The sequence below is a fragment of the Tenrec ecaudatus genome, chromosome 3, assembly GCF_050624435.1.
Source record: "Tenrec ecaudatus isolate mTenEca1 chromosome 3, mTenEca1.hap1, whole genome shotgun sequence".
In the NCBI taxonomy this organism is placed as follows: Eukaryota; Metazoa; Chordata; class Mammalia; order Afrosoricida; family Tenrecidae; genus Tenrec; species Tenrec ecaudatus.
The window spans coordinates 215863671-215933113 of NC_134532.1; the positions used below are offsets into that span (position 1 = coordinate 215863671).

The 69443-nt window shown below is 55.8% G+C and overlaps 2 protein-coding genes and 2 non-coding genes across 5 annotated transcripts; 1 reads left to right on the forward strand and 3 right to left on the reverse strand.

The window, feature by feature from the left end:
• Window positions 1-4314: 4314 nt before the first annotated feature.
• LYAR (Ly1 antibody reactive) lies at window positions 4315-25568 on the reverse strand. 2 transcript variants are annotated; one of them, XM_075544541.1, is made up of 9 exons: window positions 25438-25568; window positions 16787-16964; window positions 13929-14043; window positions 10588-10695; window positions 10421-10504; window positions 7803-8205; window positions 7504-7575; window positions 5601-5686; window positions 4315-4634 (listed from the first exon to the last, which is right to left on the reverse strand). In XM_075544541.1, the coding sequence occupies exons 2-9, from the start codon at window positions 16906-16908 to the stop codon at window positions 4500-4502; spliced, it is 1125 nt and encodes a 374-aa protein (XP_075400656.1). In that variant the 5' UTR covers window positions 16909-16964; window positions 25438-25568; the 3' UTR covers window positions 4315-4499. The 2 variants fall into 2 exon arrangements, with proteins under 2 accessions (XP_075400656.1, XP_075400657.1); XM_075544542.1 differs by lacking the exon at window positions 25438-25568 and having other exon boundaries at window positions 13973-14043; window positions 16787-16846.
• LOC142444202 (small nucleolar RNA U2-30) lies at window positions 13218-13290 on the reverse strand. Its single transcript, XR_012783856.1, has one exon. It is a non-coding gene; the product is annotated as a small nucleolar RNA U2-30 (small nucleolar RNA).
• On the reverse strand, window positions 13460-13539 carry LOC142444203 (small nucleolar RNA U2-19). The gene has a single exon (XR_012783857.1). It is a non-coding gene; the product is annotated as a small nucleolar RNA U2-19 (small nucleolar RNA).
• A 62-nt stretch (window positions 25569-25630) lies between the features above and the next one.
• ZBTB49 (zinc finger and BTB domain containing 49) lies at window positions 25631-45050 on the forward strand. Its single transcript, XM_075544543.1, has 8 exons — window positions 25631-25757; window positions 31519-31688; window positions 33389-34419; window positions 37503-37549; window positions 40482-40555; window positions 41401-41483; window positions 41561-41722; window positions 44184-45050. The coding sequence occupies exons 2-8, from the start codon at window positions 31537-31539 to the stop codon at window positions 44720-44722; spliced, it is 2088 nt and encodes a 695-aa protein (XP_075400658.1). The 5' UTR covers window positions 25631-25757; window positions 31519-31536; the 3' UTR covers window positions 44723-45050.
• Window positions 45051-69443: the final 24393 nt, after the last annotated feature.

Consider the following 69443-nt stretch of genomic DNA (forward strand, 5'->3'; position numbering starts at 1 on the left):
CGGATGGTCTCTCCGTTCTGGACCTTTGTCCATGCAGGAAGCTGGGCCTTTGTAAGGCTCTTGATAGCAATCTGCAAACAAGCTCTGGAAAGGCCAAGGAAGTACCACTCTCCTCCCCACCAACGATGGGTGGTGCTTTTGGTTGTAATTCAAAGCACAAAACACAACTTCTCGTTGTGCAGGTGTGCGGAGCAGACCATCTGTTTTCCAGTCAGTGATCAGACACGTTGTTTCAGCTCCTCCATAGCATCCCCTCCAAGTCACATCCCTTCCCCCATTTCCTGTTTCCATCCCTGCTTTTCTAACGACCTGACCCTGTCCTAAGGAGCCCTGGGGGCATAGTGGGTCACACCTTTGGCTACTAACCACAAGGTCAGCAGTTTGAGACCACTAGCGGCTCCACGGGGACAGAGAAGGCTTTCTGCGGCCCTAAAGAGGGCAGTTCTACCCTGCCCTAGAGGGTCACACGATGGCAGTGAGCTTGTTTCTGAAGTTGGCCCGTGGGCAGATGCCGGCCTTTCGATGTCAAATGGTCCATTGCTCTAAGGTTCAGCAGTGGATTGGTGTTAGCTGTGGTTGAGTCTGTCCCAATGTCCCCTAAACAGACACAAGTTGACTTCCTTCTCTCTCTTTTAAGAGTGTTATTGGGCTATACTTCACATTAATATACAATGTAACCATTCAATCATATAACCATGTGTGCAATCACCACCATCATAGTGTTAGCTCCCTATCCGCCCCCGCCACCCCCATCCTCTCCCACCATGTCCTTACGTAATTACTAACCCGGTTTGTCCCTATAGATTTATCTAGCCTGGCTTTCATATATGGAAACTCATACAAAACACAAAGAGGAAGCAAACAATTTTTTTAAAAAGGAAGAGTGACTACACGAAACACTAGTCAAAAAGCAAACAGGATATATTGAAAATGAAAACAACTTAAAAAAGGGAGCTCAAACGATAGACTATTACATTCTCACATAACGACATCTGCCATATTGACTTCCCTGTGCTCTGATAACAAGGCTGTTCACAGCCCTCGACTACAGCCAGAGGGGGTTCACGGGAGGCTTAGTATATGTGGGGGCCCTGCAAGTAGATTTGGGTTTCCACTGGCATCCAGAGCCTTCTGCAAACCAGGTGGATTTGTATTTCTTTTTTTTTTTTTTAATGTTTTATTAGGGGCTCATACAACTCTTATCACAGTCCATACATATACATACATCAATTGTGTAAAGCACATCTGTACATTCTTTGCCCTAATCATTTTCTTTTCTTTCTTTCTTTTTTTTCCCCCTTTTCTTTTTTTACATTTTATTAGGGACTCATACAACTCTTATCACAATCCATACATATACATACATCAGTTGTATAAAGCACATCCATACATTCCCCACCCCAATCATTCTCAAAGCATTTGCTCTCCACTTAAGTCCTTTGCATCAGGTCCTCTTTTTTTCCCCTCCCTCCCCATTCCCCCCTCCCTCATGTACCCTTGGTAATTTATACATCGTTATTTTGTCATATCTTGCTCTATCCGGAGTCTCCCTTCGCCCCCTTCTCTGCCGTCCCTCTCCCAGGGAGGCGGTCACATGTGGATCCCTGGATTTGGATTTCAATATTTACAATCCTTGGGTCACCCAGGCTGGCATGCGTCTTCCATGTGGACTTAGTTGATGTCTCAAGACACGCCGCTAAGATCTCAGATGTTATTCTTCCTGAGAGCCAGGCGTCCTCTGTTAGGTTGTACTGTTCTTTCTAGGTGCTGTTGTCAAGGTACTGTTATCAGTTCCCACCCACAGCCATCCCGTGGACAACAGAAGCACTGCACTGGCCTCACAATTGTTGTCAGGTCAGACACCACTGTTGTAGGCCTCTTGGTGAGGGTCTTCCTCTTTTTCACTGACCAGCAGTGGGCAGGCTGGAGGCCAGTGGGTCTCCAACCTGGCTCCGCAGAGCGGAGCGGGCGCTTTGTGGAGCATCATGGGAGATGGACAAACGAAACAAAACAAGAGCCAACTGCTGTCACAATGTGTTCACAGCCAAACTTGAGTCCCTTAAGTGCCAGGAGTACAGCCCGGGAGGCGCAGTGGGCAGATGCTGTTGCTAACTCAACAGTTGGCCATTTCAACCTCCACGGCAGAGGAGGCTGTCCGTCTGTGCCCGTGAAGACGATGGCCGCGGAAGTCCTGTGAACAGTTCTACTGTCTTATAAAACCTGCCGCCATGGAGGGAGTTGACTTCAACTCAGTCTCTAGTGCAGTGGTTCTCAACCTTCCCGATGCCATGACCCTTGCATACAGTTCCTCATGTTGTGGTGACCCCCCCAACCACAAAATTATTTTCACTGCTACTTCTGTCATTTTGCTGTTATGAATCGTCATGTAAATATCTGATCTGCAGGATGTACTTTCATTGTTACAAATGGAACATAATTAAAGCATGGTGATTAATCACAATACAATATATAATTATATATTATGAAATATGTGTTTTCCGATGGTCTTAGGCGGCTCCTGTGAAAGGGTCGTTTGACCCCCAAAGGGGTCGAGACCCACAGGTTGAGAACTGCTGGTCTATAGGCCTGTGGTTGAGGGGCTGTCCAGTCAGCTGACTCCTGGAGACCTGATGGACAACAGAGCAAGACCCTCACAACTGTGGACATTTGAGTTCATTGCTGTAGCCCCTGTGGCTCTCCTGCTTGAGTGTCTTCCTGTTTTTGCACTGTCCCGCTATACATATATATCAAATACAAATAAAATTAGATAAACACACATGCTTTCAGAGGGTGCAGTTGTTGCACATTGAGTTGCTCCCCTCAAGGCCAAAAGTCCGAAGCCACCAGCTGCTCCTGAGAAGACAGGGTCTGGGAAACCCACAGAGCAGCGCTACCCTGTCCCACAGGGTCCCTAGGAGTCAGAAAGGCCTTGGAGTTGAGAAGCCTTTACCAGAGCACACAGCCTCCCTCCAAGCAGCCAGTGAACTTGACCCATTGACCTTGCGCCGCTCTGACACAGCCAGCAGCCTGTCAGAATCCACTCAAAAGCACCAAGGGGCTTCAGAAATGCATGTGGGTGCTGCCAGCCTACGGCCCTCAGTCACCCTTCAGCCCAGGACCTGAACTCACCCCCTTGTTCGAATAACCAGCCCTTCCAGGCCCAGAGGGCAGCGTTTTACCACCAGGAAAAGAGGAACAGAGACAGAGGAGGCGCGGCAGTGGGGGCACGCGGAGGGCGGCAGTACGTGTGTGTGTGAAATGTTTAGTGTGAGGCTGATGCTCTGCTCGGGAGCCTTCAGCCAACGCAAGCTCACACGTGAGACAGAATCATGTACAGACACCTGCCCATGGAGAAAAATGCCAGCACCTTCACTCGTTTCTGAAACGTGGGAGGAGGGAGGAGGCCGTCGTCCACTGGCCATCTGATACCTCTGCATAGCTCATCATGGGCCGAGACGCCCCCCTGGCATTATCGTTACCATCACTCGGTGCGATGCCCAGGGCCCAGAGCAATGCTGGAAGCAGCCAGCGTTTATTCCTTATTACCTTCCTTTGACGGGCGGTGGGGAAACCTGAGGATGACCCCGGGCCCCCTGAGCCTCGGGGAAGCTAGGGTGTCAGCGCCTCACAATACCACCTCTGTGGGCCCACAATGGCCTGACCCTCTGAGCGCCGGCCGACCTTGACAGGCATGTACTTCCTCGGCAATTACAAGGTGGACCAGTCAAGCAGGGGTGTATCTAACAGCGAGCCTGTGTAAGCGGGTAAGACCAAAGAACACAAAGAAACCTTTCCACCAGCACATGGGTTCTCCACCCCTCCAACCCCCCGTGTCTTCACTGCTTTCTAACTCAGACAGAAGCGGAAGAGATCGAGTTGCGCTGAGTCCCAAGGACGGTGGCTGTGTACCCGAGACGACGTCATCCTTCCGCTGGGGCCAGCTGCCCGGCACGACCGCCACTTCCCAGCTTGAGGTAATCCTCGACTGGGTTCTTATCTGACGTGACAGCGACGGTCACCAGCAGGTGGACTTGGAGGAACCACCACTTCGGTGCTGTCACACCTCCAACCAGACTAAACCACAGTCACTGCTCCCGAGCTGGTTCCGACCCCAGCGACCCTCCAGGTGCACAGTGGAACGCCTTGTGGGCTTCTGTGCCTCTCACTCGTCAAGGGGAGGAAGCCCCATCTGTGGGCGGCTGCTGGCCCTGCACTTAGCAGCCCCAGACGCGGCCAACCTGCTACACCACGGGGCTGCTCATTCCACACGATGGCAGCTCACAGTAAGTTTGACCAGCACGCCCCTCACACTGTGGACAAGAATATATTTTATTCTCTCATAAAAGTTCTACCAAAAATATACACACATATATATCTTCTTTAACTTAAAAAATACAGTTTGGGGAAGCAAATGGTGGGCCATGAGAATCCATCACGCCTCCTAACTGGTGAGGGAGGCAGGGCGACCAGCAGGGCTCCTCTCTGGAATGTGAACGTGTTCACTTCAGAAGCTTGACCTTGTCCTTCAGCACCCTGAAGGCAGGGTTCTTGCTGATTTTCTTGTTGAAAATGACCAGCAGCTCCTCTTCTGACCTGTGCTGCTCGCTCGCCACGCTGTAGTACTGGGCCAGCACCTGCCAGAGAAGACAGACGTCAGAGAGGCCCAGGGCACGGACTCGGGGACGCCGCCGCCGCGGGTGACCCACGGCCATCTGGCTGGGTCTGGTCATGTACTGCTGCTTCCCAGGCTTTGAATCTTAACAGGAGCCGATAGCCTCATCTTTCTTCCAGAGCAACTGGTGGTTTTGAACTACTGACCTTGTGGGTAGCAGTCCAATGCTTATCCAACAGTGCCACCAGGGTCCCCATCTTTAAAAACGAGGAGAGACAGAAACGAGAGGGAGGGGGGTGGTAAATGGGGCGCTGGGAAAGTTGCGTGAGTGCGAGGCTAAGCACAACACAGCCTTGCATGGACAACACTCCTGCCTGAGGAAGTCAGATGGAAGCCAGTCTTCACACAAAGGGGCCCTGAGGGCGCTGTGGGTGAGCACTGGGCTACAAGGTCGGTGGTTCAAACCCACTAGCTGGTCTGTGAGAAAGACGAGGCTGGCTGCTTCTGTGAGGATTTGCCGTCTCAGAAATCTTCAGGAGGAGATCTACTCTGTCCTGCAAAGTCACCATGACTGTGGCAGTGGGCTTTTCTTAACAAAATTTATAAGCCACTCCAAAATGTTGGAGCCACCCGCCCCCTGGTCGATCAAATACGATGGGATTTTATGCAATGCTCTTCCCACAGGAACCCCAGGGGCTACTGGGGGCAGATATACAATCACCAAGGAAGACACACGTATACTCAACACACACAACATACTCATCCACACATGTCCATACTCCCACTCGCTCACCAACCCCGACATTCTCACAACACTCTCATCCACCTGCTTATACTCATTCACAGACCCCCAACTCGCACATCCCCATCACACATTCAGACACACTTATTCCCTTCCACGCACACACACTGCCACCACCCAGTGCGTCAGGTACGACTAAAGCATCTGAACACCAGGAGGGAGCGGGGGCAGGTCCAGACGCCATACCTTCTTCTTGAGCTTCTTGACGGCGATCTCATTGTCTGGGGCTTGTTTGAGAACTGCTTTAATAGTCCCCTTCCAGTTGAATTTACCTGCCACAGCAAGGAAAGCAGGTCAGGCGCTTGGACATGCAGTCCTATCCACCCACCTAATGACTCTGCTTCTGCATGGCCGTCCACAGGGGTCCACACACCGACCGAGGCCAGCCTCGGCAGCAGACCTGCTGGTCTCATCCTGGAGGTCCAGCTCGCTAACAGGCCAGGCACATGGCCCAGGGACGTGGCCCCTCTTCCGTGCTGCTGGACCACCCTTCGGAGTGCGGGTGGCCCAGGAGAGCCAGCCACAGGTGAGGGTGCCAGCGCTTACTAGGAGCCACGCCAAACCCAACCGCTGCCACCGAGTCAATACTGTGAGTCAGTAGCAACGCTGTAGGACAGGGCAGAACTGCCCCTGCGGGTTTCTGAGACTGTAACTGCTTATGGAGTTGGAATCAAGCATCAGTAATCACCCAAGTCCCAGCACGCGACCAACTCCTGCCAGAGACCTGTGCTCCCCCATAAGTGCTGCACCTTCACCGAGGCCGTGGGGCGTTTCGACGCAGGGAGCAGGGCGGGGAGCCGAAGAGAGCCTGACCTGAAGTGAGCCGGAGGACCCACAGATAACGACCAAACCAGGAAAGGCCGCCACCCCCCCACCAGGGCCGCTCTGTGTGGACCTGGGCCTCCAGCCTTTCCATTCACTGCTGAGTGCGCCAGCTTTCTCGCCGTCCCAGGACGCCAGCTCTTACAGAGCACAAGCAGCAGCCCCTGGAGAATGCTGGCAGGCGCCTCTCGCTGGCCTCCTGGGCACAGAGCTTAGGGGAGAGAAGACTGGCTCAAGACCTTGGGACAGTAGAATAACACGGTGCTGGTTCCCTGGGATGTCTGTTCACCAAGCCTGTCCGCTGGCGAGGTGAAGTCGGGGCCAGCCAGAGAGGATGACCCTCACGGAGATAGCCTGGCAGCCCAGCAAAGGCGAGGATGGCAGGGGGGCCGTGATGGGCCGGAGCTGACGCCATGGCAGAGCGGGTCAGCGATCCAGAAATGCTGGTGAGACAGGTGGAGAGCTCGCATGGCCTGCTCCTCCAAGCCCAACCACCAGGAAGGGAAGCAGCTCACCTGGCAAGGCAGGATTCTTCTAGAAAAATAGCTCCACTGCAGCCCCAGCACCCAGGCTGCCCCCGGCTCCCCCGAGAGGCTTTAAGGGAGAACGGAGGCAGAAGAACCTGGCAGAACTGGAGGTGCTCACCCACACAGGAGCCCTGGCAGCGGGCTAAAAGGCTACATGTCGAGCGGCTATCCTCAAGGTCAGCAGTTTGAAACCACCAGCCGCTCCGAGGGAGAAAGATGGGCCTTTCTACTCCTGGAAGCTGCAGTTACAGTCTGGAAACCCAGGGACTGTTATGCCCCGTCCTGTAGGCATCACTGAGTTGGCATCAACTTAGTGACAGTGAGTTCGGGTTGGAGCTTGACCCACACAGGTAGTAATAGGGTCAGAGCCCTGTTCCCAGCCCTGCCCCTCCAGGTATCTCAGAGGCTGGTTCAACAGCGCTGAACCCTCTTCACCTACAGGAAGCAGCCAAACCACCTGCTGCCACCCGGTGGGGGCCTGTGTCATTGCTAGATCCTGAAGATGCCAGCACAGCCCCACGTACCACTCACTCCGCCACCAGTCCACCTGGGACATATGTGTCCCACATATTGCCACCAAACCTGCTCAGAAATCGACAAGACAAGCGCGCGCTGCTCCAAGATGAGCAACTAGATTCGAAGGCCGGCGGTAGGCGCGGGGACCACCTTCCACGGGAAAGGGTCCGTGACAGCAGCACCGGACCCAGAGCCCCGCCGCCGCGCAGGAGGGTGGGCCATACCTTTCACGGGGGTGACCTCTTGCTCCGGGGGCTCGGGCAGCTTCATCTTTTTCTTCTTACAATCGGCTTCCCCTGAGCGGTCGGGCACAAGTTTCTAAGTCAGTTAGGATGGCATCCAGCCCGCACCAGGGTCCCCTTGGGCACCACGGCGGGTGGGGTGGGGAGGGGAGTGGGTGCCGAGAAGCCCCTGCCTGCCCTGCACGGGCCACTTGCGGGCCCGGAGCCTGAGCCTGTGCGCGCTCTGCCCTCCCGAGGCTCCAGGCCAGGAGGCCCCCTCCCCCGCCCGCCCAGCCACACACCTTCCGAGTGCTTCCGCTTCCGCTTCCCGGCCGAGTGCTCGCGCGGCCCCCCGGCCCCGCTGGCGGCCCCCTCCCCGGGGCCCTGGGCTCGCTCCCGCTTCTTCTTGGCCTTCTTCCCGGGGGCCACGCCGTTGGTGGCGGGCGCCTCGGCCCCGGCGCCGTCCTCCTGCCCCTGCGCGCGCTTCGGCTTCCGGCGCCCGGCGTTTTCCTGCGCCTCCACTTTCAGCTCCTTCTTCTCCTTCTTCCGGCCCTTCTGCCGCTCCTCCTTCCTCTCCCGCTTGTTCTTCTTCGCCGCCTCGGCCGGCTCTGCCGGGCTCTCGGGGGGCGACCTGCCCGAGACCTCGGCGCACGGCTGGGCCACCTGGTTCAGGGGCTGCTTCGGTGGCTGCGCGCCAGGGGGGTCCTGGTTTCCAAAGCGAGCCGAGCACGCGCATCAGGGTGGGGTCCTGCCACGCCACGGCCACTCACTGCCTGCCAGCCCGCCAGCGCCCTCCCCCACCTCTGACCCCCCACCTGCCCAGCGCGTGCCCAGTGCACCAATCAGACAGGAGGGCTGTAGAGACCGCCACGGCCCCACAGCGTGTTCTCTTGGCTGTGTCGATGGGACAGCCCCCTCTTCGGTGGCAGGGGGGCGGTCCCGGGCAGAACACAGAGATCACCACTACGTGTTCCCCTGCACCCCTTGTGCCTAATCACTCACTGCCCTCGTGCTGGCTCTGACAACAGTGACCGTGACAGGCACGAGCCGGCCAGCCGGTTTCTGAGGCTGCTCAGGTCCAGGGAGCCCGACGCAGGCGTAGCTGGCCTGTTAGCGGTCCTGCACAGCCACCACGGTGCAACGGCCACTCTCAGGGGTGGGTGAAGGAGGAAAGCGATGCCTCCCTGCACCGTCCCCACTGACCTGGGGGAGCAGAAGCAGCTCACCAGGCCTTTCTTGCTAGTCTGTCAGGTCCGCACAAGCCGGCTCAGCGGCACTGGGACCCAAAGCCTCCCCACAGGAAGGAAAGTCAGTTGCGAATCGGCTAGAAATAGAGGAACCCACCTCTGCTTTCTCCCTCTCGGCATCTGTCTGTTAAGAGGCTCCCAGACCCCACAGAAACCCACCCCTGCAGAGCCCAGCCCCACTCCCTGCCTGGGAATCCCCTGGTATCCTCACGCCAGTTCTTTCCAAGGGAAGACTTAGAGCAACCTAGGAAACTGCTGAACTGCCTGCCCCTCAATCAGGCCTCAGTGCCCTGGAGAGGGAGATGGGAGGTCACCGGCAAGGGCGTGAGGCATCTTGATACTGCAGATGCTTAAGCACTTACTTAGCTGACAACCCTAAGCTCGGAGGGCCGAGTGTGCTCAGTCGATGGTCACCCGCACAGGGCTCAGCGGGCCCACAACCTTGGCTGATGGCGCTAACTCTTCCTCGGTCACTGATCAGAGCAATGGAAGACACGCCTCACCTTCCATTTTTAAAGACACCCTGCAGTTGAACTAGGAGCAATTTCCATCCTTCAGGTCTCAGTCACACCATGGAAACAACCTGTCAAAGCAGGCGTCCCGTAAAGGGCAGTGTGAATGATGGCAAGGTTCCCGAGCGGGGATATTCTCAAAGTGGCCGCCCCAGTGATTCCCTCGACAGCCAATCAACTCCTGCCAACGGGATGAGAACGGACCGCCAGTCAAAACCCCAATCTGGGATTACGAAGGACACCGAAGATGTCCCTTTGAGGACTCGGGGGCGCCTGACCAGTCATGGAGTTTCAATCTCCTCAAATGCATGAGAGCTGGGCACTGAATGGCCACAGAAGAATCAAGGCATTTGCAGTGAGGTGCTGGCCAAGAACACTGCAGTGCTATGCTCTGCCAAGGAGCCCTGGTGGTGTAGCGGTGCTAACTGCAAGGTCAGCAGTTCGAAACCACTAGCCTGCTATATAGGAGAACGACGAGGCTTTCAATTCCTGGGAAAAGCAGTCAAGGAAACCCACAGGGGCAGTTCTGCCCAGCCCCATGGCTGCCCTGGAATACACCCAGGATGCTCCTCAGGAAGGAAGATGGGAGAGCGGCTCACGGAGACCCCACGTGCACAGAGCAGAACTGCTCCAGACGGGGTTAAGCCTGACTTTGGAAGCAGATGGCCAGATGCCTGTGGGTGGATTCAAAATGCCAACCCTTTAGGCAGGTAGTTGTGTGTGAATGGGCTGAGCCACCCAGCAGGCTGCATATTGAATAAACAGATAAATGCCATTACCCACACTTCCCCACACCCCAAGAAAACGAACTGAGGAACTGGGGGATCAAGCACCAAGCCCATGTTCCTGAGGGCACCCTGGCTGCACAGGGTCTGGGCGTGTAATGATACCCTGGCAGGGACAGCATAGGTCCACTTGGCATGGCCTGCTCATGGCAGGAGCCCTGCAGGAGCGGTGGTTGGGCACTGGGGCTGCAGACAGCAAGGCCGAGTGTCAAACCCAGCAGGGAATAATTCAGGAGTGCCTCCCACCTGCCCATCCTGTCCCTGGAGCCAGAGAGAGGCTCGTGGCACCAGGAGGGCACGGTGACCTCCGAGAACCAGGTGTCCCCATCCTGGCGGGCAGCACACTAGGCCCCACCACAGCTAAGGCTGTACTTACGTTCATGGATGCTTCGGCGAAGATATCCCACACCTGCTCCAGGAGCATGGTGTTGTGAATCTTTAAGCTGTTCTTCATCCAGTTCTGCCAGGGCACAGGAAGGGCAGCTGTCACTAACAGCCAGCCAGCCACTCATCTGCCACCCGGGATGGGAGCACCACACACACCTGAAATTTTGCCTTTTTCCTCGGGATGTTATCAAAGCCACTAATCTGTCCGAGAAGCTCCCTCACTTTGGGACTGACGCTGGGTCTTTTCATCGACTCATTAACTTTCTAGGAAGAAAGAAGCAGAGAGCACAAATGATAAACGACGGGCCCTGGAGGTCCAAAGAGCCCAACAGCGGAGCAGGGCGCCACTGTGGCCCACGTCTCACGCCGAGACTTTAGCATGCTGTCTTGTCCTTAAAAACACGCAAGGAGGGGGCGGGATACAGCGTACACAGAATGCTTTGGAAAGCGGATTACTGCAGACACAGTTTGATTCAAATTGAACAAGTCATCATGCCATCTCCCTTTCGATGCACTTTAAACATGTTTGAGTTTTCACGGTTTCCCGCTTTCTTTTCAATCAAGGTGTTTTGCTTTATTTTGCTATCGCTATGATTTCCTGTCTATCAAGTCCAGGGTAGGTCAATCTATGGAGCCAGTAACTGGCTCACTGGTTCCTTGGGGCGTGGGGGTCACGGGGAGCAAATACAGATGAGGTCGAGGATGAAGAGCATGCTCTCAAACGGACTGTGGTGATGGCCATACAGCTCTACTTACCAGGACGCAACTACGCGACTGTCCAGGATGGGAATCACACGCAAGTGAAAGCTGAGACACATTTAACGTAAAACCCCGGGTTCACGGGCGGGCCACGGACAGGGACAGGGAGGTTTGCCAGTCAAAGGCAGCAGAGGCAAGTGGTAGTAATCCTGCCATGGTGGGCATCTACTGTAGATGCCTGGACAGACAGCATGCCCCAGAGGCCTGGGAGGGAGAGCGGGGTGCACCCTGGGACCAGACAAAGAGGAAAGCCCGCAGCGGGAAGCATCGACACAATGGCTGCGGCAATGAGCTCGGCCATGGGCACAGTTGGGAGGATGGTGCAGGACCAGGCAGTGTTCTCTTCTGTTGTGCACAGGCTGCTATGGGTCAGAGCCGACCTAATGGCACCTAACTATAACAGCGTGTGTCTGTCTATCTATCTATCTATCCCTGAAAGGGATGAGGCACACAGGGAAATTTTACACGCATTTCTTAGATGTAACCAAACACCTTGAGCAAATGATGGCTGGGCCTGGCGCGGGGAACACCAGGACCAACTGGCATAGCCCAACTCACAAGGACACTGCTTGACTTACTTAGATGAGACTAGTCTTAGAAGTTCCTGTGTGGCCATCTAAGGTGCCACAGCTGGTCTCTCCACAGCTGGAGGCAAGGAGAGACATGGAGACCAGGGGACACACGGCAGTGCCAACTCCAGTCTCCACAGCTATGAGACGGGAAGAACTAGATGGTGCCCGGCTCTGAGAGGGATCACACTGGAGGGCCTGGGATGGAAGGGGAGGAAAATGTGGAATAAAACCCCAAATCATGTTTTTCTTAAAAATCAGCTAATCCTTCATGGTTAGACAGACACTGGCAGATACTCTGCGCCTGTCTCCTTCTGGTCTGGAGATGGCCTCACCCCAGGACCAAGTTTTCAGCCAAACAACAGGTAGGTCTCCGTGGGGAGGAGTCCCTTGGAGCGGAATCCGCCACTTGCCTTAGAAGGATCACCACTTGAGGCCAAAGGGCAGTGTGTACCCTGGAACAACGCTCAGGAGGGTAAGGAAAGGAGGACTGGAAACAGGAAGCACGGTGAGGAAGTGGAGTCGGTGACGGCCATTGCTGAATGATGGAAACAGATCTGCTCCATAAGCCTCCACCCAGGGCACAAATTAACATGGAGGAAAACTATACGTAGGTTCACAATAAAACAAAGGCCTGTCAGAATTGCTTTAAGCAGAAGGTATCGAGTAGGAGGGTGAGTGAAGACTGCCCCAGAACACAAAAGCAGTAACACTAAAACCCCCTGTCTTCAACCCGAAGCCCCAAACTCCTGAAGTTATCCTGAAACCCACCATCTTTAGCAGAACACAAAGTCCGCTTTGAGCATATGTTCTTCTAAACCACGAGCTCTAGGGTGGGAGAGGGGAAGGTCACAAGATCTACACCCACCACGAGGGGTGAGTTCCTTAAATGTGTGACCAAACACAGCAGGCTCGGTTTTTCAAGCCTAGAAAAACGCAAATTCCAAACTCACTGCCATCAATTCCATTGTCTCATTGGGACCCAAGGGCAGTGTAGAATGTCCCAACACGCTTCATGGGAGCTTCCCCAACCAGCCCGGGGAGACCACCCCTGGGGTGGCTGCTGGTTTCAAACTGCTGGCCTTGCCACGAGCAGTTCTATGCTAAACCCACTAAGCCACCGGGGCCCACAGACCATGTAAATACCCAATGGCCCCCCTGGCAGCAAAGGTTCCCCGCCAGAGCGGTAAGTTGCAGGAGGACCCAGTGACAAAGCAGCGAGAAAGACCAGAGGGGGACCTAGGCAGGGATGCCAAGGCTGTGACAGCGGGAGGAGCGGATCAGAAAGGGTGGGCATGCCCAGGTCCATCCGCAACGTCACTGGAGGCCACACCAGAGGTGGCTGGATCGGTCTGTGTTTGCGTGGACAGATCCAAACAGGGCTGGGGTTTCATCTTGTGTACTGCGCTCCAGAGAAAATGGCTCAGAACTTCGGAATGGTCTTGGCTGTTTTGTATTTGCGCTCAGGTCAAGTGTAGGAACCTTCATGGTTAGTATAAAGGTCAAGGGTAAAACTTGTTCATCATTGCGCACGACTGATTGGAGACAGACAGACAATAGACACACATACACACATTGCGCATGACTGGAGACAGACCCCACACACACGTTCTATTTACTCTACATTCCATCGCAGCACACACACACACACACACACACACACACACACACGTGTTCTAGTTACTCTACATTCCATCGCATCCCGGAACAATTGAGATCACATGTCAGGTAGATCAGCTGGTCCCTGAAACTCAGATTTGGCCCAGTTTCATCACGGACCCGGCTCTGGTAAGAGCAGGTCTCAGAGAACGTGGACATCCTTAACCAGACACAGGTGTGATGCATAACCAATGTGGTCCCAACCCTGACCCCCACTGTCACCAGAAGCAGAGGGAGGTCAGGAGGGCCCACCCTTGTTGCCCAGCCCCTGGAGAGCTAGTGACAGGGTCTCCAGACCCCAGCAGCAACACTCGGATCAAAGGGAGGCTATGCGGCCTGCCCGGGTGTCAGGCACCCACCAGACTGGCTGCTGACCTGTTTCCCGACTGCTCAGGCTCAGTCTGTGCCGAGAAGGGCGGTCTCCCGGACCTTTCCGCACCTGTACACTTCATCCCCGAGGCTTCCCGACAGGGTGGGGGGGCAGGGCCAGAAGCTACCTGATGACTTTACCTGAATCCACGCCTGTTGCTTAATATCGCCTTTGTGGGCTTTACCTTCATAGCCTCGGCCCCCATACTTCTGGTCTTCGCTGATGCACTTCACGTGGCCTTTATAGTCGTCGCCCCTGGGGAGGGAGAGGCAGGCACACGTTACACAGGCCCCGGGCGCTGCCCACTGCCAGCGAGCAGGCCGCTCCCCCAGCCCCCGTGGCTCGGCTCTACGGAGGAGGAAGGAGCAAGCATCCCGCCTGCGTGGAACCACAGTCATCGCTCATGGAAGCTGTGGTCGAGATCAAGGGCATTTCATTGGGGACATTTTCTGAACAAGATCTGTCACAGAATGTTCCTGTGAGGACTCAGTACGCCTGACACAAGCCATGGTATTCTCTGGTGCCTCCTATGGCTGTGAGAGCTGGACATGAAGGAAGACCACAGAAAAATCAGTGCTTTCGAATGACGTGCTGGTAAAGGGGACTGACTGGGCCAGGTACTGTCTTGGAAGAAGTACGGCTAGAGTGCCCCCGAGGCGAGGATGGCAGGACTTCGTCTCGGGTACTTTGGACACACTGTCAGGAGAGACCAGTCCCTGGAGACCCCATGCTGGGTAGAGGGCGGTGCGTGCAGAGGAAGGCCCTCAACGGGATGGACTGACACAGTGGCTGCCATCCTGGTTCACACGGAAGGGCAATTGTGACGCTGGCGCAGGGCCAGGCAGTTTCGCTGTTGTGCATCCTCGGGGCCCAGGAGTGGGAGCCCAGTGGGCAGCACTGACCCACAAGGCCTGAGCTGCCCACGGAAACCATGGGCCGGGCTTAGACCCTCTCATCACAACCACCCACCTCCTCCTTCGACATCCATCAGCAGCAAACCCCACCACCCATATTATAATATAGAATGTCGTCAACCACAGGAGCCCCTGGTGGACAGGTCAGCAGTTCGAAACCACCAGCAGCTCCTTGGGAGCAAGATGAGGCTTTCTGCTCCGGGAAAGATGGGCAGCCGCCAATCAGATAGACACAGACTTCTTCCAGTTTACTTCAGCATTGTTTGTGCTCACAGTGAGGGAAGGTGTGCTGAAGGGGAGAATTCTGTTGCCGGGCGGTCACGCTCTACGTTCCAAAGATGTGCACCAGGCAGTAGTCAGAAGAGCCCATGACAGGCCGCCCCAAAGGCCCCAGTCTGGGAGCTCTGAGAAAAAGGGCGCCCTCTCTCATGAAAGCTTCTGGGTCTCTGGGCTCCTCGGGGAACCAGACCGGCTGCCCGTCTTTGCTGGTGTGCTGCCGGGGCCAGCGCGCGGCGCAGCAGGAGGGAACACAGCCGGCCCGGCACCGTCCACACAGCTGTTCTTTGAGCCCACTCGGGGGCCAAGCTTTCGCCCGCACGACGCAGGCCGCCATGGAGGCAATTCTGACTAACGCCTGGGCACAGGGTCTCAGGGTGGTAAATCTTTACGGGTCCAAGCAGGCTCATCTTTATCCCATGGAGCGGCTGGTGGGTTTCACCCGCCAACCCAGTAGTTAGCAGCCCGATGCTTAACCCACAATGCCATTGGCCACGAGAATGAAAACCTAAGGGCCCGGAATGGCTTTAAATGAGCACTCACAGGCATCGCCCAAACCCCAAAGGGCGACACGGGGCCCGATGCAGCCCCTGGGAGCAGCAGCGTAACAGGAAACCACAGAGCAGTGGGGGGTGGGAGAGGGTCCGAGACTCTAAACTCACTGCAGGAGGAGGCGGCCTCACCCTGGTGGGATGGAACTGCTGACCTGTGGTTAGCAGCTCAGTGTGGAGCCTGCCACACCCCCAGAGCTCCTTTGCAGGTGAGCCCTCTGCAAGGGATCCCAGACCCATCTGTGCCCTCGGTGGAAGCAGTCAGTCACCTCGCCAGGCCGGGTGCAGACGCTTCACTCCCAGGTCCACCTCCACCTTCCTGGGAGGACCCAGCACCTCTTCTCCATGAAATCTCTCACCCTGGTGGTGCTGCAGTTGGGGTGCCGGGCTGCGGGGGCAGAGACAGCAGTTCACATCCACCACCTGCTCCACGTGGCAGCAGGATGAGGCTGGGTGGCCCGGGGCACCCTCAGAGGCAGTTTTGCTCTGTCCTGCAGGGCCCAGCTGAGTCAGGATGGCCTCGAGAACAGTGGGGGAGTATCAGCACGCTGCTTTTCAGGAGAAAGGTGGGGCCGTGTGCTCCTCTCTGCCACCTTACCCAGGGTCACTGTCAGACCCCCCCCCCCCGCCCCCCGCAGGCTCTGGGTTTGGTTGGGCACAGCAGATAGGTTTTTGGGTTTAGGAGTCTGTTATCTTTGAGCAAGGACAACACCTATTCAGCACTGTAGCCCTCTTTTACTCTAATGTCTGGGCTTGGTAACCTTGGCAACCAGAGGGCTGTGCAGGCCCCAACTGATCAAATGCTCTGCTTGCCTAGACAGCCGTCTCCCTGGAGCCTGTTTCCCCTTTTGGTCAATGCTTCCACTGGGACAGCATCTCCTGTCTGCTGTGGAGTCCACTGAACTCGCAGGCACCCGAGGTGACCGAGCAGGACTGCCCCAGGGGCTTCCAAAACTGTCCTCTTAGGAAGACGGGCATACGGCCAAGTCCTTTCTCCTGCAGAGCACGCAGGCCAGAAGGCCCCCGACCTTGCCATTAGCAGCCGAGAGCTTTAGCCACTGCGCCACTGGGGCTCTTCTACACCCCCTTTTCTTCTCTTGAAGTTTTCCAGACAAAGGAAATCGTTTTTTAAAGCGCCTTTTAAAGAGTCACACCCATTTTAACAAGAGGACCACAGAAGGCCTTTTTAACCAACCTCCTCAAACACCCCTGCCTTTGTAGGCTCTGGGGGCCACCTGCCGTGCCCCTTTGGCTCACCAGAAATCTTTGCCGCAGTCCATGCAAGACAGGCACTGGCAGCTCCTGCAGATGCCCACGTGCTTCTCCACCTGCCCCTTCTTCACCGACTCGCCGCAGGCGTCGCAGGTGAAAAACACCATGATGAGCTGGGTGGGGGCTCTGCAGCCTCGCTCCAACCCTGGCTTCCGGCCTTGTCCTGAGGGAGAAGAGGGGTCGAGACTGTGACAATGGCCACAGCCAGCTGCACCACCCTGTCAGGATCCACCACCCCGACAGCCAACTTGGCAACCACACCCAATTCCACCTGAAGACAACTTCACCTGGCAAAGGCGAAGCAGGTGAGAGCCATCCAGGTGAGTCAGCGCTCAGCCCAGCAGGGACGGGCGGCAGCTGGCCCGAAGGTCTGCTTTGTCTGAGCTGGTCCTATTCTCAACACGACTGTGAGGACCAGCTGGACTGCCCAGTCGAGACAGGGCAAACCAGGACCAGAGAGGTCAAGTCACACGGGCGCACAACCAGGCTAGCTTTCGACGTGGAAGACCTTTTGTGTGTTAAGTAAACTCGTCCCTTAGATAGGGTGAGGGCCCGGGTGAGAGCGACTAATTCTGCCTGTTGAGAGGTGGTGCCTGAGGGAAGCGGGCTGCCTCTACCGCCTTGGAAAGCATTACTACTGCATAGACTGCTCGTCGGCTTCCAGAATTGTTTGGTAAAGAGCTTCCGTCTACAACCAGGGTGATTTCAGCGCCCAGCAGGGGTTGATCTGTGAGATCAGGTAGGGGAGACTGAAAAGTGTGAATAACCTCCATACATGAGTGAGTGTGTGTGTGGGGGTCTGTATTGGAGCAGGGAGGAGAGTAGCTGGGTTGAGCAATCCACAATGAGATAGAGTTATTGAGGGGTCTTCTGGGAAAAGTAAATGGTACAGTTGAATACGAGAGGGTCCCAAATGGGGAAGAGTCTGTTGAGACATAAGGTCAGCGAGGCGATGGGTGGAGAAACGGTGAGAGGTTGTAATAAATTGATTTTCCTAGCTTCAATGGTTAATTCAACAGCGGCTGCAAGAGCCCGAAGACACGGTGGCCATCGCAAACAGTAGGGTCTAAATGTTTGGAGAGGTAGGCGGCTGGGATGGGAGAGGAGCCTATAGGCTGCACTAGGACTCAGTGCTAGCTGCTGTGTTTCATCCACGTACAGAAGGAAAGCACGGGGTACAGTCTGAGGGGAGGTAAGGGGACCCACGGGGGACTCTTTGGTTGCCTGGTACAAAGGTTTGGCTAGAAGCAAAAAGTTAGGGATCCAATGCCTGAAAAATCCTGCTAGACCTAAAAAAGACGAGATTTCCGATGCAGACCAGGGAGCGGGGAGAGCTTGTATGGCCTTGATCCTGTCATATGTGATTGCCCGGTGGGTAGGGGTGATAGATAGGCCAAGGTATGTGACTTCGGTTAGCGCTATTTGAGTCTTGGAGGGAGAGACTTTGTAGCCCTTGGAGTTCAGGACGTTTAAGAGTAGTGGCGGAGGACACATTATCACATTCAGAGGGGGAACATAACAGTAAGCCATCTACATATTGTAATATGACGGACCGAAGCAAGGGACTCTAACAAATCTTTGGCGAGAGCCTGTCCAAAAAGGTGGGGGGAGTCCCGGAAACCCTGTGGGAGGACGGGCCAGGACAGTTGTTGCGCTAAGTCTGTAACAGGATCATGCCACATGAATGCAAACAGAAACTGAGAGTCTGGGTGTATAGGAATGGTAAAAAAAAAAAAAAAAAAAAAAGCATCCTTGAGATCCAGGACAGTAAAGTGGGTAGTGCGTGCAGGGATCCGGGAAAGGAGAGGGTAGGGGTTAGGGACTACAGGGGTGATGGGGACTACTGCAGCATTAATTAGGCGGAGGTCCTGCATGAGTCGGTATTGTCCATTAGGTTGTTTTACTGGTAAGATAGGGGTGTTACAGGGTGAATTTACAGGGGTGAGCAGACCCTGCTCTAATAATGTGTCTGTTATGGGCTTGAGGCCTAGTCAGTGGGTCTTGGAAAACTGTGGTGGGTTGGCGTAAACTTCAGGATTTTTTAGCTTAATTAATACCGGGGTGTGATGGGAGGCGACAGAGGGGGCACTGGTGTCCCATACCTCTGGCGATGCAGTAGGGGGTGGTGAAGTGCAAACAATGGGGCTCTGGTTGTTAAAACTGTTAAGCAAGACCATATGGAGATTAGAGGAGGCTAGGGGGTTAGAGAAGGAAATAGTAGCTTTTAATTTAGACAAAAGGTCTCTTGCCTAGTAACAGGGCCGGGCAAGAGGGGATAACCAAAAAGGAGTGTGAAAATGGAGTTTTGTCAAATGTGCAAAACAGGGGGTGGGTCTGTCTGGGGATTGAGGGGGACCCATCAATCCCCACAACAGAGATCTTGGAAGGAAAGGTAGGGCCCGAGTGAGAGGGGCTAACAGAGTAGGTAGCCCCCGTATCCACCAAGAAGGAGATGGATTTACCCGCTACCTGGAGCGTGACCCTGGGCTCGGCGAGGGTTACCGGAGAGGAGCCAGGGCCTCTTCAGTCCATAAACCCCAGCAGCTCCATACCTTACAGCTCTGGTGTCTGGAGTTTCCTGGATCTCGGCGCCTCCGCTTTGCGGGGCTACGGGCAGAGCTAGGGTCAGGCAGTCCGACTTCCAGTGGCCCGGTTGTCTGCATTGCAGGCAGGACTTGGTAGGAGGCTTGGGGTTGGAGCAGACTTTTGCCCAGTGGCCATCTCGGCCACATCTGAAGCAGGCTTCTGGTGGTAGGCGCTGGCTCCCCTGGGGAGCGTGGCAATGGATGGGATTACCTGCCAGTCTTAAGGCTGCTACCAGGGCTTGGGAATGGAGGCTAACCATCTGTTGGACCCTCGCCTGGCGAGTGGCTTCAGCCGTTTCTCCCCGGGCATTGAAAACTTAATGCCATTTTTACCAGATCCTATATAGAGGGTTTCAGGGCCCTCCTCAGCCTTTGTTAGCTTTTTTCTGATGTCAGGGGCTGACTGAGAGATTAAGTGAGAGGCCAAAATAGAGGCCCCGCTTTTAGACCCTGGGTCTAAACGAGTGTACTTTGTGAGCGCCTCCTGGAGGCGGTTAAGAAAGAGAGCAGGGTTCTCATCTGCCTTTTGAGTAACTTCTCTCAGTTTGTCTTAGTTGACAACCTTGTTGGAGACTGTTTCCAGACCTCTAATGAGGTGCCTGAGCAAGAGGTTTCTGTGGGGGAGGTCAGACCCTCGGCCAGGTTCCTCTAGTGGAATGGCATGCGCCCCACGGGGACATTTGGGTCAATAGCGCAGTCTTTGTCTGCTAACTGGCAGCTTGCATCAGATACCCGCACATGTTCCTTGGGGGTGAGGGTGGAAGCAAGGATCACTTGGATGTCATGCCAGGTTAAGTCATACGTTTGGGTAAGTGAATTCTTTAATAAACTTAGAGGGATCTGCTGAGAAGGAGCTTAGGCGGGTCTCTATCTCTGACAGGAAAAAGGGACATGGACTCGAACGAGTCCCTCTACGCCTGCAACCTCGCTTAACGGACAAAGAGCAGTGGGAGGATTGTGGGAGCGGGTATGAGAGAGCTATCTGACGGCGCAGTGGGCGGAGGAGGGAGCGGCACGCTGAGGAACTCAGTTGGCTCTTCAGGAGTTTGAATGACTTTTTTTCTGCTGAGAGGATTGCGCTAACAGTATCTGGCGGGTGGAACAATGGCTACAGAGGTCGGGGCGGGAACGCAAGTCCCAAAAAGCCTGCGCATATGTGACTTCAGAATCCTTACTAGTCCTCCTGCAGAAATTGTCCAGGTCCTGTAGAACGTTGAAATCGAAAGTGCCAGTCGGAGGCCAATGTGACTGGTTGTCAAGCTGGTACTGGGGCCAGGCAACTTGGGAAAGAAAAGCAAGTTTTTTCTTTCGCAAGGTCTGAGTGTACCCCAGGCTAGAAAAACTTTTTAGGAGATAACCCAGGGGGCTTGATGCGTCAATTTTGGATTGTCCCGCGCCCATGGTGAAAGAGAGAGAAACTCGATCCTCAAGAAATGAGGTTCACAGGCACTAAAGAAGCGCAAACAGAAAACACACAACCACAGGTAGAACAGACCCAGGCTGGTCCTTTGAGGATTAGTCCAGTCTGAGGGGGCAGTCGCCGCTAGACCTAATGTTAGGATGCCCGTTAGCAGTAAGAAGCCCAGAAAATAAATGCTAAGGCAATAGTTGAAAGGCCACATGAGACAGGGGATACATACAAGAGAACTCGAGGTGGAAGATGGGCAGAGGAAAGGTTTTGGCTTCTGGGTGAGCGAAACCAGACAGGAGGCACCCAGGCGTCCCCAAGTGAGTCCTGGCTGGGACGGCAGTGAAGGACGGGGAGAGGGTTTGGCAAGACATCTCAAGAACAATCACTCCCCTAAGGCCCCTGGGGCCAATGGAAGGAGAATTCCCTGCGCGGCCGTGTCTCGTGCGGGAAGACTCTGGTGGAGCTTGAGGAACCAAAACCAAGCCCGGGGAGAGAGAGAGAGAGAGAGAGAGAGAGAGAGAGAGAGAAAGAGAGAGAGAGAGAGAGAGAGAGAGAGAGACACTCACCAGGGTGACTGTAGATTGGTTTTGAACACGCCTGAGCGCTGAAGGTAAGCGCTGCGCCTAAAGGTCCTGGAGATTTAGGGGAGAGAGGGGGGCTCTCAGGGGACCCCCAAAGAAGGGGGTGGGGCACACACCTCCTCCGGCTTTCGGCACCAAATATTAAGTTTATTTGGACGCGAAACAGAACCAAAGACCCAATTAACGAGGTTTTAGAAGCAGGTTTTATTGAGGAGCTTGCGGGTGGGTTCAGCAACTCAGGGTATTGAGCTATTGAAGCTGTGCAGTGGAAAATTCTGGCGGCGTTTTTATACCCCCTTCTGGCAGGCACCGCTGGGGGTTGGGGGGAGTGCGCACACAGGGGTTTCAGAAGAGAACCAGTTGTTAAAACTTATCTAAAGGTCAGGGACGGGTTGAGTAAGCATATCATCAAAGTACATCCTGACTCCGCGAACATCTGGTTCCAGGAACCTGGGGTTAAGCAAAAGGAGGGGAGGTCGGTGAGGGGTAAGTTTTAAGAGTAAAGATGGAGGCGCCGGACTCAAAATGCCCGGAGTTCCTTGTGCCAAGACCAGACATAAACTATCATATTTTTGCTAATAATAATAATAAAACCCAAACCAAAAAACTAACTGCCATTGAGTTGATTGTGACTCACAGCAACCCGACAGGACAGAGTAGAAGAACCTCCTTTGGGTTCCCAAGGCTGGAAACCTCGATGGGGAGTAGAAAGCCTTACCCGTCATCTTCCTCCTCTCTCACTAATAACCATGAGCTATAGACGGACTACAGGAGGCCCTGATGGCATCCTGGGTTAGGTGTTGGGGATCGAACAACCCTTTCACAGGGTCGCCTGATTCGTCACAAAATGACAGTGATGAAGTAGCAATGAAAATAATTTTATGGTTGGGGGTCTCCACAACACGAGGAACTGTATGAAAGGGTCACAGCATTAAGGTTGAGAACTGCTGGCCTAGAGGGACGGTGACAAGCAGAGCTTAACAACTGAGGGAAGCCAGGCGTGTTGACAACGTGGCTGCAAAACAGGCCGCCCCCAGGGACTGAGCTGCTCCCTGAGCAAACATCGACCCAAGAGAGGATTTGGACTTGAACTTGGAAAAAACACTTTGTAGCAAGAGTTCCCGGTTAGATATTTGAGTCTGAGAGCAAGATGGGGAAAGGGCACAGGGAGTCAGCCGGGTGCCTTCCTCTGGGTTTTTCCACTCAACTTCATGAGATGGGAGGATGGGACGCTGCCGTACCTGCTCAGTGGGCTAATGACAGACAGTAAGGAGTTTTGTCACCCTGTGAGGAACCGGCTCTGAGGATGCCCCAGCCCGAGGGCTGCATTCTCCCACAGGCCCTTGGGAGGAGGGCAAGCTCAAGCTCTCCACTGCCTTCAACTCCAGTCACTGCTCCGTAGACAGGGTGAGCCCAGCTGTAATAATGCCCGAGTGTCGGAGCTACCAGGACCAGGAGTCCTGGTGATGGAGTGGTTATGGGTTGGGCGGTTGACCTTTCGGGTCACAGCACAACAGGTAACCAGAGCCTCTTAATGAGGACGAGGGGCCCTGGGCTGAAAACAGCAAGGTTAGTGGCTCAGGCCCTCTAGTCTGTGGGGCAAAAATGAAGTTGTTCCATTTCTCCTACAGCGTCCCCACGAGTCAGCCAACTTGGGTTTGGGTTTATATCTGAGGACAAGAAGCCCAAAGTCAGCAATTTTCAACCTGTGGGTCTCAACCCCTTTGGGGGTCGAACAACCCTTTCAAAGGGGTCGCTTAAGACCATTGGAACACATATTTCCGATGGTCTTAGGAACCAAGACACCGGTCCTCTATTCTCCGGGTGGGTCCGTCCAGACAAGTACCCTCCATAGACAAGTACCCGGAGTGAAGACTGTGATCCATGCTACATCATGCTTCAAGACAAAATTTTACTTGTCATTAGAAATAAATATCTCACAATATATAATTACATATTGTGTGATTCACCCAATTTGTAACAATGAAAACAAATATTTACAAGACATTTCCTAACAGCTAAATTAGTTATGAAGTAGCAAGAAAAGTAATGAAATGGCTGGGGGTCACCAGCACATGAGGAACTGTATGAAAGGGTTGCGGTATTAGGAAGGTTGAGAACCACTGGTCTAGGTGGTACCCTGGGTTAAGCATGGAGCTGCCAGCCAGGAGGTCGGAGGTGCGAGCCCCACACAGCGGGCTCAAAGGGAGAAAGGGGAGGTGGTCTACTTTTTTGGTAGAGATGCATGGCTTCCACGGGAGCAGCTCTCCTCTGTGGGTGTCGAGGGACAGTCAGCTGGGCGGCAGCAGCTTTTTAAGGGGGAAAGGCCTTGCTTCAAGAAAATTAAGGAGGCATGAGTCAGATGCCACACTGCTTTGGAAACCTGCAGGGCATTTACACAGAATGGAACCATCACCAAGTGGCTGTTTCAGGATATCGCCATTCTGCTCCGGCCCTTACTAAAGCTATTGTTAGGGCTGTGGGTGCATAGGACTGCAAAGTCAGCAGTTCAAAACCACCAGCTTTCTACTCCCTTGAAGACTGACAGTCTCTGAACCTCACAGGGGCAGTCGCTTGGAGTTAGCATCGACTCCGTGGCCGTTTTGAGTTCTTTTTAAATGCCCCAGAACACCCGTCTACCTGCAAGATGGGTCATCCCTCCACCTCCGAGGACAGTGCGAAGCTAAGGTATGAGTGTTCCCCGCTGGGACAGGTCCCAGACCAGCCCAAGAGCTTTCCCGGAGCAGAATTCTGGCTGTAGGATAGGGCAGCCGAGCCCATCATCCTGCCTGCATCCCAGAATGTGGGGTAGACAGGGTTGCAGTGTGCATCCCCAGAAGCCCCTTCCCCTCCTTGCAGAAGTTCTAGGGGACAGGTGTCTGATCCCCAGTTAGCACACTGAAGGACAAGGGTGGTGCCCCTCCATCACGTGCACTGCTTTCGGCGGCAAACCTTCTCCAACAAAAATGCAAACACCTCCTATGTGCCAAGCGCTGTCCCAGGTTGAGTACTGATCCCGGGAGTTAGGGCCTGTGATTGAGTCCCTGCTCAGTGAAGCAGGTGTGGGGACACAAATATAGCTCAACTGGGTTAGGGCTAAAATAGGCTGTGGAAAACCAAAGTTTGAGGTGGGCCTAAGTTTCAGTTCTAGAAAAGGGCATAAGGTTCCTGGAACAGATGTAAACCACTGCCTGATGTAGCCTGACCTGAGTTGATCAATGGGACACACTGTCCAACAGACTACCACCCACTGTTGGCAGACCAATCGGGAGGACACACGCGACCCTTCTGGCCAGTCACTGCTGGCAAAGACTGGCACCAGAAATATTCTCCAATAACTTTAAAGAATAATAACCCTGGACTGCCCCTTGCCCGCTAGCCCTATAAAAGCCTGGAAAACAAAGAACTCGGGGCTGATTCCCTTTGGACGCTGGGTCCCCGCAGAGCTGGGCAGTGGAGGGAGGGAAGTCCTAGCTCGAGCTACAAAAATACATCCTTTTGCTGTTTTTGCATCTCAACTGGTGGTAATTCCGCGCGCGCAAGGTGAGCTCGCATCCCATTTCCCAATCTAACAAGGGAAGCGGTGAAATAAACCAGGCGCCAAGTCGGACATCCACTTACTTCGCTGTCCTCCAACCCCCGTGCTCTCTGCCAGCAAGCTCCCCCAGGCTACTTCGAGGCCAAGTTTCCCAAGACCCCGAGGGGAGCAGGGCCTGGTCCCCCACGTGCAGCAAACCCACTCCAGCTGCCTGCCCTGCGCTGGGCGCCTCCTCAAAACGCGGCATCCCGCCTCCAAAGCGGGAGTGAAGTGCTTGTGGGTGCACAAGGGATCTGCCCTGTAGCGCCATGTGCCGAACAGCGAAAGCTCCGAATAGCCACGCTCGCTCTGCGGCACGAGTGAGACCTGAACGCATCGCGTGCCCCGCGCTCCCAGGGGTGCAAGCGCCCGGCGCGGTCGCCCCTGATCAATGGAAGGCAGCCGACAGCCGTGCCGCGCCTACACTCCGCTCCCCTGAACCTCAACCGCCTCGGCCGGCCCCTGGGCTCTCGTCCCCTTACCTCTCGGCCGCCGCCCGCCAACGGTTTCAACCGGCCGCCGGGAGCACGTGGGATCGCCGCCGCCAGCCGCGCAGCCGCCACCTCCCGCCTGGCTCCCCAGCGAAGAACGCACCTTCCCGCCGCCGCCGAGCGCCCCAGTGCGCCTGCGCGGAAGCCGCAGCGGAAGTGACGCAGCGGAAGCCGAGGGGCGGGCCCGGCGGATCCGGGGACGCTGTCGGGATGGTTCCGCCACCAACAGTGCCGGGCGGGCGGCGCGGAGGGAGCCGGCGGCCGCTGTAGAGGCGGCGGCGGCGGCGGCGGGGAGGACGCGACCTCGAAGGGTAAGGTGGCCGCGGGAACCCCGCACCCTAGGGCGCTGCGGGGTGAGTGGCCGGCTGTCGGCCGCCACCGTGAGCCGAAGGGGACCCGGGACGGACGCCGGGGCCCCTGCAGCCGGAGCCTCGCGGAGCTTGAAGCTTGCCGGCCTCGCCCGCCCGGCCTCGGCGCCCCTCCCCGCCGTGGCCATGTGTGGGGGGAGGTCGTGAGGCGCGCAGCAGGACCCCCGGAACGTGAGGGGCCCCTTCCAAAGGCGGCCTGATGGCGCCGGGGGGTGAGCGCTCGCTGCCGTTAACCAGCAGGTTGGGGAGTCTAGCCCACCAGGCCCTAGTTGGGGGACCGGGGAAGGCCCGTTAACGATCTGCAAACCCTCCGGAGCCCCGCGGGGTCCCCTAGGGCCGCTGTGAGTCGTCTGATACCCGCGCCCCGGTCTGTGTCTCACCCATCTCCCTTCACTCACTGCCGCCCACTCATTCCGACTCGTAGCGACCCTGCGGCGGGACCCTGCAGGACAGGGTAGAGCTGCCCCCGTGCCTTCCCGAGACGCTACAGGAGTAGAAAGTCCCATCTTTCTCCCGTTTCGCCCATAAAAACCACACTCAACCGCCACTGGGGCAATTCCTACTCCCTATAGGACAAGGCAGACCTGCCCCTGGGGGGTTGCAAGACCACAGCTGTTTCCGGGACTAGAAAGCCTCACCGTAAGGAGAGAGCCTGGTGGTTTCAAACTGCTGACCTAGTGGTTAGCAACGCGTAACCCACCGTGCTGCTTCCACAATGCAGGGCTTGCGTCTTTCCTCCAGTTCTCGTCGTTTGAGCCATGCTGAGCGAGCTCTGTTTTTGGTTTTTTGATCCCCATGTCTGCACACGTATTTCTTTATAATACTTTACTTTTTCATCTGCTCGAGCTGTCCTGTGGGGTTTTCTGTCCCCTTCTCTTGCTTCGCTATTTATTCCACTCAGTTTTAGGTACTCTGTGACCGTCAGAGTCTCACCCGGCATCCACTTTGGTCTTTTCATCCATTATTTGCGTGTGAGCACCTTTACGTGCCCCTAAAATACAAAATAATGGTGTTCTTAGCCTACGGGAGGTGGGGCCTTCAAAGTAGCATCCTTGCTTTTCAACTCCCCAAAGAGGTTTTCTGCAGCAGATTTACCCAATGCAATGCTTGCTTTGATCCCCTGAGTACTGATTGTGGATCCAAGCAAGATAAAAATCCCTGAAAATGGCCCGTCTTTTTTTCTGTTCCACATGTTGGCCCCTTTGTGAGGATTTTGGTCATCCTTACATTGAGTTGTAATCCACACTGACGGCTGCCATTGTTGATCTTTAATCAGCAAGTGCCTCAAGTCTTCACTTTCGGCCGGCCCGGTTGTGTGAGCTGCATGCTGTTAGTAAGCCTTCCTCCCATCCCGATGCCACACTCTTCTTCAGATAAGCCTGATTCTCTGATGAAGTGCTCAGCATGTAGATCAAACAAGTATAGTGAGAGGATGCAACTCTGACACACACCTGTCCTGATTTTAAACTGTGCGCTGTCCCCTTGTTCTGTCCTCACAACTGCCTCTTGATGCGTGGACAAGATCCACACGAGCACAGTGAAGTGTCCCGGGATTCCCGTCTTGTTAAGGCTAGCCATAGTTTGTGATGCGTGCGAAAGTGGAGGGCAGTGAAAAGTGGAAGGCCCTCGATGAGATAGAGCGACCTAGTGGCTGCAACAGTGGACCCAGGCAGGGCAACAAGTGTGAGAGTGGTGCAGGACTGAGCAGTGTCTTCTTCCGTGTACACAGGGTGCCCTCGTGTTGGGCTGTTAACCACAAGGCCAGCAGTTCAAAGCCACCAGCTGCTCCTTGGATGAAAGATGTTGTTTTCCACCCCTGTAAAGAATCACAGTCTAGGAAACAAACGGGGGCAGCTCTGCCCTGCGCTATCGGGTCACTGTGAGTCAGAACGGACTCACTGGTAGTGAGTGTGGATGTGGTGTGGAAGGCAAGTGTGGCGATGTGGAGGGTCACGAACTGAGGCCCCGTGGAGCAGGCTCCCCGGGGCAAACGTCCAAAATCCTGTGTCGAGGTGTGTGATACGTTTGAGGTGTGGCCTGTGCTCCCTGTGCCTTCCCCTGAAGTTACAAACACACTGGATTGAATCCTCCTGACTTGTTTAGAACCCCAGGGGTGGGGTGGGCCCAGTGACTAACATCCTCGGCACCTGGCCAAGAGGTTGGTGGTTCAAAGCCACCAGGCACTCACCCGGAGACCGACGCGGCGGTGTGCTTCCACGCGGACCCATAGCCCCGGCACTCCTGTGGGGCGCTCTGCTCTGTCCCGATGAGTGGGAATCTCCTTGGCAGCAGTGGGTTTGTGGACTTGGCTCCTGGTACCTCCAGAAGCTCCGTGTCCCACCTGCCCCAGCTGCTTCTGCCCTTGACTGGTTTCCAATCTTCCCATAGTTCCGTTCTGTTTAATGCCTTCCCGCCCCTCTCCCCACCATCCCATTCCTGGTAGAGATGTGTAGTGTTTAGAACAGGAAGAGACCCTAAAGATCATCAGGGCCCGTGGAAACCCCTCTACTTTTTACAGATGAGACAGTGGACCCAAAGTCTTCATCTGTCGAAAAGGTACCTGCGGAGCACCTCCTATTTGCAAGGCCATGTGCTCACTGCCACTGGGACTGTTGTGAGCAGGTTGATGAGTGAGCAGAGACGGAGTACAGCTTTAAAGAGGTTTATTGGGGTCAAACCCCGACTCAGTGCTGAGGGGCCACACTAGACTGCTGAGTGCCGAGTGTGGGTCCCGAGCTTTGCCCTGGGACAAGCTTTTAATAGCATAACACGCACAGTTGTCTTCTTTCAAAAAGGCAAACTTTGCACTATCTTTAGTTTGCAGTTTTTCCAAGAAGCTGCTTGTAGCCGCGTGTGGTTTTTCTAAAAGCTACCGTGTACGAAAGCAATAAGGCTGACATTTGTGCACGCTCGGTTACATCCTGTCACATCCTTCTCTTATTTCAGACCCAGGCTCATGTAACATCCTCATCACAGTCCAGTGCTCCCTGCCCCGAGGGGGATTAGTGCCAGGGGCAGGGGCCCTTGCTCCTTCCGCCGCTCCAAGGCACCTCGCCTGCCCCACCCTTGCCCACATGCAGATGTGCAGTTGTGGTAACGAGGGTGGATCCCCCCCTTCCAGTTGTGTTACCTGCCTTTGAATCCCTCTCTGCCCGTGTTAGTTGTGCGACTTCAGAAAAGTGTCCTGGCCTCTCTGAATGTGGTCTGGTGTGATAGATTGCGTCTTCTCTCATGGGCTCGTGGCTCAGGCATGCGGGCAGGGCTCAGCGGGCAGTTCTTCGGCCGCATGAAATGTGGAGCTGACGGGGATCGCAGGGTGCTCTCTTCATCCAGAGGCAAGGCCGGTCCTGAGGCTTGAGGTGGCTTCACTGACATCACTGGGGCCTCGGGGGGACTGGCTGGAAGGCTGTGGTGTTCGTTGGCGAGACAGGAACGACGCAACTCAAGGTCGATGCAGTGGAAGTGCACTGCATGCCTGTGCAGGGACCAGCTCTCCTGGCCACCGGAGCAACATTGTTTCATACCTTTCTGCAAGGGACTGTTTGTGGTCCGCTTAGTCTTTAACCCTTCTGAGAGAGTTCATTGTGCCAGCCTGGCCCATCCACACAAGTGGGATTAATTGAAGGGCGGAGAGGTACGTGGCTCGGCGAGCCTCGCCTTTCTTGTCTCTCGCTCTTTAATCATCAGACCAGTGTGCGGCTGCCTTGCTTGTTCTGTGCCTCAACTTAAAGGGCACACTACCTGTGGGACGCCTGTGGACTGTGTCGCTGTAAGTTGAGGTCCCTTTAAGACCACTCGATTGGAATTTACATCTCTGGAGCTGAGGACTGACAGTTGGTGACCTGGCTGACAGTTGGTGACCTGCCTTGCTGTTTGTGCTGGGACAGCCTAGCTCTCTCTCTACAGAGGACTACAGACGGCCTCAAGACTTGAAGGACTGCCAGTGTCTCACAACTCTCTCACGGGAGTGAGTCGCACTGAGCCATTTGTACTGCTTTATAATTTAACTGTTCATTGTATTATATATCAATCTGTTCATAACTTAACCGTTCATTTCTTGTATTATATAGCTATCTGTTTATAATTTAACTGTCCGTTTCTTGTGTTGTATATCTATCTTTATAAATATATGTATATTATATATATATACATATATATATAAATAAAATTATCAGCAGCCTGGCTTCATCTCTCTGGAGAACCCTGCCTAGCACACCTTCCTCTGCAAGGGCCTGTTTGTGGTCAGCTGATTCTTTAACCCTCCCTCCTCATTTTTCCCAAGACCTTCTCAGGGTTGAGCAACTGTCATATTCCTGCATCCTGCCCCCGAGTTCTTTTCAAGAACTAGATTAATCCTGCTCCTGCTTCTCTTGGGCTATGTTCCACAGCTGGCCCCGGCTGAGCCCTGCTTCCTCTGCACGCCTTCTCACCGGTGCCTCAGGCCTTGCGGACAGAGTGTCCTGAGAGATGGGCAGTGGACGCTGGCAGCTCTGAAAACCCAGACACCAAGCTGTCCCCTCCGTCACGGTGCTCTGAAGAAGGCAGGGCCTGTTCGTGTTTAAGAAGGCCGGTCAGAGACTCTGTCCATCTCTGACCTGCCAGGTGCCCCTTTGCCTTCATCAGAAGATAGGATAGCTGATACTTGGAGGCTTAGAATGGTCTCTTCCCCATCACTCACTCGCTGCCGTCCAGCCAATGCCGATTCGTTGTCTGAGTTTCCCAGGCTGTGACTGGAGGAGTCACAGGAGGAGAAAGCCCGTCTTTCTCCCGTGGAGCAGCTGGTGGTTTCTGACTGCGGACCTCGCAGACCGCACGCAGGCCACCACGTGACCGCTACACCACAGTGCTCGAGCACACGGGGCATCTTACAAACGCTGGTCACGGTCCACGATGATGCCGTTACTCACGGCTGCTACCAGCAGCATGTGTAAGAAATAGCAAATACAAGTCCTTTTTCCAGAGTTTGTTTGCTTTCCTCTGACTGGGTGGGGCCAGGATGGACACAATTAGAGAACTGTACAACTTAAGGCGGAAGCACGGTGGTGTTTATAGCAAATTGTAGACAAGTTCATCATTTGTCATCTGGACACTGAAGGCTTCTATTTCTTCATCACTTGTTTAGAGCAAGCAAATGCCCCGTGTCGATTCAGAGCATCTGCTCTCTTTTTCCAACATCTGCGTGGCTTTAGGCCTTTTTCCCCCTGTGGGAGGTAGCCCTCCCAGTGCCCAGCGGCCTCCTGCCTCACAAACAGCAGACCTGCTCTCTCTCTTCCCCTGGCACCTTGAGACTGCTGCCCTGGTGATATGCGGGCCTCTGCTTGGCTGGCACCTTGTCAGGACTGCTGCCCCGTGATACCCGCACTGTTACCTGTCTGTCTGTTCTGTGCCTTCGCGGCGCTCCCGACTCAGCACGACCCTGTGGGCAGGGTGGAACTGCCACACTGGGCTTCCCAGGCTGGAGTCCGTACAGGAGCCAGCTGCCACATCTTTCTCCCGAGACGCGTCCGGAACCCACTAACCTTCCTGCCAGCAGTCCGACACTTACTTACCTATGGCACCGCCAGGGCCCAGCCTGGAGAAGCAGAAGTGGGGTGTGCTTGCCGCCACAGTACAAGGAGCCACAGGCCCCTGGGGGTGGACCGCGGGTTTGCCGGGTGTCCCGTCATGTCCTCATCCGTTGCTGTTGTTTGCTTCTTTGCTGCAGGTGTCCTGAGGTTCCAGCATGGACCCCGTGGCCGCTCACGGCTGCCACCTCCTCCAGCAGCTGCAGGAGCAGCGGGTCCAGGGCCTGCTCTGCGACTGCATGCTGGTGGTCCGAGGGGTCTGCTTCAAAGCACACAAGAACGTGCTCGCAGCCTTCAGCCACTACTTCAGGTACCTTGTGGTGGCTGGGCCTGACTCAGTGGCTAGGCATGCCCCACTCGCCGGAAGGTCCGCGGTTCAAATCCACCAGCCGGCAGCTCCCCATAACCCTGCAGTGCAGTTGTCCTCTGTTGCAGGGGCCACGAGAGTCAAGCTGACTCCCTTGCAGGGGTTTGGGTTCGGGATCCTGCTCAGAGTAGCCAGGGATGTTCTTCTCGAATGGAAGTATCTGGACTCCATTTTGCTTCCTCCTTGGATTTCGCTACCTTTATTTTTCGTAGCAACACATTACTAAATCACATAATATATACGCAGTACTGTGGAGCCCTGGTGTGGTGTAGTCATGTGTTGGGCTGCGATCCACATGGTTGGCAGTTCAAAACCACGAGCAGCTCCCCAAGAGCAAGATGAACTTCTTAGTCCTGTGAACAGTGACAGTCTCAGAACCCACAGGGGCTGTGAGGCCGTCAGCACAGACCTGATGCCAGTGAGTGTGCGGTCCCTCCCGCCATGGTGTGTGCGTGCGTGTGTGTAAATGAGGTCTACGAATAGGGCAGCATTCCTGCCCCCATGCAAGGTCTCCTCAAGCCTAGGGGCCCCAGGGCTCGGCTCCTGCATCTTCTCAGGCTGGCTAGGTGTCTGGGTCACAGCTCATTGGCAGGGTTCAGTGTCCTCTGCACTGAAAGCTGCTTGGGGGTGACTGACCCCATGGGAGGCAGGCGCTGTCCATGACACCTGGTGACCACAACTGCCAGCATCCTGGGTGCCTTGTTCATACCATCAAGTCGATGGCCACTCCTCGTGACCCTATACCACAGAGGAGAACTGCCAAGACTAACTCTAGGGGAGCAGAAAGCCCATCATCCTCTTGAGCAGCAGCTGGTGGTTTTGAACTGCCGACCTTTCCGTTAGCAGCCCAACACATAACCACTGTGGCACCAGGGCTGCTCCTGCCCACCCCCACCCCCATCCAGGTCAGTACACTTTCTCAAACGCCTTCCTCAGCCAGTGTGAGACAATTGACTGTACTTGGCCTGTCCCTGTGCCCGCAATACTGATCCCCTGGCTGGGAACCTGCTGGCCTCCCCTCGCCAGCTCTGCACTAGGTCCCAGGTCCCATCTCTGCTGCGTAGACCATCGGCCTTCTAGGAAAGCTGGCAGCACCCTTCCTGCTGAAGCAGTCTGCAGCCAGGGCTGCTCTGTCAGGCTGCTGCTGCTGGTCACGGTGCAGGCGCATCAGTGGGGAACTAGTTACATGTATCTGCTAGCCAGCCGAACCAGACCATTGAAAAGCATGTGTCCTTGCCTTGTCTCCACTGTTGGCATCTCGTTAAGAACATCTGCCGGTAACTACGCTTTGAGAGAAATGTGAGTCACATTAGGAGTTGTTACTGTGTGTGGCTGGTTTTCTTCGTATGTGGATGTGATGAATGTGTTCGCAGTTGGAAGAGTCCAGCATCACTTCTCTTGTGCGTTCGAAAGGCTGTCTTGGCTGGCTCTCGATTGCTTTGAAAAGAGGAACACTAACAAGACGCTTAAAATCTTGGTGTCATAAAAAAAAATCTTGGTTCATCTGTCCGTAGGAGAAACATAATTTTGAAAATGAGCGCGCACGTGTGTGTGTGGGGGGCACATTTTCACACCATGAACATGTGGGTCAGTCACTGGGCCAGTGGGGCCAGTGGGTGACCGAGCGCCCCTCCTGTTGCCAGGAGCCTCTTTCAGAATGCCTCGGGCCAGAGGAGTGACGTCTTCCACCTGGATCTCAAGAATGTCAACGGCATCGGGCAGATCCTGGACTTCATGTACACCTCTCGGCTGGACCTCAGCCGGGATAACGTGCACGTCATGGTGGACATCGCCCGGTGCCTGCAGGTGCAGAACGCTCTGAGTCTGTGCCAGGCGTTTTTAAAGTCGGCCGTGCCGGTGGCCAAGGAGCCGGCCCCCAGCCTGCCCTGCAGAGGCGCGGCCTCCCCGCCGAGCACGCTGACTCCAGGAGCTCCGTGTGTTCTCAGCGAGAGCTTCCCCCCTCACCCGCTGCAGGAGGGCCCACCCGACACGCCCCGTAACGCCGAGGGGGGTGCCCCAAAACAGGCCCCCGGTTCCCTTGACGGCAGCAGCAGTGCTGAGCTGCCGCGTAAGCAGCCGAGCTACTGCTACAAACTCAGAACCTTGTACAGTAAGCAGCACTGCAGGCAGTCCTCGGGCCCCGACCCCGAGCACCCAGGGGAGCCTCCACTCCCACTCCCACTCCCTGCGGCCCCAGCCCCCGGCCAGGCCGAGTGCAGCCTGGACATTCCCAAGCACCCGCCCTCCCACTTCGTGTCCCGGCCTCCGAGCCCTGCGGCCCTGGGCCCAGAGCCCCCCAAACCCATGAGGCTCAAGAAGGCCGCGCACCTGGAAGCACTCAGCTTCCTCAAGTCCCAGCAGCCCGCGGAGCTGCCCGCCTCCAAGCCCGCCTCCATGCCCGGGCCAGAGCGGCGCGTGGCCCAGAGGACAGCGTCTGCGCACGGAGGCACACAGCCCCACGCGGGCAGCCCCAGTCCCCTCGAGAACGAGCGCGAGGAGCTGGCCAGCTCGGAGAATTCAGGCTGCGGGCACGAAGCGGGGAGACCCGACGGCCCTGCTGATGTGGAAGACCCGTCCCAGGCCCTGCAGCCGCAGAGACAGTATGCCTGCGAGTTGTGCAGGAAACCGTTTAAACACCCAAGCAACCTGGAGCTTCACAAGCGGTCTCACACAGGTACAGCCATTCCGTTCCCCCGCGCAGACGGGTAGCAGGCCGCCCAGGGCTGGGCGCCGCGGCCAGCTGCGTTTCTGAGAGCCTCTTGTGTGCCCGTGGTGTGTGAACCAGCCTGGACACTGAGCTGCGCTCTGTTGACTGTCTCCTGAGAAGGCGCAGCGTCAAGGCCTCGGACCGGCCTGTAGAGCCAGCCGCCAGGGGGACGACCACGGGCTTCCTCCCCTTCCTCCTGTGAGGTCCCCTTCCTTCCGGGAAGGGCTTGGAGAGCAGGGAGCCATGTGCAGCTTCTGCTGTGTCCTTCACGTTAGCTTCTGCTTACGTCCCTAGCGAGAGTTCTGGTGGTCAGCAGCCACCGGGGGATTGGAACTCACAGGGACCGCCCGCCCGCTTTTCCAGGTCTGTGCCGGTTTGGAAGAAGCTCTTTGGAAAGAGGAGGCATGGGATTAAGGTAGTAAAACTTTGAAAACTTAGTGCTCCAAATGTTCAGAGTTTGCATTTGAGAACATGAGTAATTAAAATAGCTAGGGCTGGCCCCCGAGTGGGTGCCGGAGTGGGGGGCTCGAACCACCGTCCTTTGGCCTGGGAGAGATGAACCATGACCCCAGTGGGGGATTTCTTTGTGAAGCCACATGTTGATTGGTTCTGAGCAGAGTCCTAACATTGAGCACTAATTTAGTTTATCATATTTTTTTCAAATAACGATTTTGGAAGGAGGAAGATGTTTATTTGTTCTTTTCAAATGCAAATTTGTACATTTTGAGCATTCCGTTTTCAAAGACTTGGTACCTTAATCCCATTCCTCCTTTCCCCCAGAAGGCTCTTTCTTATTCCTATTGTTGTTGATGATCCCTGATGGCGCGGTGCTTAAGCACTTGTCTGTGGACTAAGAGGACGGCAGTTCAAGCCCACCCTCCGCTCCCTCCCCGGGAGAGAGGTGCACAGTCTGCTCCAGGGAAGCCGGCGGCTTCGGCAGCCCTCCCTCCCTGGGGGGTTGCAGTGGGCTGAACTCAGGTGTTAGCAGCTCGTGTTCACACGTGTGGTGTTCCCTCCTGCCCGATGCCGATGCTGATGGCAATGAGCTTAATGAGACGTTACAGTGAGCAGCAGTTTCCTGAGGTCACAGCCACAGTGCCTGCCTTTAAAGGCCTTGTGCTACCAATTTTTGGCCCACGGGCTGCCCTGTTCTCTGTTTGGGGTCCCAGGTTGCTCAGGGGATTTTGAGAAAGCCCTTGATGTGTGTTAGCCCGTGAGTGGGGATTGCAGCCATTGTTTTTACGGTGCCCTGTGAGGGCGGGGACCACCCACGGATTGTGCCTGGAGGAACCTCAGTGTAGGTCACGGTGTCAGGGAGCAAAACCAGCCGTGTGTGTAAGAAAGAAAGAGCTTTCCCTGGAGAAGGCATCCCACCCCGTCCAGCTCAAGTCGCTGGGCCATGCCAGCCAGAGCCCTCTCCAGCTGCACAAAGCTGCAGGCCTGTGGGTGCACAGAAAGGTGCAGCGAGGTGCAGGGAGATCACAGGCCAGTGGGCGCAGTCGCTCTTGGGAGGGGGGGTGCCAGGTTGGTAGGACCGTGGCAGGGTATGGCCAGCGCAGGTTGGCACCCAGGGTCAGCAGCTCACGTGGGCGGCCCAGGAAGCAGACAGAGTCCCAGCACACCGGATCAGGAGGCTACGGTCTGAGTGGGAAGCTGGACTGCACGCACTTTAACGCCCATGTTCATCTCAGCTGATGGTCTCTCAAGGCTTGAGATGGCTCGAAAAGGCGCCCTGAGGCTGCAGGGTTAGGGCTGGGCTGCCTGCTGCTCAGCCGCTGGACCCCACCAGCCGCTCCAAGGAGGAGGAGGGGCGCTTTGCCCCCTGGGTGAGGTGATGGCAGGGGTTCCCGGTTGTTTTTGTTTGTTAAATGACCCGTCTGGTTTGACTTGGGAAACAAAGGAGATGGCATGAAGCCTTTGACTGGCCCGTCCTATGGCAGAGGGGTGTGCACTGCACACACTACTGGGGAGAGCATGGCTTCTCAGGAAAGGGCTGGGCCACCCTGGGAAGCTTCCGGCCCCTGTATATGTGTGGGGGCTGCGGGTGGGGGTGCCTGCCCGCTCGCACAGGTGGAGTGGGGCCCCCAGAGCCCCAGGTGGGGTGATGCGTCATCACCTTTGAGGGCCCACCAGATGTGTGCTCACATGGTTGGTGTGCATGTCACTGTGGGGAGAGCACCCCACTAGAGGCAGGCACTTTGGGGCTCCATCCTCACGGGGGTGGGGGTACTGAGTCGCTGAGAGTATGGTCTCCCTTGAGCGCTGTTTCTCCCCCGTCTGCACCCTCTTCCCGCACACCTGCTCGGGCTCAGAAATTACACCACCCCCCCCCCCATGATACAGAGTCCAGGAAGCTGGCGGACGAGCTTCCTTCAGGCTGCAGGCCCCACGAAGCCGTCCCAGGAGGGCCACCTTTGAGGGAGATAGCACCCACATGGGATGTCACCCAGTAGAAATCACCTGTGGGAGCCGGGGCGGCTGTGCCCCCACAGGGACAGAGCCCCGGGCGGGGCCAGGGCTGGGGCACTGGAAGAGGCAGTGCGACGCGTGTGAGGGCATGCTGGCCCACGTGCCGCTGAGCAACCGTGTCAGTGGAAGTTGTCAAAGGGACACCTAGTTTGCTGTGTGAGCATTCCCTGGACCAGCGCTCTAACTGGGGGGTGGGGAGGTGGGGGCCGCGAGGAGGGCAGGTCTTAATGAGTGATCTCAGGCTTGCTCCACCTGTGCTGCGGGCACGCTGGTGTGGTCTGGCCCCCATTTCTGCCAGAGCGCTGTGTCCAGGTGGAGAACCCCAGCCCGTGTGGGCCTAGGAATGCTCCCCTAGGCTCCTGTTTCAGGGAACAGTGGGAGTTCTGAGAGAGAAGCAAATGGAGGTTGGATTTCCTCCTCCCCGCCCAGCATCTCGGGAGGAGCAGGCAGCAGACTCCAGGGTCAGGACGGGGCTGCTGCTCAGGAGAGGTCAGACCCCCGAGAGAGAAGCTCTCACCAGAACAGTGTCCCTGCCTGTCGCTAACGATTTTACAAGTTGTGTCTCGTTCTGTTTGTTTTAGGTGAGAAACCCTTTGAATGTCACGTCTGTGGGAGGCACTTCTCTCAGGTGGGGGCCCGCGCGATGGCTGTTCCCAACTGCAGCCCAAGACACCTGCAGGGTGACGTACCTGGCAGGACTGCTCCAGGGGCCACAGACCCCAGACCCAGGCGGGAGCGAGTCGTTTTCCAGAGAACAAAGTTCTGGCTCACTGGGGTGGCAGGGGGCTGTGTGCATGCAGACGTGCGCCTGCGAGAGTGTGGGCGGACTCTCAATCCCTGTGGAGCCTGCCCTTAAGAACGGCTTGCTTTGGTGAATCGAGTCCCGTGAAACCCCGCAGGCATCCAGATCATCCCGGGCCCATCCAAGACGGGCGCCCAGGGGTGCCGTGGTTAGAGGGCCGAGCTGCTAACTGCAGGATCAAACCCACCGTGCTGAGATGCACAGCGGGCAGACCCTCGGGCACCTCTGCGGTATCCAGTCAGAATCGACTCCACTGTGGTGGGCTGGGGCTGGGGCCAGGACCGTACCTGTCTTACTTCATCGGCCATGTAGATTTGGGGTGTCAGGGAGAAGACCAAACCCTTTTCCCTCCTTGCTGACCTCCGCTGACCCTCCAGTCAACAGGCTGTGTTGTGCTGGGCCGGGGCCACGAGCCACTGCGGAGGAGATGATTCGCTCACTTGCCTAGTAGCCAGGGAGGGACGGGCCCAGCCCAAAGTGTGGAGCAGCAGCAAGCGCCATGTGACAGGGAAGGGTCTGGAGCTGGGCCTTGGCCGAGGGTGTGTCCAGCTGTGTGCTGTAGGCTCGCTTGGCTCCGACCTGGTAGACATTGACACCAGGCTTTTCTTCCGAGGGGCCGGTTGGAGGACTCCCGCTGCTTCTGGCTGGTTGGCAGCAGCTGGGTAACCTGTGCCCCCAGGGACAGAGTGAGAGGAGGCCATTTGTTGGTGGTAGCTGGCAAGTGCGTCACGCAGCACAGGGGCATGCTCCAACGTCCCCGTGGCCGTTGGCAAGGGGCGCCCTGCTTCACACACAGCAAGCACCGAGTGGTCGGCCATGCTGTGCGTCTGGGTGGCCCCTGAGAGGCGGCCTGTGCATGTTTACAGCTCATCCCTGAGCATGTCCATGCCAAGCATGCGCGGGAGCCCCCGTGGTCACATGTTGGGCTGCTCACCGCATGGTCAGCAGTGTGAAGCCACCAGCCGCCCTGAAGGGGAAAGATGAGGCTTTGTGCATCTGTGTGAGGATGGACAGTGCCCCAGAAACCCACCGGGGCAGTCCTACCCTGTCCTGAGGACCTTGGCAGGTCGCCACGGACTCCACGGCAGAGTTTGCAGTCCACGTGCCAGTCTGCTTGAGTGTGCTGGCTTTGCAGACCTTTAAAAGGTGCTCAGGTTTCAAAGGAGGGAGCAGGCAGCCTGGCCTGCTCTCAGTCAGTACGTCCTATCCAAGCGGGAACCAGGAGCCGCTGAGGGGCTGCCCAGCCAGCCTTCCTGAGAGCTGCTGGTGGGGTTTCTGTGTCTCGGCCGGAGCTCAGAGGAGCCCTTTGCAGAGGGCCCTGGAGCACACGCTGAAGGGCGGGCGAGGCCAGCCATCACTCAGCTGGAAGTGTCCGGTCCTCGGACCTTCCCATCGTGCCTGGGAGGGGTTTGGACCTCACCTACCCCACACAGGCTTCTTCCCCCAACGGTGACTTGACATGTTCTCTGCTGAACCCCCATATTTCAACTAGAAAGTAGAGCTGGCAAGACCAGCCTCCAGGGGCCCAGGGTGCACAGCCCAAGCGAGCTCACCAGCCAGGGCAGGTGTCGTGGGGATGGGGCGTCGTTCCAGGACAAACGGCATCTTCCCTAGCTTTGCCGACCCCTCTCCCTGTCTGGTGATCCCCAGTGACTCGGGGTCTTTTCCGAGCCTGTTTGATGCTGCTGCTGCTAGGGGTCCTCGTCGAGACTCACAGCCAGTCCGTTCCTGCGCCCTCCTCACCACCGTCCTCACACGCGGGCCGTTGTTGGAACCACTGTGTCAGTCCGCCTCCTCGAGGCCCCGAACCCCGGCTTTGCAAAGTGACACCTGACCGTGCTGCCCCGAGTCCTCTCCCGCGCACAGCCAGAGGGCAGCGGGGGCAGTCCCGCCTTGGTTGTTGAGCCTCCTTGGGTCCTTGGCAGCCCCGCAGGAGGGTTGCCGGGTGCGGTGACTGCGCAGGTCCTTGCTGTAACGTTCATGAACGCTTGCTCAGGCTGGGCCTCAGACCCACCTCTGCGATGGCGCGGCAGGGCCAGCACTGTGATGGGCACTGCTGAGTGCAGTCCCGGCTCCTCCGGGCATCTCCCTGTGCCAGTTCCACCCTTGGCCTACCTGAGCCCGCTTCTGGGGCGTCTGTCTGGTTTTGCAGCAGAGCCTCTCAGACATCCCGAGAGGGAACTGGCAGGTGGAGACGATGTGCTTGGCCCAGCAGAGGCGGTCGTTAGGCTGCGGCAGCTTTGGGAATGGCCGAGGGATCAGTTGTAAGCTCCCTGCCCTTTGTTGGTCGTCCGTGTTCATCAGAGGTGCTCCGTCCAGCCAGGCGCAGCCAAGCCTCCGGGGACACCCCAGGCTGACAGGGAGCTGGCCTGCGTGGAAGGGCAGACGGGTCAGGCCAGGGCCCCTGCTGGACAGCAGCACTCTGTGTCAAAAGACACGCAACATTAGCCATGCACACGGGCATTTTCCAAATCCCTCTTGCGAGCTGATCTGTGGTTCAGGGTAAAGCGCCTGTAAGACATAAAAGGCATTGCAGGGCAGGGGCAGGCTTAGCACCCCATACCCCACCCCTCCCTTCCCCGCCCCCCAGTGCTCCAGGACCCACTGGCAGAGGGGCTGTGCCCAGCACCACGGGCCTGCGGCTCAGAGCAGAGGGTGTCCCTGGCACGGGAGCTCGCCTTAGAAGTTGGCTTCCCAGACATGGGGGTTGTGAGTCAGACAGAACTCTAGTGACAGCCCGATCTCCGTCTTGTTTCAGGCGGGGAACTTGCAGACGCACCTCCGCCGGCACTCCGGGGAGAAGCCGTACATCTGCGAGGTCTGTGGCAAGAGGTCAGTGGTGCCCCGGGGCGTGTCTGTGGGGACATCCGGCCTGGCACTGCCCAGTGCCTGACGCAGTGGGGCCAATCCCGAGGAAGGACATTTGGGGGGGACACTGGGTTTCACGGAGCAAACGGTTGGTGCCAGGCCTGGCAGGGCAGTGTGTGCTGACGGCCGAGGGGTTTGCTTTGGGGACGGGGTGGGCTGTGGGGGAATGAAACCCTCCACCCCATGTGTCCCACCCCTGCCCACACTGTGTGAGCGTCACCCCCTGGTGGCCCCTGCCCACCATCCTCACAGCAGCCTGTGTCCTGGGGCGGCCCTGGTGAGAGCGCGGCAGCCAAACCGCGGTGTCCAGCCGTCGTCTTCTGATGTCATGGAATTCCAGGATACTAACCCCCCCCATGTCAGTTAGCCCTGGAGTCCTGCGCTGTGCGTCACTTCCGGGGCAGCAGGTCAAGGGGTCACGGCTCCCATGCTTGCAGTGAAGGCTGCCCTCAGCTTCCCCGCTGCTGGCGGAGTCCCAAAGCTGAGCTGGGGGAGGGTGGACCCTTGGCCAGAGGTCGGTGGGCAGCACCACCTGCCTGTGCTTGCAGGGAGGGCCAGGTTGTCCAGAGCCCTTCAGAGGGGGCCGCACAGAGTCCCTGGCCAGTCGGCCAGGTTCCAGACTCCGAGCCCAGAGCTCCCATGAGGAGGCCTGCTGACTGTGAGGTCAGCACTCCAGATCCAGCAGGGCCAGTTCTGCCCTGCCCTGCCGGGTTGCCAGGAATCGGTCTTCCTAAGGTTCCTTCCAGTGAGCCCCCTTCCTCACCCGCCCCCCCCCCCCCATCGTGACCACGTTCTCCCTCGCCCCTCAGGTTCGCCGCCTCTGGGGACGTGCAGCGGCACATCATCATCCACTCCGGAGAGAAGCCGCACCTGTGTGACATCTGTGGCCGAGGTAGCGCCTGCCCTAGCTTCCTCCTGGGTAGGGCCGCCCAGCACGCCCCGGCCTGACCATGCCGCTCTGCTCCGCAGGCTTCAGCAACTTCAGCAACCTGAAGGAACACAAGAAGACGCACACGGCCGACGAGCTCTTCACGTGCCATGAGTGTGGCAAGTCGTTCAACATGCAGAGGAAGCTGGTGAAGCACCGCGTCCGCCACACAGGCCAGCGTCCCTACAGCTGCGCGGCCTGCGGTGCGTTGTCTGCCAGCCGCAGACGGGCGGATGGGTCTCCTGTCTGTCTGTACCCTCACCTTGCACACACCACAGCCTCTCTGAGGCGTGAGGGGCCACCCTCAGTCCTGGTGGAGGGCAACGGACTGGTTTCACCGGGGGCAACGTTGGGGGCCCACACTGGCCCATTCTGGGCTGTTTCCCTGCGTGTTCCATGCGACGTGAGGCTTCAGGGCACGTCGTTAGCAGACAGAGCTGACGGGTCACGTCGCCTGTTCACCTGCAGTGTTGGAACCAGGTCAGGCGCTTGAGTCAGCCCGCTGAGAACCGTGTGCACGCGCGTGCGCACCAGAAAACACCCTTTGCCGCCAACCTCTGGGTGCGAGGGTGAGAAGGGGCCTTTTGTGCCCAGCTCTCCAGGAGCTCTGCGTCCCTGCCATATAGTCAGCTCCCTGGCTCTTGAGCTCCCTGTCCTGGTCGGGGACAGGGAGCAGGGCAATCACCTGGGGCTCCTCCCAGCACAGCCTCCTGTGCTCCCGGGGCTGCTCTGGGTCCCCCAGATTTCCCGAGGCTCTCGGCTTCAGCTCGATCTGCCCTCCTGGGCTGCTTGTTGTTCCACCTGCCCTCCTTCACCACCCCGAGTCTGGCCACGTTCACTCCTGCTCTGTCTCCAGGCCACGTGTCCCGGTTCTCTCCTTGGTTTGGGAGGAGCAGAGGTGAGGTACACAGGTCACAGACCTCCAGCGTGGCCACGTCTGTCCGCCTCTGCCCATGTTTCTTCTCTGCCAGCACACGGCTCCCCCATGTGGCTGACCTTCCCTCGTTCCACCACGCACTTCTCTGGCCTAGGAAGTCAACAGACAGCCGAGCAGGCTCCTGCTAAAGTTCCTACTGCGTGTAAAATCAGTTCATCAAGACAGTAAGAAACAGTGGCGCTACAACTAAAATTCATACGTATTAAACTGAAAGCCCACCCCATTGCCCTTGAAGGGGACTCTGGCTCGTGGCCAGCGCATGCCAGAGAGCAGACTGTGTCTGAGGGCGCAGGGCGCCAGCCCTTTCTTCCGCAGAGACGCTGGGGTGGCCAGAGTCGTGGCTCAGCTTTCATAGGGCTCTTTAGATGGTACAGTGGGTAAGGCCCCTAAAAACTGGAGAGAGGGGCACAGGTTATTCCATGTTACCCCTCTGGGAGGAAGTGCATCCCGAAGGCTCCTTAGCAGCAGAGGTGGTGAGACTGGCGCGTGAGGCTGGGTCCTCTGGAGAAGCAGAACCGGGACGCTCGTCGGTGCTGTAGGAAGAGAATTGTACACAGAGGTGGCGTACACAGCTTAGAAACAGCCTAAGTCCAGTCGGGGTCCAGTCGGGCGTCTCCTGGCTCGTGGAAGCTGCAAGCAGGTAGGAGGAAGCCAAGGCGGAGACAGCAGAGGCTGAGGGAGTCCACTGTGTGGTGCACCGAGGGCTCCTGGGATTGGCAGCCGACATGGCAGATGTGAGGTCAGCTCCAGCAGAAGGCCAAGGGCTGTCGAGGTTTCCACTCTGCTCCGTCACGCTCTCAGACAGACAGGCTTATGACGCCAAGGAGGTGTCTCAGGCTGCAGACCCGACTGATGGGTGGAACTCCACCCCTATCCTGAGCCAGCAGTGTCTAGTTGGCGTAACCTCACACCATCACACTGGTGCCACCTACTATGGGCCTGTCACCAGGAGGCACCGATCCCAGGATAGGGGCGTCGTACGTGGTAACCAGAGGGCCAGAAGAAGACCTGCGGCGAGATGCCGCAGTGGGGCTCAAACAACCGTGGTGAGGATGGCACAGGACGGGCAGTGTTGCTTCCCGTTCTAAGTGGGAGCCAGCACACAAACAGCACCTGGGGCTGGGGCAAGCACGGCCAAGACTCCCTGTGTGCTCTGTGTTGCTTAGGGTGACAAAGGCCCTAGTCCCGAGGGTCCCAGTCACCCTCTGACCAGCGCGCGAGCCTGGCTGCCTTTGTGACTTGGCCTTTTGAGCCACGCTCTCCTCCCCTTCCATGCAGGACATGCTAACGTGATGGCCCTTCCCGAGAGTCGGTAGTGGCTGCCGGCACCATCAGGCGTGTTGTGTCATGTGAAAAGGGGGCTTGGATTTTAACATGTGGATTCTTCAAACGAAGCCCACCTGTTGCTTGGAGGGGGGAGGCTGGCGGGGACTTCAAATCGGGGGGCTCAGAATCCAGTGTGATGCCCGCAGTTGATGCTCTCACCTACTCAGGGACACCCACCTCCCCAAAACCCACTTCCCCAAAACAGCCCTCTAGAGAGCACGGGGACTGGGTGGGCGCCAGGCCTCGCTGACAGGCACCGCCGGCCGCTTTGCTGCCGCTCTGCATACCGGCCCTCACTTGCGTTCACACAGAGCCTCCCCTCCCCAGGGGCGGGTGTGGCCCTGCAGGCAGACGGGCTGCAGGCTTGCCGGCTTCTAACCTGGACCTCTTGCTTCGTGCAGGGAAGAGTTTCGGGGGCTCCGGGGACCTGCGCAGGCACCTGCGCACGCACACGGGGGAGAAGCCCTACACCTGCGAGATCTGCAGCAAGTGCTTCACGCGCGCGGCCGTGCTGCGGCGGCACCGCAGGATGCACAGCCGCACCTGCGACAGCCAGCCCGCGCCCACAGCCAAGCCACCGCCACCCTGCGCCGAAGCCCCCGCCGCCGCCGAGTTTGGTCGCCCGGCAGCGGGTTCCCACTGTAAGCTCCGCGCCTCGGTGCCGCCCACGGGTGCCGGCCATACCCAGGAGTCCAGTGTGGGCACTGGCAAGCTGGCCAAGTCTCAGATGCCGCCGGCGCACGCCTACGCGGACATGGAGGCCGCCCAGCCCGTGCCTGCCGACGGCGCGTCCATCACCCGCTCCTCGCTGGCCGCGCCCGACAGCCACTGCGGAGACTCCCTGGGCGCCCGGGCCTCCGAGGGGCAGTTCTTCTCCAGCATGACCCTCTGGGGCCTCGCCATGAAGACGCTGCAGAACGAGGGCGAGCTGGACCAGTGAGGGCCTCTTCCAGCCGGAAGCCCACAGCAGGAGTGGCGTGAGCTCAGTGTGGAAGAACGGCCTGGGGTCGCCCCTGGGCAGGGGGCCGAGGCAGGGCCCTCAGACCACAGGCCTCAAAGGCCTGAGCAGCTCCTGTAAGTGGCCAGCGTGGTGGAGGGCACCCGTGGGCCGCCACTGCTGGCCCTGCCCCGTCTGAAAAGCGGAGGCCAGTTATGTACCATACCGATGTTATCTTTGCAGAACAGATTTGTAGCATTTTGTACTTTTTAAAGATTTACACAAAGGTTCTATTTGTATATGAAACTCAGAAAGTAATTTAATTTGAATAAATGAAACCTGCTTTTTATCCCAAACTGAGTCTCCTTCGTGTTTATGACCATAAAGACCGGCCCTAGCCAGTGGCCCGAGTCTGTGCCAACGCTGTGCCCCACGTGTGCACATAGACAGATCCATGGGACCTCCAGAGCAGGAGACCTCCAGGCCGTCCCGCCTGTGGCTAGACTGAATCCGACCAAACCTGCGCTCTGAGACCCTGTCAAGGTGTGGCTGGAGTCTCCGCCCCTGGGCGGTGCTGCTGCCCCTGGGCTCAGCCGTCGGGTGGGGTCAGATGGAGAGGGCAGAAGGAACTTGTGGGGAGCCTGCTGTGCCCTGAGTTAAATGTCCTGAACCCTGCCAGCGATCCCCAGGGTCCAGGCCAGCCCACTTCCACTGAAGCATGGTGTGTGTGTGGGTGTTGTATGTACCGTGTGTGTGGTGTGTGTATTTAGGTGTGGTATGTGGGTGTTGTGTGGACAGTATGTGTGATGTATGTATGGTGTGTATGTGTACTGTATGTATGGTGTGTGGGTGTTGTGTGTACCATGGGTGTGATGTGTGTATTTAGGTGTGTGTGGGTGTTGTGTGGACAGTATGTGTGATGTATGTATGGTGTGTGTGTGTTGTGTCTTCACCTGCTCAGTGCAGACCACAGGTGGTGCTTCCCTGGGCAGCACCCACACACCCTCCACAGCGCTGCCCACCACACTGGGCAAAGCAACCCTGCTCAGGGATCACACAGCTCACGCTCAGGCTTGCCCTTGTGCCCGCCACTGCAGGGCAATGCTGCCAGGCTGGCCTACTCTGGCCAGAGGGTCCCCAGGGAAAGCCCTCACTGTCCCCTTCCAGCTCCTCCTGGTACCCCACTCATCTCTCCAGGCGTCCGTCTCTGCCTTGGTCCATCCCTGGAGTCCCTGCCGGCCTCCCTACCAGGGTCCTTTCATCGGCTGGGCGGGACAGTGACTGAGGAGATGCCCCAAGCAGGTCTTGATCTCCTCCCCCCCTGGAGCAGAATCCAGACCAGGGTCTCAGCCCAGACTGACGGACCCGAGGGCCACGTCCACATGCTGCTGGGAGACCCTTTGCTGCCGACATACTGTGGGGGAGTCTCGCTCAGTGGGAGGTCTCTGACCGGCTGGTACAACACCCTTCCCATGGGATTCCATTTCCCAGCAGCACCACTCCCGTGTGGTTGTGGAGAGCTATGGAGTCACTTCTCACCCTCAGGGAGCCAGCATGATGACACCACCCTGCCCTGTGCCACCCTCTCCACCCTCATGCTGGGGCCCCACGGTGGGCTGGGCCCCACGGTGGGCTGGGCCCCACGGTGGGCTGGGCCCCACGGTGGGCTGGGCCCCACGGTGGGCTGGGCCCCACGGTGGGCTGGGCCCCACGGTGGGCTGGGCCCCACGGTGGGCTGGGCCCCACGGTGGGCTGGGCCCCACGGTGGGCTGGGCCCCACGGTGGGCTGGGCCCCACGGTGGCAGCCTCTGCCAGCCTGCCTCACCTAGACCCTTCCCCCTTTTCACTGACCCTGCACTTTACTGAGCACCCCCCCAGATGCTGTTATTACCATGAGCATCACGTGGGAGTTAGCACACATGCCATTCCACAGTTCAGTCACGTCGGGTCCAATTGTACAATTGCCACAATCGGTTTCCAAACATTCTTTTCCACATGGTCTCCTTGACATGCCTGCCTTCTACCTCACTATCCCCCAAGCCCTTGTTCTCCTGATGTCCCTATTGGTTCATCACGCTTGGGGTTCATCTACCCCCCCAAAAAAAGGAAAAGCATCTAACATCAGCTTCAAGAGGGTGACTTCCAAGAGACACTCTAATACGAACAAACAAAAGCCAAACAGAATAATACAAACCAAATATACGGAAAATGTACTAACCTGCATCGTAGGGGGATCTGCTGACCAAGTTTCGACTGTTCAGACTTTTGATCTGTACCCCTCTCTCCCAAGCACTCTGTTTAGTGACCGTGTTCCTCCCATCCCTTACGTTTAGATGGGTGGGGGGGTGTTGCCAGGCTTATTTCCTGAGTAGTTCCACCAATAAATCTTGGGCTCCATCACCCTCAGCACACAGTCTCACGATCTAGGCTCTGATACGATCCTTCCTTCAACTTCGGATCATACGCATCCCAGTCCTTCGGTGGCTGTTGCTGGTGTGTGTCTTCCCTGTGGCCTGAGCTGACATCTCACTTAGATGGCTGCTTGTTTGGAGACATGCTGGAAGATCCCAGACGCTATTTTATCTGAGAGCCGGGCACCATCTAAAACTTCTCCTCCACATGTTGCTATGGCACCGCCTCCTCTGTGCTCCCTTCCCAAGGGCTCGTTCCAAGTGCTCCTTGGTCTTTACAGGGCCCTGGTGGCTTCCATCCCTGACCTTGACCTTGCAGTTCGTAGTTCAAAACCCAGAACCAAACCCTTTGCCAGCGAGTCAATGCCGATGCATAGGGACCCTACAGGACCGGGTAGAGCTGCCCCGGGGGCTGGGGGGTCTCCTAATAGAGCCCCTCGTTTTCTCCTTCAGGTGGCTAGTGGTTCCAAGCCGCCCAGTTGTGTTAGCACAACCCTTCACACACCACGCCCCCAGGGCTCCTCCCTAGCAGCTCAGCGAGTAGCCCAAACCCCTGTGGGCCCCACCCCACCCCTACACACACAACCCACACACGCACACACACACACAACACACACACAACACACACACGCACACACACACAACACACATACACAACCCACACACACAACACACACACAACACACAACACACACACAACACACACCACACACACAACACACACAACACACACACGCACACACACACAACACACACACAACACACGCACGCACACACACACGCACACACACAACACACAACACATATACACAACCCACACTACACACACAACACACACAACACACACCACACACACAACACACACACACCACACACACCGCACACACGCACACACACAACACACACAACACACACAACACAAACACAACACACGCACGCACACAACACACGCACACACACAACACACAACACACACACACGCACAACACACAACACACAACACACACCACACGCACAACACACACGTGCACAACACACAACACATACACACAGTGCACGCACTGGCTGTTTGAGACCAGGTTGTCTCGCCGCCACCAGATGGCAGTGCAAGCATCCAGAATAGATCCAGCCAGGTGCCCTCCAGAAGGGGCCTGCTCCACCGGCCTGGTTCCACGTTCACACCCTGTACCCCACCCTGGGGAGCAGCCCCAGGGACCTGTGGATAATGGGGCTCTGTGGTTCAACCCTGCGGTCCATGCTGGGTGGGTGCCTGGCACCTTTTCCTTCTCCAGTTGACAGATGGAGGAAGAGGGTAGAAGCCGAGAGGAAAGACACTTCCTCACCCAAAGCCATTTGTCAGCCGCTGGAGATCCCCTCACAGAGGGGGCTAGGGGAGGAGATGAGTCAGTCAGGGTGTGATGTAGCAACGATGAAGAATACAGTTTTCCTCCAGTTCCTAAATGCTTCCTCCCCTCCCCCCCGCCCCCCCCCCAACCATCATGATCCGGATTCTGCCTTGCAAGTCTGGATAGAGCAGAGGTTGTACACTGGTGCAGATAGAAGCTGGAGGCACAGGGAATCCAGGTCAGATGATCCCTTCAGGACCAGGGGTGTGAGGGGCGATACTGGGAGCGTAGAGGGAGAGTGGGTTGGAAAGAGAGAACCAATTACAAGGATCTACATGTGACCTCCTCCCTGGGAGACGGACAACAGAAAAGGGGGTGAAGGGAGATGTCGACAGGGAAAGATATGACAAAATAAAGATTTATAAATTATCAAGGGCTCATGAGGGAGGGGTGAGGAGGGAGGGAGGGGAAAAATTAGGACCTGATGCCAAGGGCTTAAGTGGAGAGCAAATGCTTTGAAAATGATGAGGGCAATGAATGTACAAATGTGCTTTACACAATTGATGTATATATGGATTAATCAAATTAAAAAAAAATAAACCTATAAAACTGAAAAAAAAAGAAAAGACTAAAAAAGATACTTCCTCATCTGCTAGTCCTGTGCCCTAGACTCACGTCCTCACTGGAAGCATGCAGGCTACAGCGAAGCCCAGACCCCTCACCCCCTGTGCCACTCAGTTACGCCACCGCGCTTCTGGTCCTTTGTTCCACACCAGCCAGGCACCAAGCAGTGAACTCACTGCCATCGAGTCCATGTGCCTCACAGCGGTCCTGCAGGAGAGGATAGAACTGCCCCGTGAGTTTCCAAGGCAGTCACTCTTGACCGGGGTAAGAAGCCTCGTCTCTCCCGCCCCCCGGAGCAGCTGGTGGTTTTGAACTTCAGACTGTATGAATCGCAGCATAACGTGTAACCACTAGACTGCCAGTGCTCCTGCTGTCACATTAGGGATAAGGCCCAGAAGCCACAAAGCCCACATAAGCAGCACACCTGCCTGTGTGGCCATGAGGCGTTGAAGGGATGAGGCGACAGGCATCAAAGAACAGAAAATCATACCATTGTGAATGAGGGGGAGTGCAGAGTGGGGACCCAAAGCCAAAGCCCATTTGTAGGCCACTGGACATCCCCTTACAGAAGGGTCGTGGGAGGAGACAAGCCAGTCAGGGTGCAGTGTAGCAGCGACGAAACAACTAACTTTCCTCTAGTTCCTAAATGCTTCCTTGCCCCCCACCTCCACTATCATGATCCCAATTCTACCTTACAAATTTGGCTAGACCAGAGGATGTACACTGGTACAGATAGCAACTGGAAACACAGGGAATCCAGGGCGGATGATCCCTTCAGGATCAGTGCTGAGAGTGGCGATACCAGGAGGATGGAGAGAAGGTGTGGTAGAAAGCGGGAACCGATTACAGGGATCTACATATAACCTCCTCCTCCCTGGGGGAAGGACATCAGGAAAGTGGGTGAAGGGAGACATAGTACAGTGTAAAATATGATATAATAATTTATAAATTATCAAGGGTTCATGAGGGAGGGGGTGAGGGAGGGAGGGGTAAAATGAGGAGCTGATACCAGGGGCTTAAGTGGAGAGCAAATGTTTAGAGAATGATGAGGGCAACGAATGTACAAATGTGCTTTACACAACTGATATATGTATGGATTGTGATAAGAGTTGTATGAGGCCCTAATAAAAGGATTAAAAATAAAGAAATAAAAGTAAAGAAAAAAAAAGACCGGGCCAGTGTGGCATGCAAATGATGTCCTATGTATCTAAATGACCCTTGACACACAAAGAGGCTGCCCACCCTGCCTTAGAACCATCAACCCCGCCAAGAGATCCAAAGGGCAGCGTTTGGATGAAGCTCGGCGGGTTAGGGAAGGAAACAGGAGACACGGGGAGGAAGTGGGAGCCGTGAGGGCCGGGCGGGATTGCAATGGAGGAGAGGAAACAGCATGTGTCCCGGCTACAGACTGTCCATGGGAAGGCAAATCGATGACCTGCTTTGTCCACTCTCAGCCAACTCGCGGCAAAAAGCAACGCCCAGACCCACCCATGACCTCTGTGGAACCACCCGGCATGGCACTGTCACAGTGTACATGTGACACGGGGCGTTTGTGAAAACCCACACAATGGCACAGCACAGAGAAGGAGCCCGAGTGGGAACAGCCGTCTCTGCTGCTGTGGGGGGCCGAGTCGTGGTGCCTCAGGCATAACAGAATGAAGCCTTCGTTGCCTGGCCCTGGGCCATCCTCTCGGTCATCGGTGTACGTGAGTCCGTTGTGTTGGCTGACGTGTCCGTGCATCTCATGGGCCAGGCGGTAGGTTAGGGATGGTGTCAACTCGACACTCCTGGCTGGGGGCGGAGTCAAGCCTGTCAATCAAGTGACAGCCTGAGGACACCTCCTGGATGTCATAGCCTTGTGTATAAGACCGAGCGACTCTGCGGTCGGCTCCTCTCTGCCCCTCTGCCTTCCTGCCTGCGGAAGCTCTGCCTGCCTCGAGAGGTGGCCCCATGTGGACCACCCAACCCTGAGAGCTGTCAGTGCCCCACCATGTCCCACCGACCTAGGAGTGATAACACACACACACACACACACACACACACACACACACACACACACACACACACCAAACTGTGGTCTTTCAGCTTCCCGGATGGCCCTTCTGACTCCCTGTGGCGCCAGGGGTCTGAGAGGTACAGACTTGATACACGATTACTACATGATCTAAAGCTCTTTCTTATACAGAGATGAGTTCCTGCATTGGTTTCGAGACAACATCGGCCTAACAAAGACCGTTTCTCTCGTTTTCTCTGACCCTCCACCTGAGCAACTGTTGTCTCGTTCTAACAGAACTGCTCTTTCCTGACGACGGGTCTCAAGTTATGGAGCCTGAGCCCCTTCATTTTGCTTTCTGATGAGCATTCAGGCTGTACTTCCACCAAGACTACATGGTTTGTTCTTCTGCCCTGCCGAGCCAAAGCCACTGCCATCAGTTGTGGTGACTTTTGAAAAACAGCCCCATGCAGTTTCCCAAAGTGTCATCTTGATAGGAGGTCAGCGGGTCTGTTCTCCTGCTGGGCAGCTGTGGCTCTGACTGTCAACCTTTCCACTAAGGGCCGAACGAATACCCACTGCCCCACCAGGGTGCCCGGTTCTTCTGGCAGCCCCTGGTGCATTCCATACTCCTTACCCACACAGGGCAATGCCTGGATCCATCTTCCTCTTCCCACAATCAACAATCCAGCTGCCGAGGAGACCTGGACCATCACGTGAGTCATCGGAATGACCGTTCTACTTCTTAGCGCTCTCGAGAGGTCTTTTGCAGAAGACCTGCTCCATGCAGCTCGCCATTGCAGTCATTGACTGCTGTCTTCATGAGCTTGATGGTGGGTCCAAGTAGATGAAATCCTTGACAATTTTGACAGCAGTGATTACATGTGTTAGTCCTGGTAGACCAGAGAAACAAATCCATGGACACTCACATGTATAAGAAAGAGCTTTATGCCCAAGAGCAGTTGAATATTGAGAAAACATCCCAGCCCAGTCCAGATGGAGTCCATAAGTCTGATATTAGCCCAGATGTCCTACACCAGTCTATAAATTCCTCTTCAGACTCACGCAACACATGCAATGATGCCAAATGCAGGAAGATCACAGGCCAGTGGGTGGGAAGTCTTGTGGATCCAGTGGCGGTGGAAGCACCTCAGCACTGGCATGGGTCTTCAGGTGCCTTGTCCAGCTCCAGGGCTCTAGCGTTTCTCCATGTGTCTTGCCAGAAGGAATGTCTCCCAGGAATTCAGCCTGTGTCCCACTTCTAGCCATCTATTTATCTCCCTACCTGCCTCCAAATGAGATCATTAAGGTGCGACCTGATTGACAGGCTAAACTCCACCCCTTCCCTCTGAATCCTCTCAAGTTGACAGCAGAGGTTGTAACGATCACGTTACATTTGCAGCAGCTCTGCGGTGTTAGGATGTTGCCTCCTTCTCAGTAGTTGTTACTTGTATCCATTCCAGAGACACAGTTGATGGGGAATCCTCCCTGGCTGCAGGCCAAGCCACAGACGGAGTCAGGTGCCGGGAGAGGCAGGTCCTGTTTCACGTGCTCCAGGCACAGCCGCTGTCCCAGGGTCCTGTGTGCTGTGTACGTGTGTCTGCATTGCTGTGGTGGCGGTTAGGTGTGATCGGGTGCACGACAGCATCAATCACGACCTGGTCCCGCACCAGCCTCACGATTGTCATGCCCGAGGCCAACGTTGCAGCCACGGCGTCCATCTGTCTCAGCAAGGAGCGTCCTCCTTTTCACTGCCCTTTCTACTCTGCTGAGCCTGAGATTCTCCTCCCCGGGACTGGCCGCTCCCGGTGTGCTGAGGTGAAATCATGTACCGCATGGCCCCTTTATCCACTTCCACCAAATGTTGGGTGGGCCCATGAAGATAGCGTGTGTTCCACCGAGAGAGGAGGCAGCGGCAGCAGAAGCAGGGAGACCATGAGGTCAGGCGGAGGGACGGCACTGAGATGGGGAGGCAGAGCAGCATGCTTCCCGGCACACAGAACAAGGCAGAGGTCGGGGGCCACCGCAGGACCAGGGAGGCATGGCTGAGAAGAGCTCTCCTGTGGACACGAGGCTGCGTCCTTAATGTTTTCTTTGATCCTGATTTGTGGTAGCCTGTGAACTTCCCTAACACCCCACCCACCCCACCAACCACGAGTATTGCCTGTGAGGCCTGTGGGGTCACTGCAACGGGTGATGGATGCTTGAGCCCAGCGGGGGCGCCGAGCGTCCCGGGAGGAATGGCTGGTGTCAGGAGATGGTAAAGGGGGTGAGGGATGGAGGTAATTGGCCGTGGCGCTCTCTCTCTTTCTTAACACATTCATTGGCACTTCATCCACAGGGCATACGATTCCACAGCTCAATCACATCAAGAAGAGTCGCACAACCCGTCTTAGAGACCCCCTTCCGTGTTCTTGTTCTTATGCAGGTCCATGTTTTTGTTTCAGTTGGGGCCAAAATATACCCGACAAAGCACCCGCCAATCCAGCAACTTCTGCTCGTTCCACCGGGCTGTAGATCATACTCTTCACGTGTGCGGCCGTGACCGAGACCCTTTTCCAAATGATGCCCCACGATGAACATGAACTCAGCCCCCTAAGCGACAACCCTTCCTCCTTCGCCCACGGTGACCAAGGGCCAAGTTTGGCTGCTCGCTTCCTTTTCTAAGTCGCCGCTTTCTTGATCTAATGTTCACCTAGCACACACTTCCATAGTCAAATTGCTTTTAGAAAGAGGCGCACATACATCATCGCCGTCAGTTCTGATGCTCCCTCCCCCTTCCACATTCACGGCTCGCTTCCCCAGTCCTCTCACCTCCCCCACCCCCACGCACATCCCGGTAAACCACTGCACCAGTTATGGTCTCGGTGTAGCCAGAGGAGGGCCTGTCTTGAGAACTTGAGGGGCAGCCTCGCCTCCCTCTTCTCCAAGGAGCCTGTTGGCTGTGCTTCTTCCGAAGGACGTGCTTATCCCTCTGCCGGTCCGTGTGCTCAGGACTCTGGGTCCACACCGTCCTCCACACGCAGCAACTCTTCCGGGTTCACCGTCCGGCTTCGGCACGCTTACGATGATTGACAACACGGTGGCTTGGCAGCGGCTCGCCCGAGGGACATGCTTGCCCTGCATCCTTTTAAGAAGTCCCGTGCAAGCAATTTGCCCCAGGCAACATGTCCCTTGATGACGTGACTGCTATAGCCCCCAGCGATGATGGTGTATCCAAGCAAAGGGGAACCACGTCACCCTCAGGCTTCTCCCTTGTCGTCATGTGGTCCCCTGGTCCAGCCCTGAGCGTCCATCCACAGGGAAGGCGGTCGGCTGGACTCTCGCTACGTGCTCCACGTCCCCCTCGTTTCTCCAGCAAGGGCATGTCGCCTGCGTGACACAAGTTGTTCCCGAGCCCCCTCCCTCCCATGCTGATGCCGCATGCTGCTTCAGACCGCCGGTTCCGATTCTACCCTGCGCACACCTCTTCGGGGTGTCCGTGCCCTTGTTCTGTTCAGACGGTTGCCTCTAGATCCCAGGACAGGTTCCTACTTGGGTGAGCACAAGGAGCGCTTCTGGAATGCCCGCTCTCCTCCGTGTCATATCCACGCGGTGCTGCTGTTGCACACTCGATAAAACGCCGTCACACACCTGTCCGGTGTTCCCTGCTCTCAGTCAAACCCAGCGGATACCACCAAGCACCTCTCTTCCTTCCGCATCCTCTTCTGACTCCGGCTTGAATTGTTCACAGCTCCCTGACTCCATACCGCCCCAAATCTTTTAAAACTGCCTTCAGCAAAATCTTACCTGCCTGTCACAGTAACCCCCGATCCTTTCTGTGCTCTGCTGGGTCACCTCTCTCGCAAAGACATGCTCTCTCCCACATGGCTGGCCACGTAACTGTCCTGCAAACGTCTTGCTGTAGACTGGTGACTGCTCCCAGAACACCGATCTGTTGAAACGTGTCATTTGGTATTCTAGCTATTCCTGGGCCTTGTTTCCCACCAGCCGGGCCCTCAGTGCAGTGCGGATCTCTTTCCTCGTGGCAACCGTCCTGGCTCCTGTGCGGTGTCCCGAGATGGTGAACATGGCCTGATTCTTTTTGCAACTCTGTTGATTCTTTCCAAGTTCCTCAGAAGCTGCCTCTTTTGCTCGGTGTGTTGCCCATAGATCCCTTCAAGGTGGCAACTCCAGACTGGCTATTTTCAGCTTGAGTAACGCTAAGCGCGCTCTCCTTTCAGCTTTCTGACTCTGGGCCTTTGCACTGTCTTCTGGAGGTACCCCTTCGAAAGCTTCTCTTCAGCCACGTGGCTTCAGCCTTTCCATCACCAGCTGAAGCATCGTTCTGCTCGAGAACAAGGTTCCGGGTCTCTTCTGACATCACGCTGGTCTTTCCTTTCTTCCCTGTCTGTTTACAGGGCCTTGTATTTCCTTCACGTGGCACGGTCCTGATGTCATCTTATATCTTCTCTGGTCTCCAGTCGCTAACATCAAACGTGTTCTGGAGATGTCCTCTAAATTCACGTGGGTTAGGCTCAAGATTTCCAGTGAGGTTGGGTGTCAACTTGGCTGCACATGTAAGAAGGTTTGGGGGTGCCAACGGGACACCTGTAAGAAACTATGGCGGAGGTTAGCCTGTCAACCAGGTCGCAGCTTGATGACTTCTTGTGGAGGTACACCTAGGATAATGGCTCTCTGGAGGCCGGAATCCCCCCCCTTCCGCCTTCACCTTCATGCCGGTGAGCCACCCTGGACCCTGGAGATGTGTAGACTGCCACTGGATCCACAAGACTGTGCACTCACCACTGGTGATCTCCCTGCAGTTTGCATCATTGCATGTGGCTGCGTGAGTCTTCAGAAGGACTTATGGACTAGTTCCAGTCCTACAGACTTGAGTTGGATTGGGCTGAGATGGTTTCTCAAGATATAACTACTTCTCGATATAAAGCTCTTTCTTACACATATATGAGTGTCACTGGATTTGTTTCTCTACGCAACCCGGCCTCACACAGAAGAGATGGGTGGACTCCAATCTTTCGATCTTGATGATGTCTCCTGGGGATTGCGGTTGTGTTAGTCTGGGTAGACTATAGAAACAAATCCGTAGACATCCATCTGTACATAAGAGAGAGCTTTATACACAAGAGCAGTTGAATATTGAGAAAACATCCCAGCCCAGTCCAGATCAAGCCCATAAGTCTGATATTAGCCCATATGCCCAACACCAATCTATAAAGTCCTCTTCAGACTCACAAAACACATGCAATGATTCAGAATGCAGGAAGATCACAGGCCAGTGGGTGGGAAGTCTTGTGGATCCAGTGTCGGTAGAGACAGCTCAGTGCTGGAAATTGTCTCCACGTGGTTTCTTCAGCTCCGAGGCTCTGACTGCCATCAGCCCATCTCCATGGGGTCTCCATGTGGTTCCTCCAGCTCAGGGCACCAGTGTAGTTCCATGTGTCTTGCCAGCTCTCTCTGGGAGTGAGCTGAGAGAGGTGTCTCCTGCCTCCAAGGAGGAAAAATACAGGAGTTCTCAGAATCCTCAGGAGAAGGCCATGCCCACACAGAGGCCTCATTGGCTATGACCTGATTGACAGGCTAGACTCCACCCCTTCACTCTGAATCCTCTCAAGTCCCAAATTGACACCAGATTATGTAACTGCCACAGTGGTTATGGTCAGGGGCCAATGAGTTGGTTCTGACCCAGAGCGACCCCGTGCACAACAGAAGAAAACACTGCCTGGTCCTGCACCATCCTCACAATGGTCCCTGTGCCTGAGCCTGTGGTTGCAGCCGCTGTGTCCGTCTCCTGGAGGGCCTTCCTCTCCTTCACTGGCCCTCCACTTCACCAAACCCGGTCCCTTCTGAGGATGTGGGATATAAGGGATGCACATCATTGCTAATGTCAGATGGATTTTGGCTTACGATGCTAAGGCATCCAACTGTGCGGACCGTACTAAACTATGGATAACCTTGAGAAGAAGAGGGATTCCAGAACAGCTTATTGTGCTCATACTGAACCTGCATTCCAGCCAAGAGGCACTCCATCATTCAAACAGAACAAGGGAATCGTAAATGGTTTACATCAGGGGTGGATCCTCTCGCCATACTTATTCAATCAGGATGCTGAGCAAATCATCAGAGAAGTCGGATTCCATGAAGAAGACGGGGCACCGGGATCGGAGGAAGGCTTATGAACAACCTGTGATACGCAGACGGCACAGCCTTGCTCGCTGACAGTGAGGAGGACTTGACGCACTTGCTGCTGAAGCTCCAGGACTGCAGTCTTCAGTGTGGATGACAGCTCAGGATGAAGAAGACCAAAGTCCTCGTAAGCAGATCAGTAGGTCACATCAAGATAAATGGAGAAAAAATTGAAGTTGTCAAGGATTTGTTCTTGCTTGGATCCACAGTTAATGCTCATGGAAGCAGCAGTCAAGAAATCAAAAGAATGCATGCCACTGGGCCAATCTGCCACACACGACCTCCGTAAAGCGTTGAAGGGTAGGATGCCACTTGGAGGACCGAATGCCGCCGAGTCAATTCTCACCACAGAGACCCCACAGGACAAGGCAAAACTGCCCCTGTAACGCCTTATGGCGACAGAAAGCCTTCTCTTTCTCCCAGTGGCTGCTGGTTTCGAACAGCTGACCCAAGCCATCGTGCTTTCAATTGCCTCCTATGCACATGGAAGTTGAACAATGAATAAAGGACACTGAGGAAGAATTGATGTATTTCAACAATGGGTCAGATGAAGAATGTTGAAAATATCGTGGCCTGCCACAAGAACAAACAGATCTGTCTTGGAAGAAGGATAGCCAGAAAGTTCCTTAGAAGCGAGGATGGCAAGGTGACATGCTTCGGATATGTCATCAGGAGAGACCAGTCCCTGAAAAGGACACCATGCTTGGAAAAGAAGAGGGACATGAAAGGCATGGTGCAGGCCCTTCTGTTGTCTGTACGATTGCTATGAATCAGAAGTGACTTGATGGTGACCATCTGGGCTGCAAGGTTGGCAGTTCAAAGCCACCAGCCGCTCCGAGGGAGGAGGATGAGACTTTCTGCTCCCACAGGATGTACAGTCCTGGAAACCCAGAGGTGAAGGTTCACTCTGTCCTCAGGGAATGCTATGAGGCAGAATGACTAGACGTCCGTGGGTTTTTTGTTTTGCTTTTACAACATCCTCGGATCATTGGAGGGAGCGCCCTTCTGCCCTGAAGCGGGATGGTGATGTGGGTGCTCTTACAGACCCTGGTATCTGTTCCAGGTGGGGGTTCCTGCCCCGGGGCAGCCAGGATTGCTGCCTAGAAAGGTGACCTAATTATTAACAAACGCCTCGGAGATGCAAGTGAAGACATAGCCCACCCCTGGATGACTTCAGCAGGCGCGGGTAATGGGACCACAGAGTATCACGTATGAACCTTGTTGCCTCACCCACGGTGCCCAGAGGGCACGGGCACCAGCCATTCACAGAACAGCCTCGCTTTTCCCGTGGACGGGTGGGCGCACCTTGTCCTGGGAAGGTGTTTCCAGTTCACACGCAAGGGTCATCGGCAGAGACCCACAGGCATCGTCAGAGGACAAGGGGCCCCGAGAGCGGAAGGAGCAGCACGCCTCCCCCTCCTTTTCATCTCCAGTCTCTCCTCTCTTCCGAGGGGCTTCTAAACTCCGGAGGGCCCTCGGATGGAGAACCAGCTTCCCGCAGGAGTGCAAACGGCTCAGGCACCCGGAGGCTCTGTGAACGGTTCAAGATTCAGATCCACCCAGAGGCCCCCCGGAGAAAGGGCAGCTCATGTGCCATCTGCACAGTTGTTCTGGTCTGTATTTGGGACTTCAAGGTCGGGAGCCGGGTGGCACAATGGTCAGACCTCGATCTGCTAAGTAAATGCCAGGGTTCAAACGCCCCAATTGTTCCTCAGGAGGAAAACGTGACAGTCTGCCTCCCATGACAACCTGGAAAACCGACGGGCCAGTTCTCCCCATCCCATAGGCATTCAGTGCCCACACCACGGCTCTGGACAGGAGTCAGTAGACCCCCTTCCCACCTGGCCCTGGGAAGTGAGGGCAGCAATAGTGAGCAGGTGCCTCCCTGATGGGCTGGGTTCTGTAGAGAAGCAAAGCCAGAGACTGTTGTGTACAGAAAGAAAGAAATCTCTATCAAGGAAGTGGTGTACACACGTGTAGACGCAGGCAAGCCCACCAGTTCCGTTCAACTCTATGGGTCAGGTGTTAAGCGGGCGGCCTTTCCTGGTTTGAACAGCTGCTGGGACAAGCAAAGCAGTTGGCAGAAAGATGACGGACGCAGGAAGACCCGGCTGGTGAGTGACTCCCAGGTTGTCAGACCGAGTGGCAAACCATATAGTTCAGAAGGAGGGGGTTGGAGCAGAGACCCAAAGCCCATCTGTAGACAATGGAACACCCCCCACAGAGGGGTCACAGGGAAGGGATGAGTCAACCAGGGTGCAGTGAAGCACTGATGAAACACACAGTATTCCTCTGGTTCCTCGAGGCTTCCTCACGGCAGGCAATATGGCAAGCCGTTTGTTCACATCCAAAGAACCGGAGGTCAGTGTGCGGGATGCAGAACGTAGACAAGAAAGAGATAAGCCCTCCACAGCACCTGCTCATACGAAGGAGTCCACCTGCGGACTGCGACCTGAACAAGGGGCTGCCCTCCACCCTAGTCTTCCCACCCCTGCGTAGCTGCTCACGACATGGGGAAGAGGGGCAGGGGTGCTCAAGTGTCAAACTCCTGAGAATCCTGCCCCAGCCAAGTCGACATAAAACCTAGCTCTCACCCATCCCTTTCTGAGCTGATTGTGGGCGTTCACGCGGGTGCAAATGCCTTGAAAGCTCTGAAAGGCTATGTTTAAAAATGCGTATGGAAGTACAATACATAATCCACTTCAACCCGCGAATGAGGCCTCCGTGGTTCTGTGGGAGGGTTCTTGCCTTTCCGACGGGTTCCAGCTGCAGCCCACGCACCTCATCCACAGGCATCCCCACCTGTCAATGGAGACTTGTGTGCGGCCTTGATGCTGAACGGGCTTCGGCATGGGCTTCCACTGAAGACCAGGAAGAAAGACCTGACCGGCCCCTTCGGAAAATCAGCAGGCGAAAACCCTTTGGCTCCAGTGCTCCAATCTGTGACCCACTGTGGGGACGGTGAGGGTCTGAGCAGTGTGGCAGTCTGCTGTGCCTATGGAGCCTCCGGGAGCTGGGTCCCACTCCACAGGAACATCCACATCACCCATCTGTCCATCCGTGGAGGACCGACGGATACAAAGAGTAGGAGATGCTGCTATTCAAAGGAATGGAGTCTGAGCCATGCCACACCGGGGACGCACCGTGGAAGCATTCGGCAAGGTGAAAGACACCAGACGGAAAAGCACACATATTGTGCATGCCGTGCCTGTGAGATACCTGTAAGACACGCGTTCACAGGACACAGAGCCGAGGTTACCAAGGGCTGTCCTTGTTAGGTGCTGTAGACTCATAGTCACTCTCTCTGCTAGCACGGAATGAACACCACCTGGTCCCATGCCGTCCTCACAGTGGCTTATATGTGCGAGCCCACTGTGTCAGTCCTTCTTGTCAAAGTTCTTCCTGGGTTTGCTGTCCCTCTACCTTACCAAGCACGACGGCCTTCTCTAGGGACTGGTCTCTCCTGATAGTGGCTGGGGCCTACTAGGCAAAGCTGCTGCAGGAGACCCAACAAGCCTTAACCCACGGCCACTGAGTCAGTTCCGGCCTATAATTCTTCAATAGTCCAGTCATATTAAGAAGAGCTGGACAGTCATCGCCGCATCAATTTTAGGGAACTTTGTTTATTCTTGTAATCATCCTTATTACCTCCCGATCCCCCCGCCCACCTCCACCCCAAGCACCCATCAATCCAGTTCCTGTCTCTATAGATTTACCTAGTCTGGACTTCATATACGGAAAAGCATTTAGTTAAAAAAAATACGAACAACAATAAGAGAAAATATCCTTCACCGAAAAGCAGAAACTATTAAAAACCAGAACAAATTTAAAATGGGTCAAACAGATCAAGTGATAAGATGTATTTAACCTAAATGCATCCGCCATAATTGACTTTGCAATGCTTCTGTCAGACAATAATGCTGTTCACACCCTCAGCTATGGTCAGAAGGGATTCAACAGAGGCTTAATCCATGGGTGGACCCTGCAAATGGACCTGGGACTGCCACCGTCATCCATAGCCTTCTGCAACCCAGGTGTTTTCAATTGAAGATCTGACACCTTTCCCTCCTTTGGATTTGGATTTTATTATTTGCAATCCTTGGGTCACACAGGCTGGTGCGCTTCTTCCATGTGGATGAGTAGATGCCTCACTTAGTCGGCTGCTGCTTGAAGACAAGCCTTGAAGACCCCAGATGCCATCCATTCTGCTACCTAGTTTCGTCACCGTACTTGGCTACAGCACCCATATCTTCAGAGATCTCTTCATGAGGGTGAGAAGCAAGCAGAGCCCCGAGACTGTAACTCTTTAAGGGAGCAGACAGCCTCATTTTCCTCCTGAGGAGTTGCTGGTGGTTTCAAACCGTGAACGTGGCAGCTGGCAGTCCTACCCCCTGACCTGACAGTGCCATCAGGGATCCTGCACCGTGCAGAAGAGCCATGGTATTTTCAATCACCTCCTATTCATGTGAAAGCTGGACACCGACTAAAGAAGATCATAGAAGAATGGGAGTCACCTTGGTGGTGTAAGGTGTTAGGCTGCTAACCGGGAGTTCGACCGTTCAAAACCAAGGGCCATCCTTCAGGAGACAGATGCGGCTCTCTATTCCCTTACAGAATGTCTTTGAAGAAGTGCCACCAGAATGCTCCTTAGGATTGGGGATGGGGAGACTTCGCCTCGGGCACTTCGGACATGTCACCATGAGAGGCCAGTGCCTGGAGAAGGAGGCCACGTTTGGTAAAGGTGAAGAGGGGAAGCACAAAAGAGGAAGGCACGATGGACGGACAGAGTGGCTGCCGCAGTGGGCTCAGACACGAGAACCACGGTGCAGAGGGTGCAGGAAGGGCCGGGTGCTGTTTCATCCTGCTGTACAGAGGGGTGCTATGGGTCAGAACTGACTTGTGAGCACCTGACAGCAACAACCACGACCACCAGGGCTGGAGAATAGGAAGCAAACATCTCTGGATAATTAAAACAAACAAACAAAAAACCCCAAAACAATACAAACAACTCATTGCCATCAAGTTGATGCCGTCTTACAGTAAGCCTACAGGACAGGGTCCAACCGCCCCTGTGGGTTTCTGACTCTGTCACTCTTTATCGTGGCAAGCCTCATCTTTCTCCCGGGTTGCTGCTGGTGGTTTCGAACTGCTGACGCTGCAGGCAGCAGCCCAATGTGAAACCACCACGCCACCGGGGCTCCTGCCTGGGGCGAAGAGACCCTCTGGAAGACAGAGCGGGGATGCTGGTACAAGGTGGCAATTCCAGCAGAATGACAAGTGTCCTTGTGGATGCTTCCCTGAAATCAAGAAATGACAGAGGATGTAGTGTGTGCGGGGCAGGACGCCTCAGGAACGGGGAGGCGGAGGGGGCCAGGGCACTCACTACGGCCTGCACAGAGGACCAGAGAGCAACTGGCGGGTGGCGGAGGGGCTGCTGAGCCCCACTGCAGCCCCTCCACAGGGACTAAGGGGTGCGGGTCAAACACGGGGAGCAGACCAGATGCTGCCAGCCACAGGAGCTCAGTGTGGGTCCTCCGCCTAGGGCACTGGCCCTGCCCACTAAAGTAGCCCCAGCCCAGCTCCACGCACAGTAGGCCCACCCTGCTTCCCGCCCCCACCTGCCCGCCAGATCTCCTCCTGCGCACCCCCAGCCCACCTGGCCCCATCCTCTGCAGCCAGCCCAGTCTCACCTATTGCACCCAGCTGGTGCCCTGGGGCCCCGTCGGCGGTTGGAAATCCTCAGCTGCTCCTCACTCAGCAGAAAGATGAGGCTTTTTGCTCCCTGAACGAACGGTGGTGGCTATTAGTCGCCCATCTCATAGCGACCCCAAGTCCCGAAGTCCCACAGGACAGAGCACTGCCCGTCCTCACAGCTGTGACCTTTGAGCCCACGGCTGCAGCATCTGTCCATCTCGCCCAGGGCCTTGCTCTTTTCCGCTGCCCCTCTGCGTCACCAAGTACGATGGCCTTCTCCAGGGACGGGTCGCTCCTGAGGACACGTCCAACGTGCGTGTGACAAAGTCTCACCCTCCTTGCCTCGAAGGAGCATTTCTGACTGTACCGCTGCCGTAAGAGTCACCATCTCAGAAACCCACGGGGGCCAGCGTCAGAATTCACTGATTGGCCGGACGGCTCTTTCCGTAGTAAGCCCAGCTGGGTCCCATCCACACCAGGCCCAGCGTGACTCCAGCCGCCGGCCAGCAGGGGGTGGCAGGAAGCTGAAGGATGCTGCAGAAGCAGAGCCCAGCCTGCCTTCCAGTGGCCTGTTCCCGGCGCCAGGGAAACGTGCCCGGCATGCTGGAACAAGTGGCCTCCAATCCGGGAAGGGGCTGTCTGCAGAGGCCGCGTGGAACGACTCATCTTTGGGGACCCTGGCTTCGGTTCCCAGTAGGTCAGAGACGCCCGGGCAGCTGGCCAGCACAGAGACGGGCATAAGTGAGGAGAGTTACAAAAGAAAATTGCGTCCTGCCCTCAATTCCAGGACAGCTCAGGGGCCCTGTACCAGAGCGGGCTCGGCGGCCTCTGCTCGTACTGCAACGGCCGCACACTGGCCCCAGCGTCCCGGCTGGGGGCTTCCGGGGCCGACCAAGCACTGGTCACGGGCAGGGTGGCCCCAGCCAGGCCTTCTCCGCCCTCTCCCAGGGACCCCGGCTCCGTAGAGCCGATCTGCTGGCCTATGAGAGATCCTGGGATGCACACAAGCACAGGGCGCTGCAGCCATCCCTGGGCGGTGGCCCTGCTGCGGTTCTTTATGTTGGCAACGTGCTTTTATAAGAATCCTTTACCAGCGAAATCATCCCATGCGGGGCAGGGCTATGAGCTGGAAACGTGGGGTCGCTACAGAATCTTTATGAAAAAGGCAAGGGTTGGGGAAGGGGCAGGGGGTGGTATTATCTGGCCCTTGTCCTTCATTCCACGAGCCCTGGCAGTGCAGTGGGTTTCACGTTAGGCTGCTAACTGCCAGGTCAGGAGTTCCAAACCACCAGCCACTCCACAGGAGAAAGACGAGGCTTTCCACGCCTGTAAAGAGTCGCCCTCAGAAACCCACAGGGGCAGTTCTACCTCACTCTAGAGGGGTGCTGTGAGTCGGCATTGACTCCATGGCAGTGAGTTTGGCTTTATCATTTACTCCAGGAGCCCTGGTGGCATGGTGGGTTAAGTACTGTGAATCATAAGGTCAGCAGTTCCAAACCACCAGCCGCTCTGGGGGAGAAGGATGAGGCTTTCTAGCCAGGTAAAGAGTCACACACCCAGAAACCCACAGGGACAGTTCTACCCCATCCCCGTAGGGTCACTGTGAATCTGGATCCAATGGATGGCAGGGACTTCCTTTTCGGTTTTTGTCATTTATTGTCTGGGCCTGATCTTAACCAAGCCTCCATGGCTACACATCAGATGTCTCTTGGGCTGTTCGTGCTGTGGTGATGGGGACCTGTGAGCTGCAGGGGAGTCGGCGAATGGTGTAGCCCAACCCCCCACGTCTTACTGAAGGGGCACTGAGGCCCATCAAGGAGCTGCTCTGTCCAAAACCACACCCTTAACTAGTTCTTGCACCAGTGAGGACCGCGAGACTGCGGAATAAACGGTGGTTGGGGAGGTCCAGGCAATAAGAGTCTAGGTGTCTAAGGGACTTGGGCCGGAACACCCACCATCTGTGGATTCTGACTCATCCCCCGGCCCCAAATAAGACCTCATGGCCGTTGAGTTGATGCCGAATCATAGCAACCCTCTAGAGCAGGCAGGACTGGCCCTGTGGGTTTCCCAGACTGTAACTCTTAAGGGAGTAGAGAGCCCATCTTTCTCTGGAGGAGCTGCTGGTGGTTTCGAAGGACTGACCTTGAAGATCACAGCCAGATGAAACCTCTCCAGCCTTGCCTCTAAGGAGCACGCTGGCAGTACTACTTCCAAGACAGATCAGGTTGTCCTTTTAGCAGTGCCTGGTTTGTCCTTCCAGAGTCCCTGGGCTCCTCATACTGACCTAGATGGGGCTTCTGAGGCTGTCAGTCTTACCGGGTGCAGACGGCCTCACCTTCCTCCCTCCCCACATCCCCCCAGCAGAATGGCTGGTGGGTTTGAACCGGTCCACTTCTTAACTCAAGGTGCCGCAAGAGTTCCGTCGAGGCTGGATACGCATTGGGAACCTGTAGGCGAGGGAGAGCTGTGCCCGCGAGTTTCTGAGCCAGAGCCGGTAACGCTTCACGGGAGTAGATACACTGTTAGCAGCTCCACATGCAACCCCCTCTGCCACCTTCAGGACTCCTTCCAGCATGGAAGGGAAAGGAAAATCAGAAGGCGGAGCTAAGTCTTCCCCGCCCCCCTGACGTCAGGAGCATGGGGTGGGGCTGTTCCTGGGCCCAACCAATTTGGCTGCAAACTGATTGGTTGCTATTAGTTAGGTAAGAGCCCCGATGGTTATAGGGGTTACACTTTGGGCTGGCATCCTCAAGGTGAGAAGTTCGAAGCCCCCAGCTACTCTGCAGGAGAAAGATGAGACTTTCAACCCCCGTCAAAAGTGACAGCTTCTGAAACCCCCAGGGGCAGTTCTACCCCGCCCTAAGGCTCGCCACGAAAAAGGACAGAGGATTAGGTGCTGGGGGGTCCATTCATGGCAGCGCTGCCCCATAGCATTTTCCAGGCCGGCCTCCTTAGGGAGGCGATTGCCAGGCCTTTCTGCCACGGATCAGCTGGGTGGATTCAGACCTTTTATGAGCAGCCTCTGGGAGATAAAGCAGCAACTTGGTGGCAGGTTGATTACATAGGACCACTTCCATCATGGAGGGGACAGCGTTTTGTTCTTACTGGAATGGACACCTACTCTGGATATGGATTTGCCTTCCCTGCACGTGATGCTTCTGCCAAAACTACTATTCGTGGACTTACAGAATGCCTCATCCACCAGCATGGCATCCCACATAGCATTGCTTCAGATCAAGGAGCTCACTACACAGCAAATGCAGTGCGGCAATGGGCCCATTCCCATGGAATCCACTGGTCGTTTCATGTTCCTCATCATCCTGAAGCTGCCGGCTTGATAGAACGATGGAATGGGCTCCTAAAGACACAATTACGGCACCAACTAGGTGGCAACAAGTTGCGGGGCTGTGACAATGTTCTCCAGGAAGCTGTATACGCTCTAAACCAGCGGCCAATATATGGTGCTGTGTCTCCAATAGCCAGAATTCATGGGTCTAGGAACCAAGGGGTGGAAGCTGGAGTGGCACCACTCACTATTACTCCTAGTGATCCCCATGCAGCATTTTTGCTTCCTGTCCCAGCAACCCTGTGCTCCTCAGGCCTGGAAGTCCTGGTCCCGAAGGAAGGAACTCTCCCACCTGGAAACACAGCACGGATTCCACTGAACTGCAGCTGAGAATGCCCCCTGGCCACTTTGGGCTTCTCATGCCTTTGAATCAACAGATCAGGAAGGGGTGTCACTGTACTGACTGGTGTGATTGATCCTGATTACCAAGGGGAAATTGGACTGGTGTTACCTAATGGAGGCAAAGAAGAATATGTCTGGAATCCAGGAGATCCCATAGGCCGACTCTTAGTGTTACCATGCCCTGTGGTTAAAGTAAATGGTAAGTTACAGCAACCCAATCCTGACAGGACTTATAATGACCCAGACCCCTCAGGAATGAAGGTCTGGGTCACCCCTCCAGGCAAAGAACCACAGCCAGCTGAGGTGCGTGCTGAGGGCAATAGTAATTCAGAATGGGTAGTAGAAGAAGGTAGTTCTACCTATCAATTACGACCACATGATCAATTGCAAAAGAGAGGATCTAATTCTTTATTTGGTTGGTTCAACGAAGCATGGGCTGCCAGATGGCCTGGATTAGACCAACTTGAAGTACCTGGCCTACCTTGGTGCACTGTAGAGGAAGCATCCAAAAGCTTAGAGAAATTGGTGTGTTGGAAAGGATCTATCAGGATACGCCCATAGACCCCAAAAGGGGGTGTCCTGAAGTTCGTGAAGTGGGCCCCAGCATCTCTTAAGACTCCTGTAATTGCTATTCTATGTGCACCAGGATTAACAGTGGGCACTGCCCTAAGCGAACTCCGACATTTGTCCACAATGGGGCTGATTGGTCCCCGTGATGGTAGAGGGCAGGTGTCAGCACTGAATTAACAGAGACAGGGTGGACCTGGTTATAATAGGTTTCAATAGTAATCAAAGCAACCTGTCTCGTGTGGAATTATGGCATTGGCTACTTAGCCACGGTGTCCCCAGGAATGAAATAGATGGGAAGCCTACTAAATATTTACGTGCTCTACACAGGCGGAAGAATGGTAGATCAGGTGAACAGCAGACTAGACAGTCACGAACGCTCAACCAATTCCCAGACCTGAGCCAGTTTACAGACCCACAACCTTTGGAATTAATTAATTTCTAATTAATTAGAACTGGAATTAGACTGTGGCACCACCAGGCCTCCTTGGGTCGGAGTCTCCAAATAGGGCACGCTTGGACCGAGTTCTCCATGGAGCCGGCTTCTCCTCCTTTAATTCGCCAACACGGCCCTCCAGCTTCGCATGGCTGTACTGGTCCCTGGGGCGGGGGGTGGGGGGGCTGCCATATCACAGCCCACAAACTGGGCCATTTAAAAACGAATCCTCGCACAGCTGCTTTTAAAATGCTTAAAAAACACTCAAAACAAAAAATCACAGCAGCTTCGTGCATTGAACATGAGCACGTTGCACACACTGTATGTCCTCTCGCGGACTGTGGAACCCGCCCAGTAACAGCGCCCGCCCCTCCCTCCCCGGGTGTCCTGTTTCCCCTCCCCCAGTCCCTTAGCTCTGCGCAACTTTGCCTTTGGGTCAGTGCTGCCCTTTCGCTCTCAAACCCAACTCTGCCCTCCAGCTGCCGCCGACTCACAGCGACCCAGTAGCACAGAGTAGGACTTCCCCGTGGGTTTCTGAGACTGTCATTAAAAAAAAAAATTCTTCTTATTTCCCACCCGTTTCTTTGGCATACACTTCGCATATCATACAATTCAATTGTGCAATCACACCAAGAAGAGCGGCACAACTGTCGCCACAATCCGTTAGAACATCTCCTTCAATCTTGTACTCATCGTGAAGAGCAACCCCATCTCCACCATCCCCCCCCCCCGCCGTTCCCCCAAACAACCGTTCATCCAGTTACTGTCTCTATAGACTGAGCTATCCTGGATCTCATAGGCAGGAAATCATTATAAACAAACAAACAAGATCAACAGAGTAAAACAGATGAAATCTTCCATCGAAAAGCAAGCAGAAGATTCCAAAACTTAAATGTACATGGGTTGTGAGGGATGGGTTGTGAGGGAGTGTGTTGGTCCGGGTAGACTAGAGAAACAAACTCAGACACTCACGTGTATAAGAGAGAGCTTGATATAAAGAAGCTATTGAATATTGAGAAAACATCCCAGCCCAGATCAAGTCCATAAGTCCGATATTAGCCCATATGTTCCATACTAATGTGTGAATTCCTCTTCAGACTCACACACCACATGCAATGACACTGAGTGCAGGAAGATCACAGGCCAGTGGGTGGAAAGTCTTGTGGGTCCAGTGGCAGTGGAAGCATCTCAATGCTGGCAGGGGTCTCCACGTGACTCCTCCAGCTCCAGGGCTCTAGTGTAACTCCATGTGTCTTGTCGGCAGGAAGAGGAAGCAGAGAGTCTGTGTGTGTCTGGCCTCCAGTGAGCTATTTATCTCCGTGGAGCCTCCAAATGATGTCATCAAGCTGCGACCTGATTGACAGCCTAGGCTCCACCCCTTTGCAAGTTGACACCAGATTATGTAACTGCCACAGGGAGTTCTAATGACAGGGTCCTAAATTTAACCCTGACTGCCTCTGCAACAGCCCAGGTTCCAAAGCACTCACAGAGACTAATTTTTAGAGGAGTAGAGTGGCTTGTGGTTTTCGAACTGCTGACCTTGTGATTGGCAGCTCAATGCATAACCACGATGCTACCTGGGCTGCTTTTTTTGATCTCAGATAGTACCTCACTAAGGTTAATGTTCACCCTGTGGACATGTCGATTGGCTGAAAATTGAGGCAGGGGGGAGTTTAGTTACAGACCTGCAGGGTGTCTGAGCGCCAGTCTTGGGGGTCTATTCAACCTGAAAACCTGGTCTCTTTTTTTATGACTTTGACTTCTGATCCACGTTTTTCT

Excerpts from the sequence above, each read along its gene's own strand:
- ZBTB49 (XM_075544543.1), top strand. The coding sequence starts at position 31,537 with ATGGACCCCGTGGCCGCTCACGGCTGCCACCTCCTCCAGCAGCTGCAG. Across the intron at positions 34,420-37,502 it reads TCACAAGCGGTCTCACACAG|GTGAGAAACCCTTTGAATGT; the intron begins GTACAGCCATTC and ends TGTTTGTTTTAG. Across the intron at positions 37,550-40,481 it reads GTGGGAGGCACTTCTCTCAG|GCGGGGAACTTGCAGACGCA; the intron begins GTGGGGGCCCGC and ends GTCTTGTTTCAG.
- LYAR (XM_075544541.1), bottom strand. The coding sequence starts at position 16,908 with ATGGTGTTTTTCACCTGCGACGCCTGCGGCGAGTCGGTGAAGAAGGGG. Across the intron at positions 5,687-7,503 it reads AGAGGTCACCCCCGTGAAAG|GTAAATTCAACTGGAAGGGG; the intron begins GTATGGCCCACC and ends TTGCTGTGGCAG. Across the intron at positions 4,635-5,600 it reads TCAAGAAGCTCAAGAAGAAG|GTGCTGGCCCAGTACTACAG; the intron begins GTATGGCGTCTG and ends CTTCTCTGGCAG.